Consider the following 51,026-nt stretch of genomic DNA (forward strand, 5'->3'; position numbering starts at 1 on the left):
ATTCAAGAATGTCAGCCCACTCAATTCAATGCAATCTAATCAAATTGTTATGCAAAATTGGACAATGACTTAAGTGTTCGCGGACAACTTCAATAACAATATTATGAAATTAAGGACGATATTTGCAAATCCCAAGCTCTGTGTTTGCAAAATACTGATTGACCAACAAATCCCCAATTTTATGCTGCAAATCGATCAAGCAATGGAAATGGTATAGAAAGTAAACATTAAACTAAATGTTTGACTAATTAGTTTAATGCATGCATATGCATCGCTAGGAATCCGTGAAAGGGTAAATTAGTTGCTCGAATCCCTAGTTTCATGCCTGCGGTGATCTTTACAGATACACAAAGCGAAAGCAGATACCAGTCACACTACCTTGTCCGCCATTTCTGCAATAATATAAGCTGCTCTTATATGCATGCATTTTCAGGTCCATTCCTTCTCCACTGTTTTTATGGTATATATATATATACATATTTTATCTAGAGCGGAGCTCCGCTTTGAAATTAACGTGTGAAATTTGAGTTTTTGGTCACTTTTCGGTCGCATATCCACATTTCAACCATTCAGTTTTTAGGTGCTAATGTATAGATCATCTCTGCAAATTTTCAGCCAAATTGATGATCGTTAAGGTATCTAACTCGCGTAAACCAATAGACGGACTTAATCTGTCAACCTGAACCGTACTAGCTTTAAGACAGTTATCAATGTCTTAACGATCATCAATTTGGCCGAAAATTTGCATAGATGATCTATACACTAGTACCTAAAAATGGAACGGTCAAGATGTGGATATGCGACCGAAAAGCTAAAAGGTTTAGAAACAAGTGTTGAGATTACCACGAATGGTACGAAGGATATCACTGCGGAGCTGCAGAACCCGATTCTGCGATTGAGATGCATATCTCCTAGCCAAGGTCCTCCAGGTGAAAAAGGCAGAAGTGGAACGGACAACTGTTGCAAGGACAGAGGGTGTGAGAGACCCATTGATCCAACTGAGCACAGTCTGCTCTTGAGCAATCCAATTTTCTTAGCTGAGATTGACAGTGTCTAAGAGATTGCCATCACTATCATCAAGGAAACATGGAGGGCAAGGATTAGTGCCATCCACAATGCCTATGTGTTTGCGACCCTTGAGAATAGGAGTGATCTGAGCCAACCACAGAGGATAGTTGGTTCTATATAACCGGATCGATAGAAAATGAGATACGTTGCTAGAAGAAAAATCATTTCCAGCATTAGAGGACTGTGAGGCATTGACAGAATGATTATTGTTGGGGGTGAGGGTTTGGGAGGAGGTGGTGGAGGAGATAGTAGAGGAGGAGGTTGAACTGGTAGTGGTCATTGGTAAAAAAAAAAAAAATGAGTTTGTCGTTAGACACTACAAGCTCTTGATACTATAAAAGGTTTAGAAACAAGGGATGGAAATGTAGTATTGAGCACACCGTAATTGATGGCCAATACCATGTATTTATATTCAACAGAACACTAGTGATCACTACTAGTTGTTACAAAATGATAGAGTAGAACTCTATTAGATTTACATATACAATTGATAAGCATGATAATTATACAAATAAATGTTGCAACAGATTGCTCACATGTTGTTGATGGACATTAGAAGAAGGACACTACAAGCTCTTGATACTATAAAAGGTTTAGAAACAAGGGATGGAAATGTAGTATTGAGCACACCGTAATTGATGGCCAATACCATGTATTTATATTCAACAGAACACTAGTGATCACTACTAGTTGTTACAAAATGATAGAGTAGAACTCTATTAGATTTACATATACAATTGATAAGCATGATAATTATACAAATAAATGTTGCAACAGATTGCTCACATGTTGTTGATGGACATTAGAAGAAGGTGGGATAAGGTTAGGAGACTTGAGAGATAGAGTGACATGCATGCATGCATACGTGAAGAGTGCAAAAATTCTTTTGGTTTATCAAAAGCGACCCAAAACTCAAACTTCACACGTTAATTTCAAAGCGGAACTCCACTCTAGATAGAATCTGTGTGTGTCTATATATATATATATATATATATATATATATATAAATTCGATTTTTATAAATACCAAAACGATTTGGACCACCAGCATGTAGAGACATATTCTCATTCGTAATTGAGTCGACACCTTTCAGCTGGATGCGCATAGCTGTCTAACTAATTGAAATCACTGGCATCAATAATCGATGAATAATGAGGTTGATGACGAATGCTCCCCTCCCCAGAAATCTCCACATGGCCATGCCTTCCACGTTATCACATCGGTTCATGGAACTTATTCGTTTTTCTTCTCTGCCGATAAAAATATTATGTACGATCGAATTAATAGTTAATATGTTATATTGTTGGACTATGAAAGGAAAATTCATATTCAAATACATGTTCAAATGAAAGGTTCATATCCAAAGTTGAACGACAAACATAACATAACATTTCAGGTCTGACTAGATGAGAACATTTTCGGTGAGTTATTGATCCAACAAACTATCACGATCTCATATATGTTATTGGTTTTGATATAACAAAATGAGAGTAATGCAAAGAATCTCATCATATACAAGACGTACATGAGGTACATGTATGCCACTAAAAAAAAATTGGGGGAGAACAAAAACACTCTTTGACAAGTAATATTATTATTAAACAGGCTGCTGTAGACAATAATTAGAAGTTGCACATGAGCAAGATAATATGAACAGATCTATAATATTATTTGCTTCTTGTCCCTAACAAATCTCCGAATATATTCTTACATAAAACTTTAAAATCATTAGAGCACCAAACAAAAAAAAACATGGTACAGAGAGTCACAGACACAGCCAAACTTCGTGCTCCATTTTCGTGTAGAGCCGGTCTGCAAATTTTTCATTTGATTGTGTCATTCCAGAAAATCAACCAAGCAGACGAAGCGAGCAGCTTCATCTTCAACTTCTGTTCTTGAACTTCTCCACGGCTCTCGGCGCTGCAAATAGAAATTTAAACAATTAGCTTATGAAAAAAAAAAATTTCAAGGGAATTATTCTGTGTCACTGTTAATCTAAAGTACTAACCAAGTCCAATTGCCTCGGATCCCTTCATTATCCGCAAGCGTTTGCATGAATCGACGAACATCCTGTGGTAGATATCAAAAACAATATTAGCGATATTGTTCATTTGATTGAAGTTTTGAAGCTTAGTTAAGTAATTCCACGAGAACTTACTCCCATGGTACATCTCCCACAAGCATCCAATCTTCATCTTTGTCTTCATAAGTAGGCACATACTCAGAACCATTTAGAAGGTCTATCAGTTTGCTCTCGTTCATGAAATCCTTCATTCCTTGTGACCCACAGTTACCTTCATTCATGTAAACATAAAAAAATAAAATTACCACTTGTAAACAAAGAAAGGATGACGTTGGGTGAAAGGTTATGTATAGGTAAAATCTTAGAATTACCAATAGTGAAGGAGCTAAACATTTTGCCTAGAGCAGTAGAAAGCTCTTGGTAGCTTTGGTACAACTTCAAGTCGACTTTGCGCAAATATGGGGCTCCATCCATGCTCACTTTAACAAACGCTGCACTAGTACTAGTGCTGCCGGTCTTTTCAGCCTGATCCTGATCTGTGCTTTTCTTTTGGACGCTCACGATTTTCTTTCGGAAGGATCGGACGGGTGGCCAACCCACAACTTGAGCCCTGTCATAACACAGTGTAAATCCAATCAGTCAAGTGTTGTTAGGTAATAAGTCGTTTTATGATTAGATACCCACTTTCTTGACTAATCTTCTTTAGCTTTTAGTGCGTTGTCCGTAATTCATTGTTTGATAGTCGAGGAAAAAGCAAATCAGATTAATAAGATTCCATATGTTTTGTTCTTTTCCTTATTCTTCCCGACCAGTTATTACCACGTCCCAAGCCAAACATGCACTCGAATATGCCTAATTGAGTGAATTAATTTAGACCTTACAAACAGAAATAGAGAATCTCGCCAATAATAACATCTGATGGGGCTTCTACCCCCCTTCAAAAAAGAAGAGAAAAAAAAACACAAATAGAGAAAAGGAAAATTAGATTCCTGTTCTCTTGTTACCATGTAGAAAGAAGAGGATCGAAACTCTAATAATAGAACTACACAGGTCTATTGTATGAATTGTAGTTCAATAGCTTTCGTCAAAGGATGCAGAAATCTACACCCTTTTTAAAACCCTTCAGGGCTTGAAGAGAGGTGTCCGGAAAACTATTTTGATTTCAGTAATTAGTCCATCCTATGAAGTATGGAGCATATGCATGTGTTAAAAAAATTGGTTATGTGGCTAGATTTAGCCTAATATTAACATTAATCCGAGTTCGTCATCCTCGATAAAATACATCGAACAAAATGATACATATCGACGTCGGATTCCAGTATTTAGGTCCATAGGATTATGGAGCGCGTGTTAGAAAACAAGTAGTTATGTTGTTGATTTTACCTTAAGCCTAAGCTCTTAACTCAAATCTTAATAAAAAGGCATCAAACTAAATGATTCTTAGCAAAACGCAAACCTTCTTTGGTTGGTGATTACCTTTTCGGTTGTAATTCAAAAGAGTTCATCTAAGACCACCAAAAAAAACAAGAAACAAAAAAAAAAACTTACTTTGCACGTGGAGCAGGAGCAGCAGAAGCATCCTCCTTCTCCTTTTTGATCTCCAGCTGACCATCTCCAGCTGACCGATGCTCATCATCATTTACCGACGAGAAGTTGAGCTTCAAATCAACCGTTTCCAAAAACCCTCTCTTCCCATTACCGCTCTTCACGCCTTGGTCGCCGTCTTTCAGCGGACCCGGCAACCCTAGACGCAGCTCCGTCTCTTCGAAGTTTATCAAGCTGTACTTCCGATCCTCCTCCGTAACACCACCACCCATAGCAGCAGTACTGGTCATTGAAATTACAAATATATCCTCGTCCTCCTTCACCAGAACGCTTGGAGTTCGAGTTCTGTAGCTTTCTGGTTTTCTTTGTGTGCTGGGGAAGAGGGTGCAAAGAGTGAAAAAACGTGTGACTTTGGAAGAAGGCAAAAGTAGGTCGGAGGTGGGCTGATAAATGGTTTGGAAATGGAATCTTTTTGGGGTTTGGAGGGCTCCGATGTGGCCACGTGGTTGGAGCCGTTAGCTGGATCGGCCTCCGCTTGTCGGAGAAGTGATGTCACCAATGATGTCAGGTTCGGAATGATTGTAGGTGAGGCAAGTGGACATAGGACACAACTTGGCTCTGTTTGCCTTTTTATTTGTTTCCTTGGCTTACCAATTATTATTCCTTAAGTCTAAATTTTAGAATTAATTACGATTCCATAAATTATTCCCATTTCCCAAGTTTAATCCCTTTCTAAAATATTCTACTTTTCCATTGCCAAACTTCACTAATTATTATAAATTGTTGTCACTTTTTTCTTTTTGGAGACCAACGTTGATGCCTGGATGGACAAGCTTTTGTGTACCAAAAAAACTGGCGCCGTACTTTATTATGATTCGATTATAGTTAATTATTTGAAGAAATTAATATGTTACATATTGATTAGATTATCTCACTTATATCATGAATGAACAACTCAAAAGAATATATTCTACTTGAAGATTTTGATGCTAAGGAAACTATCTCTACCAGCATTCACTATCACAGTGCTTAGTGAACGACTTGGACTGACTTTTCCTTATCTTACCCGGAACCCCGAAGTCTCTACTTTTAATCTAGCGTGCTTGGTCCATGAAAGGAACAAACTGGGACAAAATGGTTAGGCACTTAGGCACATAGTACGTCTCATAAGATAACGCCAACACAACACACGGCTACAATGCCCTATAAGTACAGCTCAAAAGGAAGAAAGAAGGCAATAGTGGTTAGTGGTCAGTGGTCACAGAGGTTCATGTATCCAAACGTCTTCTGATTGCTCACTATTTAGCTAGGTTCAAAGCATAACAGGATAAGGCCTGCTCCAATAATCGTAATTCAGATTAACACAAGAAAATATATAATAATTTCGCTCAAATAATCAGTAAAACTCAAGAATCCAAAACGAGAATGATAATAGTCCAATACTTTATTTGAGTTAAAATTGAACTAAACTTTTATGAAATCGTTAAAAATGAGTCAAAATATATTTATTATTTAACTGAAATTATTAATAACTTGATTTAAGAAATATATTAGGATATGTAATTTTATAGTGGTGAGAAATCAAAATCTTATCAACGTCCCACATTGTGTGGTAAGCATCGAGGCACCCATGCACGTCATGGAGTCATAGCATGGATAAGGTCCAAACTGTTCACGAAACTTAGCCATAAAATTAGAGAAACAAAAACAAGAAAGTTCCATGTTGTTTTGGCAATTAAATTGGTGTTTTATGAGTATAAGACCTATCATAGTTACTTTTTCTATAAATTTGGACCAACCACATAACATATAATGGAGTTTTCTGGCTTGGAAAAATAATAAAAAGTTCCATGTTGTTTTGGCAATTAAATTGGTGTTTATAAGTATAAGACCTATCATAGTTACTTTTTCTATAAATTTGGACCAACCACATAACATATAATGGAGTTTTCTGGCTTGGAAAAATAATAATATGTACGTGATGGTTCTTGCCTAGTGACATGATATCCCGAATGTACAAGGGTACCCGACACGACAAGCAAATAGAAAATAGAAAATAGAAAGAAAAAAAAAAGAAAAAAAAAAAGGGAGTCCTATCTGCCACCTAATCGTTGGTGGTTAGTGGGGTCTATGACAGTGAGTCAGTGGACCTGGCCCACTCTGATATATAATGGAATATGAAAGTGGAGGGTGCGGCACATGGCTTCCCTTCCCTCTCGTCTAAGTTGACTTAGCGAGACGCGTTCAACCTCCTCCATTGAAGGTTCATCCTTGAGCTCAAAGCCAAAACCCTAGCCAAGGGGACCTCTATATCAAAAGTAATAATGGTGTTTATCAACTTAAAGAGGAATTAGGAATCTTTTTGTTTTCTTATTTTTGCTTTCTTACTTGCAGTGGGACGTACGGAAGAGTATGTTTTGCTGTGAGTCTATGATTATGTTTGTTGTTTTTTTTTTTTTTTTTAATTAAAGTTTAGGCGAGTGGAGAGTTTTTCAAAAGATAGATTGAATTTGAGTCGGAGCTAGACCAACTGATAAGCCTGCTTTGGCAATAGCAAAACAATTGTAGAGAGACGGAACAATATTTGTCGAGAGAGATAAATACTAGCTTCTGAGAAATAGAGAAACTGTAATTACGTGAGATTACTTTTAATGTTCGAGTTTTCTTGATTATTTATTTAAATTATATAAGAGATTTTTAGGTAGGACATGCGTGCCACGTAACTGTACGCTCAATCAATCATTGCCTATGTAAGGGGTGTTTTGAATATTTCATTATAATTAAACATTGGTAGTTTTGGAATTCAATTAAAAATATAGAGATATGATTGATCGGATGTACCACGTGGCTGATATATTAGCCGTACCTAAAAATTGTGTGATATGTGATGATAAAGTGAGCATGTGATATAATTCAGAATGATAATTGCAACACTAGAGTTTATCACTTTCCACCTTATGGCTCTCAGAGTTCGGATCAAAGGTATCTACGCGTATATTCGAGCGGTTACTGTTTTTTCTTGTAAACACATCATTATAATGTTTTTGGCTTTGATTGATTAACTATCGTTTGTATTGTATGATTAGGCATCTATATCTGGATACCAGCTCGAATTTGACCTCCTCTGAACGACGAACCAGTAAACATCCAGGCTTATATATCGCCAAAGACAAAAACACATCCAAGCTTGTATATATTGATATATTCATAGCTATAGATGATGGACATGGCCATGCATGCATCAAAGAAAAAAACACATCCAAGCTTGTATATATTCATAACAGATGATGGACATGGCCATGCATGCATGGGAATGGGGATAGCCAACAGAGAAGAAACTGCCCCATTGGATTGATTCAATTCCCGCCTAAAGTTGCCAAAGCACAGAAAGCGAGAAGGACAAGGACCTGCCTCGGATCACCACCACCAAACAAATACGACTCGGAGCCCCATCGGCCCTACGCCAACTACTCCACCAGTCAGAAACCCTCGTGCGGCGTGGCCCATCCGTCGCCATCGTAGGCGCTCTCTCCGGCTCCTCGACTAGTCTCTAGTCCTAGCTTCAGCCCTATCTAGTCTCCTAGAACAGCGAAACCCTAGACCCCCCACGTGTGCAGTAATGAGAATATAACCACAAGAGAGCGAGCTCCATCAACCAGTACGTCCGCATCGGATAGACACCACACGTGAGGACCTGATAGGGTTTCATGGCAATCATTGATACAGTAGTTTCTGAGTTCTGACTTTTCACAGCTACTCTACTGTATCTTTAGTTTCACTGTACTGTTCTTGACAGACGGTACGGAGGACGCCGGCACCATTGGTTTCCTATCTAACTTTGGCAGTTTGGTGAATTGCAATTTTCACTTCAAACGTTGGGAGAGAGGAAACGGAAATGAAGCATATCACATCAAATGCAGACGGCAAATCTGAGAAACATGCATGAGCGGAATGTGTATTTGTTGAGGCCACGAGTGGATTGTTCCCCATCCACCGTGCCAAACAATTTAATGCGAAATTGACGACCATTCCTAACAATTGAAATACTTCGAATGCAAAAGCAAATGATTTATCTAGTTAGTATTTGTTTTTTTTTTTAATATTTATTTATATAAAAAAACATTAGTTAAACTTGAAGGATAAACAACATTCATTTGCTGCTATTGGTTAGGGTGGGGAGGCCATTAGGTGCCATTGTGCCAAGAACAAGCCAAAGCTTAATTGAGAATGTCAACCTTTAGAAGATTGATACTACTGCATTCCTTGGGTCGAAGAAAGCGATCGAAGAAACGCACTTTTGGTTTGGCTAAAAGAGCTCTGGAGATGGAGGAGGATCCGGTTGATGTTGCTGATGGGAAGGAGGATACAACCATGTGTCCTGGTACTATAGAACCTGGGGATGCCCCCTCTGCGTAGGGTGGTCCGAGTTTTGTTGAATAAATTAGGGTTTTTTCTTTATTTCCATCTCTAACATTGTCCAGTGTTTGGGTTTTTCTCTAGTGTTCTTACTATGCTTGATTTCACTAGGTTGTTCTAGAGTGGCCTGCATGACTTGATATTGACAAAATAAGTCATGTTGTGTAATTAGTAATTACCTATTCTAGTTATATGAAAGGCGTGACGTCATATTTCAAAAAAAAAAAAAATTCATTTGCAAGGCGTAGAGTTAGTCTATCATGAATTAGAGATGATAGTATAATCATACTATAAATTAAGTAAACCGATCATCTAACTATATACAAAAATCTTGCTCAATGCTTACGAACACTAAAATGCCAACTTTCTGAATCAATATGTTTCCCTCATGAGGCAAATACACTCGAATCATTTAAAAAAAAAATACATAAATAAATAAAGAAGAATGTAGAGAATATAAATCCATGGAGACACAAATTTCCTATTAAAATGAAAGTACATCTGCGGTAATGGAAGTAAATGTCTTTTGAACTCATACGCAATTGATTGGTATTAGTTTTTAAGGATTAGATACCATTGATATTTTGTTAACTGTGTCCCAGATTTCGCTAAAGATGTCACAGTAGCAGTGGAATTATAAATATAACTAAAGTTGAGTAGTAATCATTAAGAAAATAGCAAATGAACTAAGCTAGCCTTCTCTCTTCCTTTGCTCCGTTAATGGAAGTTGATTATGAGGTGTGGAACGTAGATACAAACTACATTAAAATGTTGAGAGAAAATGAACAATGTAACAGAAATATTAGTCAGACAAGAAAAATAAAGAGAGAAGAAAATATATGCAGATAAGGCAAAGATGTGATTAGCTGGATTGAGCTTTAGGAGAGGCCCATTTTGGTCGGGTCCCAATGGAAATGAACCTAACTCTATACTCCATTATTGGAGGGGAGAGGCCCATTTTGCTGTCATAATTAAAATCAATCAAACTGGTGGACCATTTGTGTCTGTGGTCCTAACGAATTTATTATTAAATTTAATTTACCTATAAAATTGTTTTTAGTTTAATTAATTAAGCCTTATCTTAAGAAAATTCCATGGGGAGGTATATGTACTTTGTAGAAATCATAGACATTCAAATGTGTATCCATTATTTTGTCTTGTTGTCTACTAAAAGAAAAGTAACGTTATTATTGGACTACTGGAAGAATATTTGTAAGTTGTAACCTGCTTTTCCAATCGGGGGCTAAATACATAAATATATATATATATATATATATATTAAATAAGGGCTAGTGCGGCCGCCCTCAGACTTTCATTAATGAAACAAATGAATACAAAGGGTTAGGGGGGGACATTAGGCCTAAACCCTATAAGACAATACACTTCAAGGAAATATTTCGAATAATAACAGGAGTCTCCACTATTACAATGTATTCGAACACGCATCAAATAGTAAAGAGTGTCATATTGACTATTCCATTTGCTTTACAATAATGGTGGCATATCGGAAAGTTAAAGCAGTGCCATAAAACCAATAAAGTAACTTTCCCAATATGCTGACGACCAGATATAAATCCGTTGACACGACGTTTCATCTTGCCACTATGAGGTTGCATCCAATCCATGATCTACCACTCGCTAGGGCAGACAAGGCATACTGAATATGCATCCTGGTACAGAGCCCACATGACCTTACCAAGAGTTGGCAGAGATTTATTGTACATAAAATACACCTAAACTTCAAATAGATTATTAAAACTACATAAAACATACTAAAAGCCCTCCGATAGAGGCCCAAAGACTAAAGCCATGACCCATACTAGGCCCACGATCCAACTTGTTCATGACCGACAACCTTTCCCAGTCAGAATGGCAGCGCCGTAACCAACAAATCACCGTGCCAACGAACCGGTACGCCATTGATAGCCAGGTAGCAATCATCCGATCGTTGTCGTCCCAGCTAGATCAAGGTAGGAACATGACCAGATCGAGCCAAGAGCCAAGCCTCCGAACCTCTACCGTAGCCGAAACACCATCGGAAGATCCATGAAACATTAGCAATTGTTGTCGTACTGCCTTTGAGTTCGGGATGCCGCCGAAGTGCCTCCTTGATTGTCCAGTCCAGACTCCCCTAGGCTTCCTTGACACCGACGATTGCAAACTGTTCGTCGGTGACAGACTGGTATATCTCCACCAACGATCATCCTTATCCAGGACAAAACTCCACTGTGGACCTGCACCGGCAAACTGCGAAAGACTACCTACCCGTCCGACGACGACGTCCCAAAGACATGCCACCGGACGGAACATGGGAACCGAAGCGGTTTACTCTTCTTCAAAGGCAAACTTCTTCTTCGAAAAGTGCAAAGCAAAACTTGAGAGAGAGAGAGAGAGAGAGAGAGATTTGTACCATATGGACTTATATTTTAGAGGATATCGTACTCGTAAAAATTGTACATACCTCCAACAATATGAAGGATTTACTACATCACAAAGTATAAGTAACACCCTCTTTGTGGGCCCGCAAGACATGGTGGGACCCAACCGTGATATACATCCCGTAACCCGACATCCAACCTACCCCGTGGTAGTCAGAAGCGGCCAAGACCTTGCCGTGAAGCAACCTTCCTGGCATTGTCAAGTTATCTTCACAAACATGTTTTCTAAGACTAGAATAGTGGTTTTAGCATCCCACATGGAAGAAAATATAAATGAGAGGGGTTCCCTTACCTATAAAAGGGACCCTTCATCCCACTTAAACACCATCGCATTACATCTATTGTAATCCCCTGGGGTTGCAAGCCCAAACACATAGTTAAACATTTCAAGTGGACGTAGTTTCCTACTAAGGTGAGAGACGAACCACTATACTTCTCGCGTTCATGCAAACACTAACTTTTCTCTATCTAAAGCTAATTAGAGCCTTTGGTTCTAATGTTAACAAAAAAATAATAATAATAAAGACCTCCTCACCACAATCAATCACACGGCTACATTAGGTTCCACTCAAGTCTTAGTTTAGTTCACTTAGAGGCTAACTAGTAAGCTGTTGAAGTGGGCCTCTTCTTAAGGTTCTACACATGTTTTTGAAAATGAGTCGCATTACCTTTTCATAAAATTACCTCTACAACTTTTTCATATCAGTCACTTGGAGACTCACATCTCAAAAATTAATTTTGGCGATACAAAGACCCCTTCCAGTATACCATTGGTCAATCATACACCGTATAGCAGACGCAATTATGGATCAGCTTCTACAACAAGTTGATCGAAAAGAAGACTAGACCTGTCTGGTAGGTGTCTTGCCCACCATCCTGTCTCAGCATTCTCTTAAGTGATAGCTTGCCGACTCTTCTTGACCCCACTGGCTATGACACCCTTAGCTTCATTTGAGTTTTCAATCGTTATTATTATTACTATTATTATTATTATTTTTTTTTTTGCTATCGATCAAACAAAAAAAAAAAATTTGATCCGCCCATATATGTTGAAATTTCTTAAACTGTTTAATTATGCTGAATGAATCAAGCAAACAAATGCCATCATTTCAATTTTTCATGCTTTGTATCTATCAACATTCAATCAATAACTATAATGTTTATTGTCGCGATCATTTCAAACCGTTCGAGAGACGAAAATTTATGAAAATATTCTCTTGTTATCATATATACAAATCTATACTATTATTAAGATAAGAGAGTTTGCTCTCCAAAATTGAAATTTTTTACCAATTTAACTTTTATATATTAAAAAACTATGAAATATAATTAATTAATAAGGATAATATAGTAAATTGTAAAATAGAAAAAAAAATAAAAAAACAGAAAATATGGTAATTGTACGGGAAGTTTTTTCACTATCTTTAACTTCTCTCCACACACATAGTGGGTGAGCCCTACTAGTATGTATATAAAATTTGTAAATCTAACTTTCTTTCTTTAATTCTTTACTGAATTTTTATAATCAACCACTTGTTAGTCTCAAAGAATTTTGAAATAGAAAATGAAAACTATGGGTGGAGTCGAAACAAACGGAGCGGATCAAGGCCATGGCTCATGGGAGCTGACCCATACCCACATGGCACCAAACTGCCCTAACTTTAGCCCCAATTAAAGCCACGGCCATAACCATGCCTTGCCCATCAACGACAGCCCACGTGGGCCCGGGTCACATGGAGGTGCATACCCAACCACTACCCCCCAACCTGTACAGAATGATCGGACGCTCAGAAATTAATCAAATGGTTTGATTCTGGTCGTTGGATTTGAAAATCAAAGTCTTCAATATGGGCGGCTAAGGCAATGTCCCAAGCTTGTCCCAAAATGAATGGACAACCGCCTCAGATGTGCCGATCGTGTTACAAACACCATAGCTGCCCATGTCTACGTTCAACCAGCCGAACCTGATATTTGCACGCTATCTTATAGCGCGTGATATGTACTTTCTCGATTTAAAAATAAAGGAATTGGTACAACTTTTTTTTGATCAAGAATAAACTTCATTAATAATGAACTGGATACAATGAGTTTTGGCATCATCTCATACACAGAAATGGCCACTGGACTTCACAATGGAACTCCAATCTGACTGACTAAGAGAGCCAATAAGGCCCCGACTCAACTACATACTTAACTTGCACTACAATTAAAGGCAAAGACAATATGCGCAGGCACAGTAAATCCTTGATGCACAACTTTTTCAACACTAACTCGCCACCCAGAGTCCTCCTGACCTGCCTTTGATCGACCAAGTCTACACTAGTTGTGACTTCGAACCCGACCAAAAGAAATGCTAGACCGTCAGACCTGAGACTAAATTAAACCCGAGACCATGGCCACCTTAATGTCAACACCGTCAATCCACAAATGCTCCAAATCGCCATCACCTCCGACTCGAGATCAGACAGGAACAATCCCACTAGAAGGCCAAGGATGAATTTTATATACATGTCTTGTATTTTGAATTTTATATACATGTAGTTCGTGGAGTAATTTCTCGAGATTCTATCGTTTATATTTAATTTTAGTCAACTGTGGGGTAGAAAATTATGAGGTCTTGACTCATAATATGATCTTTATAAAATGTTTAATTGTATTAACTAGATTTTTAGGTATTTAGAAATCGAACCACGTACATCATAGATTTCGATTCTATTCAATCGTTGATTATGTTTTCTGAAATCATCAGTCTAACCTACACACCCGAGGTAGTCTTCACCTTCACTATTTCTCCCCTCTAGGCTCTACCTCTTTCTCTATTCTCTAAACGTGATCAAATCATTGAATTAAGCTCACCAAATTCATCACTTATAAATAGTTAGATAACTAAATGAAAAGAAAATATTATCAAAATGTGGCTTTGCCACTAGCTTTATTGAGATGGTAGATGACTAGAAAGTCCTCGGTCACCTAATGGTTGTAAGTAGAATATTGAGAAATGCGTCATAATTCCAACCAAAAAAATATAACATTACATAAGGAAATATCAGTACATTAAGTAGATCAAGTTTCATTTGAAGACATGCTCCTTATTAATTGGAAGTATCAAAAGAAAAGAAAAGAAAAGAAGTAGGAAGCTTTTAAATTGTTATACCTACAAATTACGGAAGCGCGTAATGTGGGATACACGCGCAAACAAGAGCATGTGGGGAAGGTAATTGGTTTTGTATGAATCCGTAGACAAGGTCGTTGGCCTTTACGACTTTTTCATTTTTGTTCCAAGACTAGTATCTATAAAATACCTTTGAGTTTCATTTGGCCTATCACCCATTTCAATCTGCATCACAATCCTCCATAGAATACAGAGAGAAGAATCACCATCATCAAAGTTTGTGAAGAAGTTCATCAATATTCTTTAACATATTTCATCAGAAACCTCCAAAGTTAGCTATGGCTTTCCAAGCAGAGGATCTCAACCTTGAAGCCACTGAGCTCAGATTGGGCCTACCCGGAACCAAGGAATCCGAGCAACAAAAAACGAACAACAAAAGAGCATTGCCAGTTGAGCCTGAATCCAATGCTTCTTCAGCTCCCAAGCCTACTCCCTCCAAGTAAGAAACCGACTCACGATTTAACATGCGTGTTCTTATATGTACCATGCAGATGAGCTAAATATCGATAATCCTCTGTTTACGAAAGATGTACTAATGAGATTTTTATATGTTTGGTTTCCAGGGCACAAGTAGTTGGATGGCCACCGGTGAGATCATACCGGAAAAACTGTTTCCAGGCGAAGAAAACCGAGGGAGAAAGCGGTGGGATGTTCGTGAAAGTCAGCATGGATGGAGCTCCATACCTTCGAAAGATGGACTTGAAGGTTTACAAGGGATATCCAGAGCTGCTTAAGGCCTTGGAGGACATGTTCAAGTTCAAGGTTGGTGAATATTGTGAGAAGGAACTAGGGTACAACAACAGATCCGAGTTTGTGCCAACTTATGAAGACAAAGATGGAGATTGGATGCTTCTTGGAGATGTTCCATGGGAGATGTTTTTCACTTCATGCAAGAGGCTGAGAATTATGAAAGGTTCAGAAGCCAAAGGCTTAGGTTGTGCGGTGTGATTGATCCTTCGAGAAGTGAACAAATACACAGATGGCAGAGATTGAACAAACTTGCGGCTTGAGCTTTCGAAGAAACATATAACAGAGATGTCATGGTCTTTCACTTGTAACAGAGATCGATCAGAGAAAAAATTGTCAAAGAAGAAGAAGAAAGATTTTCATGTAAAGTTTATTTTGTCGTGTCCTCTTCAAAGAGAACTGTAGAAAGAATAGAGATGAAAGGTTGAACAAAAGAAGTTTCACAATTTTCTTTTCATTACATCAAGGAAAGGATAACATTGTACAAAAGTTTTTAATGATGATATTGGTTACTTTGCAAGTAAGATTTGAGGATGGTTAGTTTGCTGATATGTATTGGACATGTTTCCTTGGAATGATTAGTACTTTCGATGAGTTGATAGTCAAATCATTCCATGTTTCCTTTCAAATTTCTATAAGAAAGGCTTTGATTCGTTAATAGAAAAAATAAAGAAATTTTTTTAAGAACAGTATATGAGGTATTGCCCACTGAAAATTAAGGTATATAAACTTTCTAAACTATCACAATGACTGTTAATGAGCATGCCACCTGCCATATTTTCAAGAGTAAATCTGTCACTTCAAGTTTCTCCTCCCCTTTCTTCCCCATCTCTCTCTTTTCATCTTCCATGGTTTTTCTCCACCAAAGTATGAAACACTCAAGTTAAATGAAATCAAAGCAGAAAACTTGTCGATTTCCCTTTTGATGATATTCTCAATTGTTAGTCGTAAATCGGGTTTAGGAAATTGGATCAGGCCCACAAGAGTATTGTGACCAATTGATTGCCTCTCTCTGCAATCACTGTTGATCACCATCTTCTACGATGAAAGTAGTGAGCTCAACACCGCCGGTCACCTTCTCCTTCGCTGAAAGTCTGAAACCAGCGAACCCATGTCTTCTACCTCACTGAAACCAGCCTCCATCCTCTTTGCTGCAAGAACACAACCTCTGCAGGCCTCTCTTACCTTTAGCCGTTCATCGCCTGCACACTTTCGAGCTCCACTGATGCCGCTGGTCACACCATCACTTCTCACCCCTCTCCGCCTGCCAGCCAGACTGGCTAGCCATCATCACGGCAGGTAGCAATATGAAAGTACAAACTTTGAGTATCTTAATTCTCAATGGGCAATATCTCATGCACTGTTTTTGAAATTTTCCTAACAACAAATTACAACACAGAATCACGAGAATTAGATATAAAATTGAAAGCACAAACAACTTACAATCACTCACAGAATGTAATTCATGTGAGATAAATTATTTTCTTTACACGAATTTCAAGAGAGGCTTTCTTTCGTTGATAGAAAAACAGACAAATTACAACACCAAATCCTAAGAACTAAGCTAATAAAAGCCGACAGCATGTAAAAGCAAGGAAAAGTAATTTCAATAGGCAAGGCATGAATCTAAGATCTTTCTAAATCTCATCCACAATCAAGAGGTGCAAAACTGCAAAAGTATCCGCAACGAAATTCACCTCCTTTATAATACGTTGAAAGTAGATCGAGTCTAGAAAGTGAGAGCAATAACTTGATCTTAGTAATAGTTTAAACTCTGATCCAAGACATTTACACATTCCTTTGAGACAACAAATTTGAGAATACCTTTATTGCGGATTTAACCATATGTTGTTTTTATTACTTGAGTTAGAACTTGAGTTTCTACTTATACCCCACCCATTAAAAATTAAACTCTTGGATCGACGGTTAGTAATCATTCTAACCCTCTATCAAAGAAAGTCACAGATTCCTCTTAGATAAAACATTTGGGGTTACTTTTGCTGGGACTTTACCATACCTTGCTTTTATAGATCTCATAAACCTTGAGAGAGCTTGAGCATCTACGTGCTTAGAGCCCGTCAATTAGTGAAATTGAACGTTTGGCACCATCAATTTTGAGAGCATTCCATTGTCACCTTTAATTACAATACATGCTGCAACGTTGTATGGTAGACAGTAAATATCATATTGTTGTTTGGGATGTGGCAGAAGTTAACGAAGAAGAAGCAGAACATATATTCAAGATTCAACACAAATGACATAACCTTGCAAAAGAAGAAACAACACCCTGTCATCATGTAAGGGATGAAAAAGTGAGAGAAAAAAATTATATCGTTTCTATACAATGATATGTTATATCACGTAATTATTTCACTTAAACTAATAGATATATTTTACTCTCGACCCTCCGGACATCTCCTCCTACTTTTAACTTCCGGACACTTCTTAGTGGAGCACCCCCTAAATATGAAGCCCCCCAACTTCCATAGTTAGCATCAAAGAAAAGTGAAGAACAATGAAGTACAGTTTCATGCCAAGCTTATGGGAGGAGGCTTTCTTCAGGAGAAGGAAACCAAGTCAGACTGTCACAACAGTGTGAACGGAGCCCCTCAAAAATGGAAAGATGAAGAGAATAACTCGCCACGTGGCAAATCTTTTTTTTACCATCATATATACTCTTGCCTCACACTCACCAATCACTGCAACCCAATCACCATTTTTTTTGTTTTACCCCCCTCTCTTTCTCTAAACTCGAACTCTCTAAAAAGTAATAAACTTCAGAATTCAAAACCCCAAAGACCAAAACTTGAACGAACCCGAAAGAGAGGAGCGAGCTCTGAAACCACCACCGGGCTCGATCTCTCTCAATACGCGAAACCCTAATTCAATGCTGGGTTGACCAATTCTGCGATTTAGGGATTGAATTGAATCCCCAATTGGGTATTTCCGAAATCCGAAGAAAGATTCCGAATGGCGTCGGAGCTAGGGCAACAGACGGTGGACCTCTCCACGGTAGTGAACCGCGCCGCGGAGGAGTCGTTCCTCTCTTTGAAGGAGCTCATGGAGAAATCGAAGGCGGCGGCGCCGGAGCTCTCCGATACCGATAAGAAAATAGGGCTGCTCAAGTACTTGGTCAAGACCCAGCAACGCATGCTCCGGCTCAATGTCCTCGCCAAGTGGTGCCAGCAGGTCTCGGACTCTCTCTGTTTTCTGGGTTTTCGATTTGGACCGGAAAAGTTTGAATCTTGGTTTGCTCTGTTATCAATGGAAATTTTGAAATTAGGGTTTTTGAATTTGAATGAGTTTCTGTTTCAAAGGTTCGAGCTTTATGGGTTTCCATGATAGTCTGGGTAGTTAGGGTTTTTGTTGCTATATGAGTTTCAGGCTTTTGATTTGGTTGTGCATTGGGATGGAAGATTATTCATTGTTCTTGGTTTTTGTTGAATTATGTAACTTGTGTCTCTAGGCAGTTGAGAGAAAATGAATTAGTAGGGGAAGTGAGGATCCCCTGCTCGAGAAAGATATACCATTAGTGTTTTTGGAATTCAGCTGTCAAGTATCAGATGGCACTTAAGAAGGCCTATATTAGTCTTCTGTCGGGCGCCAAAGTGTTTGTATCTTGCCATTCGAGCTAGTAATGAACTAATTATATGTTCTCGGTTGACAGTAGTTTCATTGACGTCAAAAATCAATGCCGTAGATATCCTTATTGGTTGGTTTATTAACTTGTGTTGATGAGTGTTTTCTGTGTGTTTGCATTCTGCATGTGCCGCGAGGTTTTTTTTTTTTTAATTCCTGTAAGCCTATTTCCTTTTGCAATCATTCTTTCGTTTGGCTATATTGTTTATTATCTGTGCCTTTCTATTTGCAGGTCCCATTGATACAGTATTGTCAGCAACTTACTTCTACGTTGTCAAGTCATGATACCTGTTTTACTCAAGCAGCGGATTCATTGTTTTTCATGCATGAAGGTCTACAACAAGCTTGTGCTCCTGTTTATGATGTTCCATCTGCAGTTGAAATCCTCCTATCAGGATCATATCAGCGGTTACCAAAATGTATAGAAGATGTGGGTCTTCAGAGTTCACTAAGTGAGGATGAGCAGAAGCCTGCTTTGAAAAAACTGGACATGCTTGTGCGGAGACAATTACTAGAAGTGTCAATCCCAAAAGAAATAAGCGAGGTTAAAGTCTCTGATGGTACAGCACTGCTTCGTGTAAATGGGGAATTCAAGGTTTTAATTACTCTTGGCTACCGAGGGCACCTATCAATGTGGAGGATACTGCACTTGGATCTGCTTGTTGGCGAGAGAAGTGGACTTATAAAGCTAGAAGTATCTCAGCGGTATACTCTTGGGGATGATTTAGAGCGCAGAATGGCTGCTGCAGAAAATCCATTCAAGACATTGTACTCTTTTCTACATGAGATGTGTGTTAAACTTGTTATAGACACTGTCTTAAGGCAAGTACAGGCTCTTCGCCAGGGGAGATGGAAGGATGCAATCCGATTTGAGGTCCTATCTGATGGGAGCACCAGTCATGCAGGGACTTCTGGCTCTGCGCAATTAAATCAAGATGGAGAAACTGAAACATCTGGTTTACGAACGCCAGGGTTAAAAATTGTATACTGGTTAGATTTCGATAAAAACAGTGGTATTTCTGATTCATCATTATGTCCGTCTATAAAAATTGATCCAGGACCAGATCTACTGATAAAATGTGTTCATAGCACATTTGTAATAGATCCATTAACTGGAAAGGAGGCAGAATTCTTTCTTGACCAAAGTTGTATTGATGTTGAGAAATTGCTTCTGAGAGCCATATGCTGTAATAGATATACTCGTCTTCTCGAAATTCAGAAAGAGCTGGAGAAAAACGTTCAAATCTGTCGAGGTTCAGGGGATGTTGCTTTTCAGTCCTGTGTGGAAGAAGCGGACAGTGACCATAAAAAGGTATTTTTCCTTTTTCTTGCAACTTTTGTTTCATGTTTCTTTTTTATCTGTTTATTCTTTCCTCCTTGGTTGTTGTCTGGGGATACTACTTTTTTCTCATTCATTATATTGCTCATATATTGATTTCTCTAATTCTGTATGCAGAAAGATTTTAAGTCAGATGTCAGAGAATATGAAGGGCACGAAGTATTACGTGTGCGTGCCTATGGGTCTTCCTTTTTTACTCTGGGAATAAATATAAGGTATCCTTATTTGCTTATAAGGCTTAGTAAATTAGTACAGGAATTTGGATTGAAAAAAAAAGAATAGGTTTTGACAACTAAAAGTACTTCTGGCTAGACATAGGAAGAAGCTCTTCATATATTTTGTAAAAGTTTGTCTCTTAATTTTTAATTTGATTAATTTCTTAGAAAGAATGAATCTTAGCACATAAATGCTGGACATTGCTTTGCAATTTTGATGTCCCTTCTCCATAATCTCTTATACAACACCTCTGACTTGCAGGAACGGCCGCTTTCGTCTTCAGTCCTCCCGGAATATTCTTGCTTCTTCTGCATTTTTGTCTGAATGTGAAGATGCTTTAAATCAGGGAACTATGACTGCAGCCGAAGTTTTCATTAGCTTGAGAAGCAAAAGTATTTTGCACTTATTTGCTTCTATTGGAAGGTTTTTAGGCCTTGAGGTACACATTCCCTTCTTTTGACTTTTACTTTTTAATTTTTTTAATTGTTTTTATTTTTTTATATTTTTTTTATGAGGATAAACATTGGGTGCTGCACTTTATATTGTTGAGGATTAAGTGTATGTATGGTTTCATCTGATTTCCACAAGATAAGACATGATCTGTACTTTTGCAGGTATATGAAAATGGTTTACCTGCAGTTAAATTACCAAAGAACATTTTGAATGGCTCAACTATGTTGCTAATGGGATTTCCAGATTGTGGGAGCTCTTATTTTTTGCTGATGCAGCTTGATAAGGATTTCAAACCCCTTTTTAAATTGCTTGAGACTCAGCCCGATTCTTCTGGAAAAGCTGATTCTCTCAATGACCAAAATCATGTGATACGGATCAAGAAAATTGATGTTAACCAGATGCAGATGCATGAAGATGATATGAATTTAAGCTTGCTTGACTGGGGAAAACTACAATCCATATTGTCTAGCGCTGGTAGATCTAATCAGTCATCTGAAAATGGTCTTCTTACGGATATCAGCCTCGAGGGTTCTATGCCAATTGCAGGGTGTCCACCATCGAGTTTTTCTTCTGTGGTTGATGAAGTGTTTGAACTGGAGAAAGGGTTATCTGCACCTTCCTTCTCTCTTCAAAATGGAACTTCATCATTCAACACATCTTCTGCCTCTCATTTTGGCTCTGCTCCAATGAATCTTCATTCCATAAAAGCTGGAAGTCCAGCTTCCAAATGGGAGGGAGGTATGCAGATGTCGCAGTTAAACAGTGCTGCGAATGGTTCTGGTATGGCAGCCCATTATAATGGATCCTTGTATTCATCAAGTAACTTGAAGGGCACCATACAGTCTTCTTCTCTCAGTTCTCTGTCTTCTGCTACTGGAAGGAGTGTCTCTGTGAAGAAAATGTCTGTTTCAAAGTCTGATCAGGATTTGGCTTCGCTTAGGTCTCCCCAGTTAGTAGATTATGGTTCTACTTCAATGGATGAAGATCACCTGAGATTTATGAGTGATACTTCAAAGGGTGCAACATATGGATTTAGATCTTCTCGCTTATTATCTCCACCTGGCCCCAGTGGCCCCCGAATATCCGGGCCAGGCATGAGACCTGTAACTGGATCTTTCAGAGTCGCTGGTTCAAACTCATGTGTAACAACTCCTGCAAGTAAGTTACTTTCTCTGTGATGCGTATATTAAGTGGGATATATCCATAAATATACTTTTGCTGCAAATTTACTATGATTTGTTTTTTTTTTGTTTTTTTTTTCAGCCCATGCACCTGATTCTGGAGTCTGCGATGGGCCTAATCATGATGATTCAAATCATGATAGAAAACTTCGAAAGCGTACACTTTCAGAAATGTTGAATCTGATCCCATCACTGCAAGGTGTGGAAGCCAATTTAGGATCTTGTAAAAGGAGGAAAGTTTCTGAAGTCGATCAGGCTCAGCACTCTTCATCGCAGGTGTTAATGTCAACGGATATGACTTCAAAAACTGGATTATACAGTTATGGGGATCTTATATCTGAAGCTAATAAGGGATATGCACCTTCTAGCATTTATGTTTCAGCTCTTCTTCATGTGGTCAGGCACTGTTCACTTGGTATTAAGCATGCCAGACTAACTAGCCAGATGGGGGCTCTGGACATTCCTTATGTTGAAGAAGTGGGGTTAAGAAGTACATCTTCAAACATATGGTTCCGACTTCCATTTGCCAGGGGTGATTCATGGCAACACCTCTGCTTGCGACTTGGCAGAGCTGGAAGCATTTATTGGGATGTAAAAATAAATGACCAGCATTTCCGCGATTTGTGGGAGCTTCAAAAAGGAAGCAATACTACACCTTGGGGTTCTGGTGTTCGTATTGCTAATACTTCTGACATTGACTCTCATATTCGTTATGATCCAGAAGGTGTTGTTCTCAGTTATCAGTCTGTGGAGGCTGATAGTATAAAGAAGTTAGTGGCAGATATCCAAAGGCTTTCTAATGCAAGAATGTTTTCCCTGGGGATGCGGAAACTGCTTGGAGTAAGACCAGATGAGAAACCAGAAGAAAGTGTAAACTCCGATTCTAAAGCACCAGGAGGCAAAGGTTCTTTTGAGGGAGCTGATAGGTTATCTGAACAAATGAGAAGGGCATTTAGAATTGAGGCAGTAGGACTCATGAGTTTGTGGTTCAGTTTTGGATCTGGTGTCCTGGCTCGCTTTGTTGTTGAGTGGGAATCAGGTAAAGAGGGTTGTACTATGCACGTATCTCCTGACCAACTTTGGCCTCATACCAAGGTAGATTCACAATTTTAATTATTTTCTAATTCTTTCGACATTTCTAATTAGTTGTTTGGGTTAACCTCGTGTTAAAGGTATTTGAAATTGATTAGTCCTACAGACATGCTCTCATACGCTTTCTACAATTCTATAATTTCCTACTTTTAGCATGTGGTGCCATGTAAAAAGTCTACTTAACTTGGACTAGTTTTTCTTAGAGCCTTAAAAAGCTTTTCATAATGGCTGAAAATGGTATATGAAAGTTGTTGTTTTTGATGCATTGAAAGTTTTTAGATTTATTTTGCATCTTGGGTTTGTGTCTTATTGATTTCACTCCATATTTCCCGCCAATTTTGCTTCATTATAAAGACTTGCATTCATGAATGTAATTGTTTTCTGTCTTCAGTTTCTGGAAGATTTCATAAACGGAGCTGAAGTTGCATCACTTTTGGACTGCATTCGCCTCACTGCGGGTCCCTTACATGCTCTTGCAGCTGCAACTCGACCGGCGCGAGCTGGTCCTATTCCAGGGGTTAGTGGGATGACAATTCTCTCTTCTGTCCCAAAACAGGCCGGGTACATACCATCCCAGGGCCTTATGCAAACCAGTTCAACCACAAACGTTAGTCAGTCTCCTGTCCCTGTTGGGAACTCTGTTTCATCTGCTGCTACAGGTCCTCTTACAAATCACGGCCTTCACGGGGCTGCAATGTTAGCTGCTGCTGCTGGCCGAGGTGGACCTGGCATTGTACCTAGCTCACTGTTGCCCATTGATGTTTCTGTTGTGCTGCGTGGTCCATACTGGATACGAATTATATATCGGAAGCACTTTGCAGTTGACATGCGATGTTTTGCAGGAGATCAGGTTTGGTTACAACCAGCAACGCCACCAAAGGGGGGCCCTTCAGTTGGAGGTTCTTTGCCTTGCCCACAATTTCGGCCATTTATTATGGAGCATGTGGCCCAAGAATTGAATGGTTTAGATACTAATTTCAATGGTGTTCAACAGACGGGATTGGCAAATTTACACACTCAAAACCTCAGTGCAGGTCCCCAGCTGTCTGCTGTCAATGGAAATAGGGTTAACCTCCCTAGTTCTGCTGCACTTTCTAGGACAGGCAATCAAGTAGCTAGTTTGAACCGCACTGGAAATGCTTCTCCAGTATCCTCGAATTTGGCTGTCATGAGCTCAGGGATGCCTTTACGTAGATCACCAGGTGCAGGTGTCCCTGCTCATGTGAGAGGAGAACTGAATACAGCCATTATTGGTCTTGGAGATGATGGGGGGTATGGAGGTGGTTGGGTCCCCCTTGTTGCTCTTAAAAAGGTGCTGAGAGGTATTCTCAAGTACCTCGGAGTGCTGTGGCTATTTGCCCAGCTGCCTGATCTTTTGAAAGAGATTCTAGGGTCCATTTTGAAAGACAATGAAGGTGCACTATTAAATTTGGACCAGGAGCAGCCTGCTTTGCGTTTCTTTGTGGGGTAAGAGCTTTTCCTCCTTAATCTTATTCACATCTCAGAAAGTTTTATTATTCTAATTCTTAATCTTAGTGATGGGCTGATACTAGGTGCCAACTGTGCTATGCAGATCATGTAATCTCTTTGTTGTGGTGATGACCTATGCTCAATGTATTTTGTAACAGAAACAAAAATTAATTTAAGATGCCAAAAGAATAAAAAAGAAGTGCTTTTCTAATGAAACATCACGAAACAGATAGGGCAATAGATGCTGCAGTAATTATGTACATGGCCAGAAAGATGGAAATACAAATTTCAATGTATAGATATTTGCAATGAATTTCCATTTGGAATTTTGAGTGACAAACATTAAGGTTACTATTAGCCTCAGATTTTCCTCAGTGGATGGAATAAGAGCTCTATCATATGGATGTTTTTGGCATACAATGATTGATATGTAGTTCTTGCTCTCTGTTTTGAGATGCTTTGGATGTTATTTCATGGTTGATTTAGTCCCTGCCTGCGCTGCTATCTTAATTGACTACACCAGTTCTAATTTTACACCTATATAGAACCTTGCAAGTTCTTTTATCTGATTGCCTGGTGTTTCTGCAGTGGCTATGTATTTGCAGTAAGTGTTCATAGAGTTCAACTTCTTCTTCAAGTCCTGAGTGTGAAAAGATTCCATCATCAGCAGCAGCAACAGCAGCAAAATCCAACTACTGCTCAAGAGGAATTGACTCCAACTGAAATAGGAGAAATTTGTGACTACTTTAGTCGACGTGTTGCATCAGAGCCTTACGATGCTTCTCGTGTTGCATCATTCATCACTCTTCTGACCTTACCCATATCAGTTCTGAGAGAATTCTTGAAATTAATAGCATGGAAAAAAGGACTAGCCCAGCAGGTGCAGGGTGGTGATGTAGCTCCTGCTCAGAAGCCCCGTATTGAATTATGTCTTGAGTATCATGCTGGGTCGAATATAGATGAGAACTCAGATAATTCATCTGTTGCCAAAAGTAATATCCATTATGATCGGCCTCACAACTCGGTTGATTTTGCACTGACACTTGTTCTTGATTCTGCTCACATACCCCACATAAATGCCGCAGGCGGTGCAGCATGGCTGCCTTACTGTGTATCAGTGAAGTTGAGGTATTCATTTGGTGAAAATCCTAATGTGTCCTTTCTTGGCATGGAAGGAAGCCATGGAGGTCGAGCTTGCTGGTTGCGTGTTGATGACTGGGAGAAGTGTAAACAAAAGGTTGCTCGGACTGTGGAGAGTTGTTCAGGATTAGACAATAGTCACGGAAGGTTGAGACTTGTTGCTGACTATGTGCAAAGAACGCTACATGTGTGGCTTCAAGGTTTGAGGGATGGCGGTGTGGTTAGTTCAACCCCTGGGGGCACATGACTGGTTGGTCCGCCGTGGGATTGATCATGGCTTATGTTCCAATTTTTTTGGTTCTCTTAGATCGTTTAAGGTGAAACTTGTAGTGATAGTAGCTGTAGGATATATATGTGCAGAATGCTTGAATGGTGCCTGGAGAATTTACTGGGATATAGCGGTCTTGTAGAATGATGCAGTTGCAGGGTTAGCGCAGAGGTTGTGGTGTGATGGACCTTCAACTCTTATTAGCTGATATGAATATTCTGATACATGGGTTGTACAATATTTTGGATCTTTTTCTGATAATTAGGAACATTGGATTAGATTATTGTCTGTCGTTGTAAATACACTTGGTAAAGTTTTGTTTTGCTGGAGTAGGTCAGTACTAATGGATACCTACAAACTGTAGGCACAATCCGCTGTCTTGTTTTACAACTTCTAACAGTTAGTTTAGTAAATTGAATCAGCAGTTCGTCATTTTCTTTTTCCCTTCTGGATCACGGGTTTCGTAAAATGAATTCAAACTCTTGAAAGGAGAAAAAATCTGAAAAATCCTGAAACGCCAAATTTCGGCGAAGAACTTGAACCTTCAGAATCTACATATAAAATCTTACCCATTGGGAAGTGCAACATTTCTTGTTTGATGCCATACATAACTAGCACAGAATACTTGTGCTTCTACATCAAGCTCAAAATAAGAATCAAAACTAAAAACTAAACAATAAAAAATCACACTAGTCTAGTAACATTGGTTTCCCACCTTGGAAACAAAGCTCAAAATTGGAGAAACTAGTATCATCTAGCTTCATTTCACTTTTCAGACACTGCAAAATAAGAAAGATCTCTTCCCACCTTGGATGCTGCTTATCCGCAGCAACAAAGTCATGGATAACTCCATCAATAACTACGCTACTGCAACCTGCAGTCTTCTTCACTCCTCTTATTTCCATGATTTCTCTAATCTTATCCGAGGAGCTCCACCTCCCGCAGGCAGCGTATATGTTGGATAACAATATATATCCACCTTCTTTCTCAGGCTCTAACTTGAGTAGCTCTGTGGAAGCTATTTCGGCTAGTTCCATGTTTCTATGAGCTCTACAAGCACTCAGCATTGCTCCCCAGATGTTTCGACTTGGTTTTATTGGCATCTTTTCAATCACATCTTTGGCCTCTACCAACCTCCCTGATCGACCTAAAAGATCCACTAAACAGCCATAGTGCTCAATCCCGGGCTCAATATCAAACTTTTTCTTCATATTGTTGAATATGCTGAGCCCTTCTTCCACAAGTCCACTATGACTACAAGCTGTAAGAGCGGCAACAAGAGTCACCACATTCGGCAATAGAAATCTCTGCATCTCAGAAAACAGATCCAGAGCTTTCCTTCCATGACCATGAAATGCAAATCCAGTGATCATTGTTGTCCATACGGTCACATCTTTCACTGTCAATCCCCTGAAAACCAAGAATGCTCTTTCTATGCTTCCAGCCTTGCAGTACATGTCTATTAATGCAGAACCCAAAAATGCATCTATTTTCATCTGCATTCTCAAAATCAAGCCATGCATCCATTTACCTTGGTCCAGTGCTCCAATTTCTGCAGCAGCAGAGACCAAATTAACCAAAGTGATATTATCAGGCCTCACGTTCTCTGCTACCATATCGTGGACTACCTTAATTGCCTTCTCATAATCACCCCTCTTGGCATAGCCAGAAATCAACGAATTCCAAGAAACAAGATCTCTTCTAGGCATTTGCTTGAAAAAATTGTGGGCAAGTTCTAAATTGCCAACCTTAGCATACCCTGCAATCATGGTGTTCCACGAAACAATATCTTTCTCCACTAAAGCATAAAAAATATTACAGGCAGTCTCCAGTTTATTGAACTTCACATACATGTCTAAAAGAGCGTTACCCAAGATCAAATTTGAAGAAGTAATGGTTTTCCTCCTCTCAATCCATGCATGTACAGATATTCCCATTCGAGCATCTCCTAATACTCCACAAGAGATAAGAAGTCCTAGAATGGTAAAGTCATCCGGTTTAAGACCCAAATCCATCATTTCATAGAAAAGTTGTAGAGCTTCTAAACAATATCCCTTCTTAGCATAACCAACGATCATGATATTAAATGAGACCCTATCTGGTGTTGGCAGATCATGGAAAACCTGGCGAGCTAGCTCCATTTGTCCTTTCTCCAGATACATCTTGATGAGGCTGTTTTGCAAGTATCCATGTGACAACAAACCGGTAACAATGGCATGACAGTGAATTTGCTTTGCATCTGATGCATACTTGGATGCTCGGAGTAAGTAAAGAAGGGTGTGTTTATCTGGGTATATATCAGAGTAGAGCATGGACTTGTATAGGCCAAATGATTGACTTTTCGAGAAAGATAAGGCAGAGATCATGCAATTGTATATGTAAAGATTAGGACAAGGAGTATAGTGATTGAAAAGGAGAATTGCAATGTCTAAATTATCAGGGTACGAGATGGCTGAGAATGTGAGGAGCCTGCTCATGGGAAATGTTTGACCAATGAGACAGGTCCTCATCATCTGCCCCAAAATCTGTTTGAAATGGTACCTCGTACGACATTTCTCCAGCAATACAAGAGTCGGGTGATAGAGTTCAAGGGCAACAGTCGGATCCCAGAGGCTCCTGCTGCTCGTTGAAGCTGAACTTAGAAGGCGGATACCTCGCCCACATTGGTACATGCTCAAATACTCAAACACTGTCTATGAACAACTATCACACTGAACTGCAGATATGACATAACTTCTCTATAATTGCATCATCTACATTCTCAAGGCTCTAATCTGAACACATATCTAATATGAACAAAAGGGCAGACAGAATTTCGTCCGCAAATATCTATCATCTGCATTCCGATAGCTCTAACCTCTACATATCTAGAATCCCAACTGAAATTGATGCATTAAGCAATAACCAACCGTAAATTCCAAAAAGCACAACTAAATTGATGTCTTCCGAAACCCCAAAAGAAAAGATCACATCTTGGAGTCAAATTCTTCTTCTTTCTCTACAGAAATTCCATTTCAAGTCCAGAATCGTCATCCCTACACTGATGAACATACTATAAACCAAGTTTCAAGTATTTTACAATGAACCCAAAAAGTCCCAAGTATTTTAGTTCAATCTAACAGATATCAAAGTTCAAACACAAACGACTAGAAAAATAAAGAACTTGGTCACTTACACAGCACACTTACCCATCATCAAGGTGAAACCTTTGAAGCGAGAACCCTAATTTCAATCCAGGAAATGGGACGGGGATCCATATTGAGCTGTTCTGTCTAAACCCAGAACCTTTTGAACTAAATATTATAGCCCAACAATTGGCCCATCTCATCTCAAGCCATTTTCAATTTTTCTTTTTTAAATGTAATGTCCATTATTACAAATTACATAGCAAATCCACTTGTAATCCCTATAGAAGCATTTATCAAAGTTGTACTACACTGCGTTTTCATCATACATATGGACTAATCTATAATGAATTTTATTGCTCTTATAACTTTGAAAAACTGTGAAAGGAATTTGCGTCGTGATTTTTGAGTTTCGTCAGTTTGAGAAATGCTTGAAAATCATTTGAAGGTGAAAATATAAGAACATGTGACTTTGGCAAGTTGAGTTTCACACCAATTAGAGTGAGTTAATGACTCTTGAACTAGTTCTATCCCTCTATAATTAACTAAATTGAGGATGCAGGGACCTCTGTAACGATGTTGCTATAGGATCTCTCCCATAAAGAGAAACCTAATAGAATCCAACTAAATCTCTACACATTTATTTCCTTATACATATCAGATTCTTTGCCAAAATACATATCAGATTTATTACCTTAAGTAATAATACTAGGATTCTCAATATTAATGGTTTCACATTCACAATATATGAGTCTTGATACAACCCATTACCTAGTCTCCAACTAAAGATGGAACCAGATGCATTCTTAAAAGAAAGTGCTTTGCCTTCTCAAAAATAATTTCTTTTATCTGCCCACTTATGAATCTTGCCCAAATTCCTCTTCTTTTTTTTTACCCGGGGATTAGGGTTCTAAGGCCGTTCTTAGTGGATTCCCATCAAAACGTACCGAGGCGACAAGATGGGAAACGGGCTAGTCCCCAAAAATGCTTTTTTAAGTTTAAGTTGGGGTTTACATTTTTTTCGCAACCTCTATCTCCGTCGGAGCTTCTAATAACCCCACTAGAGCTGTTCTTAGTAGATTGGTCATTGCCAGCACATAATTGATGTTAATTAATCTTGCTGGCTAGTGATGTGTTCAATTCTTAAATCCAACACTGCTTTATAAAACAACCAACCATTATCATCTACCTTCAACTTGCATTAAGAATTTTCTCAAAATACATCATACACAACCATCCATCCCTTTTACATGGCCCCCTAACCCATTATCCATAGAAGAAAATTGAAGAGTTCTTAGTTCTTACCACCAACATTTTGGTCACACTCAACTAACCCCACCATTGATATTACAAGAGGAACTCATCAACTTAGCTTTTGAAATTTGTTCCCTAGACTTGAAAATGACAATCAGTCCCTTGTTTTACACAACTGGAAAAAACAGTGAACAGTTGCTATGACTTGATTGTCACTTCAGTTCTAATGAGTTGTAATTGACTAGAGTATATATGAATATACCCAATGCCATGAGTAAGAATGCTACTAACTAAAACTTTGGGGGAGCCTAGGAAGAGTTGTGTGATTCCGGCTTAACCATTGTCGTTGCGTCCGGCTGATGTGTCCGGAAAATTGCAGGAGCGAGTGATATGGGCATGATGCAAAGTGCCTTGGATTGAAGGTATTGCATGGCAGCTCCTACATCTTCTTCCATGAGCTTAGCTACCTGTTGCTCTGTGCCATCATTTGACCACTTCTCCCATGCTTGTTGATTATTGGTTCCTCCTTCAATCCCCTCTCCCTACATAAAACCAAGACATTAATATCCTTTTTTTAAATTTGAGTAATCAAAAAATTTGTTGAGAAAAACTCTTGATCAAGTAACAATAGGTTTAGGGATGCATTGTTCAGGTTTGATTACCTCAACTGCTGATAAGGGTACATCAGCTACAAGCTGAGCCACTGCACCTGCTCCTCCAAGTCTACTCATGCTCAAAACCTGTTTCAATATAAACTCCAAGAATGAAGAAAAGTTGTACAATTTGCATTTTTCCTATTTGATTATGACTTCATTGAATTCTAGAGGTTCCAACCAGACAAAGTTATTTCAGCATTGACAAAAAAACAATTTCATGCGAAAACAAAAAATTCAATGCCTCTAATGATGTCCGGCATGTGCAACAACAATGATGGGGGCCTACCTTATGGTAAAGACATTTTCAAGACTTTGGAAATTGGAAGCTATATTACCACACAACTGGTTGGCATTTGGTACACGTTTTTGAAACAATGATGAATTCAAGATATGCTTTTAGCCATTGAGCAGGAAAAGCTAAATCTAAATTTTCAATCTACAGGAGTCTTTCAAAAACTTTAAATTTTCCGGTATTAGTTCAATCATGAATCAATTTAAATTTTGAATAAGCATACCTTTACTTGGAGCCTTAAAAATTTCACATAATCGACGATTTCGTCAAGCATAGCTGCCCTATCTGTCTGCATAAGACGTCATAATATGTCAACACATGTAGAGCAAATCTAAAAGACAAGGCAAATACCCGACAAGCACTCAATGCACAAGCTATTAAAAACTGCTGTTTTCGTCACTAACCTTGTTACAACTAGGTACCAATTCCTGCAAAGCCTTCATTCTTTCTGCAATTCTTTCCCGGCGTAACTGAACAAAGAATATCATTAAAGTTCCGATATTAGATGCCATGATTATGTCTTAGTTGTAACAGAAAAACCAGTATTTGATAGTACTACAGAACTAATATAGCTGCTGATTTTCTATGAGACAGAAAAATCTAGTTTACCCGCTCAGCAATACTGTGGGGATCTGTTGCTTGACCTCGTCTTGCTCGGACCCTTGGGCGGATAGCAGGAGGGTGATGGGCAGCAGCAGCTGGCCCCGGTGCTGGTTGGCTATGAAACTGCTGCACGTGTCAAAAATTAACAAATTTATTGACATTCACTCTTTACTTTATTTACATCGACTAAGTTTGATGAAATTACTAGCTGTGTAACCAGAACCAGATAAGTGAAAGCACAATGAGCACTTGCCAGCTGATATTCATCACAAAAGCAAAGGGCTCTAAAGCACACTCATAACAGTCATTTTCAATACAAGTTTGATCAAATTGGATTTCCATCCAAACAGTCCAAAGTGGAAGGAAGGACCATCGTACAAGTCATTTCACTTTTACCATTTTTTTTCCAACTTTCCTAGTTCAAGACTCCATCAAATGCTTTTATAAAAGTAAGAGAGAAAGCACACAGCATTTTAAGTTAATTCTCGACTTCTAGTTGCGTAAAATCTTGGCATCATGGACAAGTCAAGATATCCTTGATTTCGAAGAAGGAAAATAAAAGTTCTTTGTTTTTTCCTTCGAGAAAATAGAGAAGCATATAAAATGAACAATTCATACAAATTTCACTAAAACCTCTTAGGGCCATTAACTGAAACATCAAATAATTAAAAAATAAAATAAATCCGCATGCTCCTTATAATGTCAAAATCATTGAAAACTTTAAATAAATAAAAAATAAAATTGAAGATCCCCAAATTCTGCAGCAAAATCTTCAGGATATCCATATCACACACAGAAGTCAAAACTATTGACAGAGTCAACTAGTGCGAGTCAACTCCATGTGAAGGGCAGGAGTAACATGAGCGCGCGTCCCATCACGTTCTTCTGCCAAACTCCCAGAAGCGCGTGGTCATATAATTAGGCTTATATGACAAAGATTGCCACTGTAACAACTTGATAAGACTATATTGTCCCCCAGACGGCACGAGTTCTTCAGACCTGCGAACAATCTCACTCGTTTATTGTGCCTTGTCCGTCGGGTACACCTTTGTACTGAAAAAGCATACCCCACGTTCGCTCAAGCGCGTGTAAAGCACACTTTTTAACTACTACAAGGCCAGACAAAAAAGCTAGAAAATTATCCACTATATCCTTAGAGCAAGTTTACCCGTTGAGTCACCTACTATTCACTATTTTTTAATGTATATTTTCATTCTCTGGGTCAATAAATACACTGTGCCTGTGACCTAGGGCACAAAATACACTGTGTAGGTCACCATGGTGACCCAGAAAGTGATACAGGATGACCCAGAGCACAAAATATACTATACTCGTAACTCAGAATGTGAAAATAACACTAAAAAATAGTAAAAAATGGGTGACCCGGTGCCCCCCAACGGGTGAGCTTGCTCTTATAGGACACCTAAGGAGATGTCCCGAGTATTGAAATTCTGAAGCTGTGAATCATGTTCAATTGTTTAATAGAGCAGCCGCATGTAATGATTCATTTAACTGCTCACATCTCCGAAATTTCAGAATTGTGGAGCACTATATAGAACGGAATATTTAGCCTTTTTAGAGGACATGACACGACACGACACCGGAATCTAAATTCTAAAGATTTGGCCTTTTGAGGGGACATGGGCATGACCTTATCCTGAGTATTGAAATTTCCAATTATGTAACTGCTCACATCTCCGAAATTTCAGTACTAAAACAGCACTGCCACAACTCTCGGGCGGAATATTTGGCCTTTTTAGGGGACATAACATGACCTTGAAATATAAATGGTATCTTTGAAAACAAAGGAGGGGGCCAATTTCGTCATTATGAGAATGTTTTGTTTGGGGGACTGACCTGGTGAGGCTGAGGAGGCGGCGGCGTTGGCCGGACAGAGTGGTTTTGCAAATGTCCAAATGCCGGAAACAAACTCGTCATGTGAACCGAATCTCTTTCCTGCCATGCCATCAACTAAAACCCATGTCAAAATCCCCCAAAAACAAGACCAAACTACCAATCCTCAGCTTGAAACAAAGCGAACCGAGAGACTTACATTAGAACTGTTACCGTTGTTGTTGTTGGTGTTAGAGTTGGGTTCAACTTCATCTCTGAACCTGTCTTGTCCAAGAAACCCCTGCTCCAAATTCAGACCCAAAGGCATGCCCATACCCATCCCAACCGACCCGACTCCTCCTCTGTACCCGACGCCGGAGCCAGAAGAAGACCCGGTTCCGGAGCCCAGCTGCAGCACCATGGGCATGGACCCCACGTCTCCATAGCCACCACCAGCTGACTCAGCAGCAGAGCCGGAGCCGCTGTACGTTTGAGGAACGGCCATGATCTGCTCGAAGAAATCGTCTCCGAGTCCCTCAGGCGGATTGCCCGCCATAATTGATTAGTGCAAAAAAAAAAAAAAAAAGTTGGACTTTTCTGTAAAGATGAGGACTTTGGTAGGAGGAAAGAAAACCAACAAAAAGAGACCAAAGCTTGGTTCTTGAATCTTTGAGAGAACCAAAAAACAAAGTAGAGGGTGTTGGGGTTTATTTTATGGGAGGCAGTGGATTTAGGTAGTGGTGAAAATGGGTGGTGTTGGACCCGATGACCCGGAAGTGGCTTATTGGGGTTCGTGTGGTTGGAGCTTTTTGAGTTTTGAGAGAAGAAAGAAAGAGAGAGGAGGAAAGGTGGAGGCTTTTGGTGGTGTGATGAGAAAACGTTTGTCTTTTTGGCTTCGGAGTTCTTTTGCTTTGGGGGGGGGGTCTGCAACACTAGAGCTTCCTACTACTGGGTTTGTGTGTATGCGTGTGATTTATGGATTTAAAGAGAGGAGGACGACTGGAGAGGAGAGAGGGACAGCAATACAGAGAGAACGAGTAATCAAACATATTGTTTTTTCAATGTGGAATCGTGGTACTATGCCTAGTACAGTACTGCTACTACGCGCGGACAAGGGGCCGTGACTGGCGTTTTTGTTTTTCAAAGTTTGAAGGCTAAATGAACTTGGTAGTAAAGTGTTCTATAGTGTTTCGGAATTCTCTTGTTCAGTGAGAAATTCGGCCACAACACACTAATTGTCATTTTTATGTGATACTGACACATTTTGATTTGGGAAAGAGTCATTTCAACGTATAATTTTTATTTTATTTGTGTTTATATTTCTCAAACATTGATAAATAACTCGTTTTACACTTGAAAAACTTTTTACTTGTACGAAATGAATTTTTAAAATGAGTTTTCACTATGGGATCATGAGCAAAAAAAAAATAGAATTTGTACTAATATATTTAGAGACTTGAAAAAAGAAATATCAACAACAGTCTTTTTTACGTTATATCTTTTAGAATGACTTTGGACGATAAATTTTTACAACTGGTAAGACTATATTATGATAATGTACAAGGTTAAGTAAGAAAATTCGTGAAGTTCTGTGACCTAAGACATTGAATTAGATATAATGACTCCGAGAGAGACAATTTATCATTGTTTTCCTCTTTTGGTTCTTTCGGTTTTCTGATAACCACCCAAAATGGGAATTACTTAATCAGGGTGCGTACGAAACCCTAATGATTTCGAAAAGACACTATCACAGCTCACTGAATGCAACTAGTCCAATCCAGCCACACACCAAATTTGTATCATACAACTTCTAAAACCAGACAAAGAGTGATTCATCCAAATTTACAACCCAAAAATCAGGTTTATGGTTCACTGCACGTAATTTACACCTCCATTATTGAGTTTGAGTTGTCCTTCTCAACTTAGTCATCTTCTTCAAGCCTATCTGTAATTAATCAGGATTGAAACTCAATTCTTGCTATTCTCAAAAATAAAAAAGAAACTTGCTCCTTGCACGTCTTATGAGGATAATGGGTTATCTTCTTTCTTGAATCGACAATTTTCGATTACTTAATCCAATCTATACCCTTTAATTCTGGTATTCTGAAAGAAAGAAAAAAACAGTATAACTTGTCATAAAGTAGGGTTTGATACTTTGATATCACCATGGCAACCATTCTCCATTGCTTATTCGAGATTTGGAATTCAATACACAAAGGTTGCTGTCTTTTCTTGTTTTTAATTCTTTCACCTTTTCTGGGTCGGTGCCCTCGTTTTAGTGGAGTTACTTTGTTATAGTTATAATACACAGACATCATACATCAGTATATGAACCATAGTTTGAAATAAGCGTAGCTTCAAGAGCATCCCACAAGAACAATCCATACAAATCATTAGTGCATCATAACCCGGATATAATTATATGGTTTTAGGTCACTTTAATATTGTTGTATGATTGAAACCTTTCAAGCAATGAGAGCACAAAGCAGAAATAAACAATTTTTTAAAAGTTAGTGAACTAATAAGTCACACATTTTGCTGCCAAAAGAAACTAGGATGAGAAAGATAATCTAATTATTGGATAAATTACTAGTATACCAAATAGCTCAAATGAAAACCTGCTAAAAGATGTTGTTGGTAGAGCACCATGCCAAGAAAAACAAAAGTTGGACCATCAATCCAGGACCGCTCATTTCTACCCATCTGGAAAACAGTTTTGGGGCTACAAAAGCCAAGACATTACCTACTCCTGGGAAAGTTACACCCACTTTTCTTTTTCATTTCAAAGCAAAAAGTTTTTTGTTTCTTATCTTTATTTTTGTTCTTTCCCCCCTTATAATGAGCTTAGCAGTCCACTGTGCATAGTAGAACAGGGAACCCAGAAAGGGTACTTTCAAAGAAAGCAATTTGATCAAGAGATGGGCCAAACATAAGGGAGTTTTGGTTAGATCAACTTAACAATTTCCTTTCAACTCTCCTTAAAGATCATTAGGAGGATGGTAATCACACAACACAAGAAGTAAATTTTCTGCATAACTGATCTACATTGAAAAAATCTTGTTCTAAACTTGTATCACAACAACAAAAATAATAATGTGTCAAATGAGTGATTCCTACAACCTCATACTTTTTCCTGGGAGCTTGGGACCTTGACTTCTGGTTTTTGTTCTTCACTCACCGTGGTAGGTTCATCAGTGAGAACCTCTGTATTAGGATCAGGTTCTTTTTTAAGTTCTGTCTCAAACTCCTTTGCAGCCTGCAAAGTTCACCAATCAATCAGATACACAAGGATAAATGAGTTAAGCAGAAGATAGAAATGATATATCACTGTGTTTTCCTTTGTAGTTATTCCATTATTTGCATATTAAAGCACAATGATAAAATGCAGCAACACTTAAATCAGTCTTTGAATAGGCGTAAGCACACTACAAAGGAACCACATAAATTATATATTCTGATTTGTTCTTTTCTTTTTCCCCTTCTATGAGTGCAAATAAAATATAATATATGCCAAGTCATTTTAAAGCGGGACTAATATTTCCTTGGGAATTGATAACCCCACTATGATATACAGACTTTTACTGGTCTAAAATGATTCGACCGATATTTACAGCTACTCTGTTGATTAACAACTAATGAGCCCTGGTTTCCTAGTACTAGCCTGAGCTGAAGCTCTCAAAAAATACTAGCTTGGGTTCCTTCTACAAAGAATCAATTTTGTATATGAACACTTCAATTCCTGCCACTTGCTGATAAAACTAAGTAAAAATTCAAAGGGAAAAGTGAAGTACAATTAGGGTTATGGTTTAGCATTTTTGAAATATGGGTGTGTAACTTGAGATTGTCACTGAATAACTCACTCCTGACTAAATGCAACAAAACTAACCAACTTGTTATCTAAATGCATCCATCTGATCACCTCAGATTAAGGTGTTCTGCATAACTCAGGCTAAATTTAGAGTGTGTACAGACTACAGACTACCATAGTGCACAGGCAGCAGCAGGATATCCCCTAAGCCAAGAAAACTAGGGAAATAAATTTGTCCTGCTGAGCAAAAGAAACAAGGATTTCAACAATTTAGGAGAAAACCTTTACAATTTGGTACACAGGAAGGACGATATGACAGTAAAGACGGGATTTTCTTTTTAATTTTTTCTTTTGGATAAGTAGAAACATTTAAAAATGGAGAGGATGGAAAGGAGTGTGTGTTTTTGCTCATAATATTTAGTGAGCAGAAAGGAACGAAGCATTTTCCTCTTTGGTACCGCAGATTAGAAGGTAAAGAAATAGTAGAATTTTCTTGTGAATAACCTTTAATTCGCTTTCCAATCTTAAATCATCCCTACAAACAGACAGTCAAGGTGTTTGAGAGGTGGTGAGGGAGGGTGAATACTAACGTCCCTTCATTTTTGCCTCTATATCACAGTAGAAGAACTTTTACTTTCTGTGTCCCTTGATCCTTGTTCTTTGTTACCCGTTTTATGTGTAATGAGTGATAGAGATTTAGTAACACAGATCGATATCATCAATCTTACTGTCATTTTCATTTTCAACTCAATTTCTAACTCCAATACCAGAACTCTACCACAACCCACCTACGGTGAAACTAATGTCCTACATTCAAAATGCTGTAAAATCTACCTTAGTTTCTTTTGTAAGAGAGAGGTATTTTCATACAATTATTGAGTGTAATCTATGCAAAGAGAAGACAAAACCAAATACTACAAGAAATGAAATAATCTTCTATAATATTCAACATGTACAGAGTACACTACACATCACCAGTTGTGCCTATCGCAAAACTATGGCAGACAGGGAATGATGGCTTCCAATGCCCTGTATATCTCAAACAAACTTTTACAACTAATTTCACGAAGACATATACAAGGCAGAAACAACAAATTGCTAAAGGCGTAAAGCTTTCAATTCCACAACAACCAACAATCTATGAGAGTCCAATAATTGCCCCATCGACATAACATACAGTTGATTGAGAAGTAATGGATTATCCGAACTCTAACTTTTCACCATTTGATACCAAGAGTATAAAGAGTTTACTAAACCCAACACTAATACAGCTACTTAAACTTAATTTACTTCATATTGAACAATGAACAGAAGTTCTAAGCTAGAACTAGCCTTCTTCCCATCAGTTAAAGCATAGTGTAAGTAACTTGGTTTCCTTTCTAATATTTTCAATTAAGTCCCCCATTTTTGTGGAACCAAAATAGCTCAATCAACATAAGTACCCAATTGCATAATATAAAACCTCTATCAATAGAATTAAACATTCTTGACTTTGTTCCCTATTTCCACATATGCATACAACAATTCAACAAAAGACCCCAAAAGGCTACAACTTTCATCAATTTTCTAAACAACAAAACAGATCCAGACAATGAAATCTACCTGTTGGAAGCTCTTGATAGTCTTCCCTAAACTCTTGCCCACTTCAGGTAACTTCTTGGGTCCAAAAACCAGAGCAGCCACCCCAGCAATAACAGCAAGCTCAGGCACCCCAAGACCAAACAAAGCATTACAAGTGAGACCCTTCTTGGCTCTTTCAGTTCTGGTTCTGATTCTGCTCCTGCCCCCAACCAAACCCCTGCTGTTGACCTTGTTTTTGGTCATGAACAAATTGGCGCCGCCATTGTTGGTCAAGAAGGTGGACTGGGATGAAGAGAAAGGAACTGAAGGTGGAAATCTTGGAGTGGATAGAGTTAAAGATGAGATCTCCATTTCTGCTTCTAACTTTTGGTTTGTGGGTTTTGGAGATTTTGGAGCTTTCGGTTGAATTTGTGTGTTTTTAAACTGCGAAGGATTAGATAACATTGAAAGGGGAAGGTGGCTTCAGCAATATACTATTCTCTGTTTTATCTTTGTGGGGCCTTAACAAATATATTTGACCAATGATTTTCACATGGGCAACTCTTACTTTCATCTTTTGACAATAAATTCTCCAACTTTGTTCAGTAAAAACAGAAAAGATCTGACCTTTATTCACTTTTTTGCAGAGGTATAGATATACACCCTCTCTGCTTCAGTTTCTGGGTTTATCACTTTGTAGAGTAGCCCATTTTCATGTTTTGACTCCCATTTTAAACCAATTTAATTGAGTAAAAACAGTAAAGGTCTGACCTTTATTTACTTTTTGCAGAGTTAATTATACCCACATGCACCATCTGCCAAGACTCAGATCTCTCTCCCTCTTAAACCTGAAACTAAAATCCACACACCAATTGAAGCAAGCCCATGCCCAGTTGATTACCAATGGTCTCAAATCAACTTCCATATATGGCAAGCTAATCCAGCAATGCTGTGCCTTATCAGACCCAGAAAGCACCAGCCTTTATGCCCATTTAGTATTCAAACACTTTGATGAGCCTAATCTGTTCCTGTTGAACACTTTGATTAGATGTACTCAACCTAAAGACTCCATTTTTCTTTTTGCCAATTGGGTTTCCAAAGCAAGCTTGTGTTTTGATGACTTTACCTACAAGTTTGTTCTTGGAGCTTGTGCTAGATTACCTTCAATACCAACATTAGTAGTAGGTAGAGAAGTTCATGCCCGGATAGTAAAAGAGGGCATCATATCAAACATTTTAGTGCAAACTACGTTAGTACATTGTTATGCTAGTAACAAGGACCTTGATTCGGCACGTAAGGTGTTCGATGAAATGACTGAGAGAACTAGTGTTACGTGGAATGCAATGATCACGGGGTACTCTTCGCATAGAGAAAGTGCCCGGGATGCATTGCTGTTGTTTCGGGACATGTTGGATTGTGATTCTGGGGTGAAACCTACTGATACTACTACGGTTTGTGTTCTCGCCGCGGCTTCTCAGTTGGGTGTGCTGGAAACTGGTGCTTGTGTACATGGTTATGTAGAGAAGGCAATGCCTGCTCCTGATGGTGATGTTTTTATGGGAACTGGTCTTGTTGATATGTACTCGAAATGTGGAAGTGTTGATAGTGCTTTAACCATTTTTAAGCGAATGAAACAGAGAAATGTCTTGACTTGGACAGCAATGGCAACCGGGCTAGCTATTCATGGAAAGGGAAGTGAAGCACTGGAGCTTTTGGATGTAATGAAAGCTCATGGAACAAACCCAAATGAAGTGACTTTCACCAGCTTGCTTGCAGCTTGCTGCCATGTCGGGCTTGTTGAAGAAGGCCTGCATTTGTTCCATATGATGAAGACGAAGTTTGGAGTCACCCCTCATATGCAGCATTACGGTTGCATAGTTGACCTGCTTAGCCGAAGTGGGCATTTGAATGAGGCCTATGACTTTATAATAGCAATGCCAGTTGAACCTGATGCTGTCTTGTGGAGGAGTTTGCTAAGTGCATGCAAAGTTCATGGGAATGTCGCAATGGGAGAGAAGGTTGGGAGGAAGCTGCTTCACATCCAGCTGACGCAGAGTTCTGCAGATGGAACTCCAAAGAGTGAAGACTATGTAGCTTTGTCAAACATTTATGCTTATGCCGAAAAGTGGGATGCTGTGGAGATGGTGAGAGAGGAGATGAAGGTCATGGGAATTGAAAACAAAGCTGGCTCTAGTTCTGTTCAAACTACTAGCAATCATGCCTTGGATGGGTTGTAGTTGCTAGGAAGTGAAGCTGCAAAGCATTGAGCTTGCGAAGACACCATTAGCATCTGCAATAGAAATTTGCATTGTTTAACTCTCTAAGTTTCCGCCTTTCCGGTAGAATTACTTGCAGTTTTAACAATTGGTAATGTCTAATGTAATCAAGGCTGTTTACCCATGGACCCTTTGTCTAATGTAAACTAGTTCTTCTGAGTTTTGAACCATCCTTTATTTTTTGGTTTCGCCATGAGAAAATACTCATGCCACCAACTGACCCCTTTTTTTAAGTATCATATCCTACTTTGCTCCATCAGCCCTTAACCCAATTATCAAGTAGTTGGTGAACCTGGCTGTGACTGTCTAATTTCTCTCCTACGCAACAGAACTACATGTCGTTTTCATCCGGGGTGAGAGATGAACTGCATACATTTTGTTACTAACAGCTGATCTAATTAGAATTTCTATGCAAATAAATCACTGATGCAGTAATCAGCTCTCAAACAGAGACATTTACCGGCATATGGAAGCAATGTGATTAATAGTCTTTTCCATGCATGGCATCACATGACGAGGTAGATGGTAAAAATATCCATCAATGTAGTTGGGGCAAGTGATAGGAATTTTTACATTGTTAAGCCCCAAAATAATATTGCAATAGCATTCTTCAATAAATCCTTCCTCATGCTTTGATGATCATTGAGCTTGTAAACTATTGCTCTCCACCGCGGATCCGCTTCTGGAGATGCTCTAAGCTAGCAACTCGCGGTAAGGAAAGTGTTCGTCCCATCTTGTTTCCCACCACTTCTTTTGATGTTGCTGCAGAAGTCTGCTGCGCATTTTCAACTGAAGGGGTATTATCTGCCAAACCATTGTTGCCTCTGAAGTCAGTTGGCATGGAGTTATTGGAAGCAGGTTGGAAATAGTGATGGTTTGGGTCATCTTGCACGGGAACAGCAGCATCTGCTGATGTTTCTGATGGGCTTCCATCAAATGGTGCCATGCTGATTGAGGACACATCTGACATAGTATGAAACACAGAGTTTGATCCGGTTAGTCTTTTCACTGTCTCCTCAGCCATCTTTACCTGGAAAGGAAAACAAAATCACATCAATTTTTTGCCCCATCTTGAACCAATACTTGTGTATATCTATATTCTTTTTTGCCCCCATGTTACCTTTGCTCTCAATGTTTCAATATCAGCTCTCAAAACTCTGTTGTCAACAGATGCTTCATTGTACTTCTGGTTTATATCAGTCAGACGCTTCAATAAAGAGGAGTTCTCAACCCTTAATTGAGATGCCTATACAACATTGAGTAAAAAGATCAGAAGACAAAAACTACACATGCAAGAACAATGACTCCAAGAGGTGGCAAGTAAACAGGAGTCTGAACCTGTGTCTCAAGCTCAGTCAAATGGGCCTGCTTTCTTCTTCTTGAGCGTCTAGCTGATTCTCTATTAGAGAGCATTCTGGAAACAACCACAAATTAGTGTGGAACAAACTTTATTCAAAGTCAGAAAAGTAAACCCATCATGTATACATCTTACCAATTTCACTATTCCAAAAAGAGAAAAGGAAACATCATTTTGTTTTCCATGCATGCATAGACTTGGAAGTGGGAACCAAACAAGCATAACTACTAAAAATTAAGTTGTTAACAGTTCTGGTACTATATCTTTGAGGAGCTTTACCAAGATGGGATAGGATATCTGTGTTAGCAACTCTCATGAAACAAGTTAAGATCACAATAATGAGATTGACCTATACCATTTCCTTCAGAAACTAGTTCCCCGTCCCCCAGTACCTAAAGAATACAAAAGCCTAAAAAACCACCATTAGAAAAGTTTGTTACCTCCTCACACGTTTCGCATCAGTAGGGTCCATATTTTCAGTCATTGCAGTCTCTCCTTCAACTTCCTCATAATCTGAGAGTTCTCTTGATGATGCACTTGTTGCTTGCCTTATTGAAGCCCCAGATCTACTTTGTATCGTTGGCAATGAAGGAATTCCAAGTGGTGCAGTAGCATTCTTATCATATGACCTGCATAAATCATTCCCAGCTCCTACATGGGTAACAGGAAAAAGTGGATGATATTCCGAGTACATAACTTCTTATCAAGACATACTCAGCTCTATAAACTCAATGGAGCAACCCAATCTAAGAAAAGTAGAAGGAATAAGATCAATATGGATGCCTTTGCAGAGATGCTCCTATATCTAGACATGGTATACATCATACAATTAAACATATACCATTGTAAATGCATAAAAAGAGAAATGCAAACCTTCAAAGGGGGCTTGAGATCCCAGTTGCAAAGCATCGGAAGCCTGTTGCCCACTGTCAGCTAAAGAAGCAGAATCTTGAGCTTTTACTAAAGATCCCTATGACACGACCAGAACATATCAGCTAGCGTCTATCTATACAGAAAAGAGCATTGCCTCAAATCTATTTCAACCCAAGATAAGCGAAGAGGAAAGATCACACGCAAAACAAAATATGCGACGCGATCACACATTTATTGGGATCAGTACACTATGCTAATTTCGGGATTTTAACATGGCATTTCTAACATGTTTCATATCAAAAGCTCTTTATAGTTCAGCAATGATTCTTAATTCCTTATGATTCAATTTAATCAGATAACAGAGAAAGCTTCACAATTTCAAAGGCCAGACACTTTAAGTAGCCTAATTAGCAAAGACAGTGATGATATTACAAACCTGGTTACTCGGTAATATCCACTGTCTAAAGTGCTAACCCTTATCCTTATTTGGATCCCTTGTCTTGGTTTGGTCAATCATCAAACAGGGTACTGCTCTTCTTTCATATAACTCCTTGCCTTAGGATCTACCCCTTGTTTTCTTTCTGATAAATTACATCCAATCCAGAAAAAATTTACTTTTGCTATTCCAATGAAGGTCCCACAAATCCACAACCAAATTTCCAAGTCAAAGTAAAATAATTTCTTTGAACTTTTCTCCCTCCTCTTCTTGTTCATTCTATGAGGCCCAACATCAACCAATCTCAGCCTAAATCTACCCATCTAAACAGTAAAAGAGAAACACACACCAAACAAACCAGTACAAAACCTTCATCCCTCTAGAACAATAAAAAACTACTCCTAAATCTTACATTCACCAACAATCAAAACACAGTCAAAAGTAAAAAAAAAGCCTTCAACTTTATCCAAACCCACCTACTAAAATCACCATATCTACCAAGTTACCAAGTCCCAGTTCAGTTTTAACCAGATTTTCACAAAACCCAGAAAGAAAAGCACGAACCTTTACACGAGACAAGGCCACAGCAGCACAAGCCAGATCGAGCTTGGTCTTGAGGAAGGCCTGGTACTCCTCAGAATCAACAGGAACATTGGGAGCCTTAAACGACGCCGCACTGCTGTTAGTGTTTGTGGGGTTTTGCCCATTTGGTAAGGCCATACTTGTTGCATTGACCTTGGTTTCTTCAACATCATTTTGAGCTTGTGAGGAAGATGAAGGTGAAACAGAGGCTTCTTGTTGGAGAAAACGCTGGAATGCCCACTCTGAAGCGCTCCTGTTCATTTTGGAAAGCTCATCTTCATCTTCATTTACATTAGTTCCAGGTGGTACTGGTGCACAAGAAGAAGAAGAAGACCAGAGATGGTCTGACATTTCACCCATGGAAGAGAACACCCTATCCATCTTTTGTTTTTCTCTCTCCTATTGTCTAGTTTGGATTTTATCTGATTTGGGATCCTTTAATATGTCTATTTTTACCATCACTATGGAAAATTGGGAATCAATTGATATGTATTAAATCGGAAATTTTTACGTTTGTTTTTTGATGGTGAGATCGAGATTCTCTGTATTGATTATGGCAAATTTTTTGGATAATTATATTCTGTGGGGTCCTTGAAAAAACTAAAATTCAAAAGAAAATTGATAGGGAAGTTTTTCCTTTTGGGGTTTGTGGGGGAAATGAGGACTTTCCTATCTATGGTGTTCACACAATTTGGAAAATCAAAATTTGGGTTGGTTCTTGGTATATGAGATTGGATGGAAGAATTGACATGTTTGGAAACTTGATTAAATGGATTGATTCACATTTGAGAATTTAGGTGAGTTATGATAGGGTTTTTGCAAGACTTATTCAAAGTGTTTGAATACATTGAACTCAATCAAGATGGATCAAGGAAAGCAGAGCTGCAGAGGATGTGGTAATGTTAAAAACGTTTCTAATTATGGCACATGACAGAATAGTATTAGCTCACAGTATATATGAGCATTTGAATCTCATCTCACGTTTAATACAGATATAAAGAAAAATCGAATTTAAGACCTCATTTAATATTATAAAGAGAAATATCTCTAGATAAATAGTTAGTTTTGTATTAATAATGTTTTCTCCTTATCTTTCCACTCTGATTAGAAACTAAAGAAAACAAATGATGGATGTGGTAATCAAGTCATGTCCATCGTTTTTTAATCATATCTTTGATTTCTTTCGGCTCAAGGAAACATCAAAATGGCTCTTCCTTTAAATGTGATAGGAAGAGAAGACTTGTTCTTTCAGATTGGAGGAGTAATTTGCAAGCTAAGAAGAGGGGATGCGGCGGCTCTGTTTCCATTCCATAAATCCTATTGTGGATAAACACTAAATCTCCCCCACACACTTTCTTTGAGGGTCCAATATGTTCTCATTTTTAAGGCACCTAAAGTCCCATTTGTCATTGACCAAAAAAAATAAAGTCCCATTTGTCTCTTCCTCTTTGCTCCTCTTGGTGCTCCTACCACTATACTTTAGCCTTTGTAACTTTTTGCTTTCAATTCCTTGGACCCTTGCCATAATTAAACAAAAATTGACCTTTCACCCTGTCCCTGTGCTCCCTTTTGAGCCAGTATAGGCCCCAGGTTACTGTATTTTATAAAGGCTCCATTGATGAATGAAATGCGTCAAAAACTTGTGGTGGACGTCCATTGGAAGGTTCTTTCACAATTTTTTTTTTTTTTTGTGGGGGGTGGGGGTGTTAGAATTAACTAATCTCCGTTTGCCTTCAAGCTTATCCATAATGATCTTTAAGTAGGGAAAGGTCATTTTCAGATGCATAAAGACAAACCAAAGAGTGGCAAGGACCAATATATTTTACTGAAGTAGAATAACACCCAAATTGCATTGATATTTATAAATAGACGCACAAGGAATCTAGAATACACAGATGTAGCAAACCAACTGCAAGCTGTCTGTAATATAGCACTTGGTGTGCACAAAGGCAAAGAGCATATATGGTGTCAAATGCAAAACTTATTTGGCGACCTGATGAGTAAAACATAACCAAATACGTAACGCTGGTCAACGCCTGTCTCCTGCCACGGATTCGGCAGAGAAGAGGTACTTGACTCGCGAAAGAACTGAGTCACTCGCAGGGTCGTACGGATGATCCTTGGAAGGGATTTCCAATATAGCTGGAACTGGCTTGTTGTAGCTATCAACTAGAAACCTTATCATGTTTGCCACCTGGTAAGAAAGAAGGGAAAGGTCATAATTCTCATCCTGAACTTAAGCACATAAGGACATTACCTTGCAAACTAAAGAAGCCATAACCATAAGTTGAAGTACTTCTTCAGAGTATGAGAACTTACGTATTGACTGATTAAGACAATTGCAATGTCATCCTTTGTAGTAAACTCTTTGAATGCATCCTCAATTTGTTTCATTGTTGTTTCTGAGCAGAAAAACAGAAACACACACTATTAAAAAGGAAATGAGCACCAGCGAATGAACCTCTATTGAAATGTTATTATATAGTAAAAAAAAAATATAATAAATACAATGCCTAAGATTCTCGCCAAAAAAAACACAAAACTAGATTTTTCATTGAAGGAGCAGGCTTGTAGTTTGATTTCAACAGCTGCTAGTAAGAAGAAAGAAGTAAAATGAAAGCATCATGACAGCAAAACAAATTTAACTTCTCTGCCTTACCCACTATGTAGCCTTATACTTTGCTTCACTAATCAACCATACAAAATCATCCTCTTGTAAAAACAAAAAAAGATTAACTTTCACCATCAACAGAAGGCCTTAGAACTTGCAACAAACCAATTTCTCATAAAAAAGAGATACTATTTTTGGTAGGAATTTTACATAGAATTCATTTCTTAGAAACTTGCAACTTCCTTCCCTTTGCCCACCAGGTCACCTTTCATTCAGTATTAGTTGGAAATAGTATCTTATATATAGATTCAGGGTTATAGACAACAATTGGCATTTTAATCTGACTGCCTATCTTCATGCACATAAAAAACAAAGGACAAATAAGGACGAAGTTCCAATATTCAAGCATCAACAAAGCTCAGTCAGAAAAGGCAAAGAGAAAACATCCATAGAAGTAACTTACTTGAATCAACTATAAGATAATTTGTCTTTCTGCGCAAGTCAACATTGCCCACTCCAGCCAGCAGAAATCCAGTTACAGTGTCCTACATGATAACAATCACGTCATCAAGTGGGTATTCCACATTCATAAGATGTTGATTCATCTCCATCATGGATAAATAATAGAATACTTGTAACACTCATAAACACCCTTTTTAAAAAAGCAGGAAAGAAAAACTGCAGATGGGAGTTTAAGCATGAACCTTCTGACACTCACACCACAGAATAAAAAAGATCCTGAGCACCCAAACATCTAGTGTTTCATTGTGTAATTAAAATATAAAAAAGTAGTAACCAGTTTATAATCTCTAAGGCAAGGCAGCTACCGAATGAAATAACAAACACTGCAACTCTCTGGAAAATAACACACGATTTCCTCTAAATCAGCGGAAAAGAAGTTTGTTTTCTCTAATTCACAAGACACAAAGTGCGGAAGCAGAGACGAAAACTTCAGTTGCACATCTTACTGATAGCATTTATCAAATTCTCAGGTCCGCTACTACTAAACATGCTTCCATAAGACTAGTTCTGCATCAACATTGTACCGAAGTCGAAAAAGAAAAAAAAAAATCCTAACAGAACATCATCAAAACAGTTTGGTCCCAAATCAGCACTCTTTACATGTACAAATATGACCAACTAAAAATCGAAAATTTACGAAACAGAAAATTATCCATACCTCATCAGCGATCATGGCAATGAGTGCCGAGCTCTTATTAGGGATACCAACTCTTCCAGCCATTATAAGTTTGATAGTAACTACACCAAGAACAATAAAACCCATCAAATATAATTGAATTTGCCTAATTTACAAGGCAGGCAGGTGAGTATAGTCATCATATCAGGAAATTTAATCTACTACGAGTAAAAGTTGAATCAATCATATTATCAATTATGCAAATCAATTAACAAAATTTCAATTATATAAAATCCTGAACTGGGATAGAAAATCGATCACTGATATTAAGAATTTGAAAGAAATGGAATCAGAGAAAGCAAGTCGTGTACCTTGGAATTGATAAGAGAAACTCTGCTTCAGTATTACAGATCTGTGCAGAAAGAGGGGGAGGGAGAGACCCGAACAAAAACCAAAATAAAGCACCTCCTGAATTCGGACCCGGGTTAATGGGTCCGGGTCGAACCTTTTGTTTTTGGGGTTACATGGGCCGAAGGCCCAAACAAAAATTTGTTTACAGGAACTCCTGGCCTTCTGGCTTCTGCACATAGCGCAGTTCGAGCATGTTCACCTGATTAGTTTTTGAGTAAGAAAACCATGCTCATCCACTATTGGATGTATATCCTATGGTGAAAAAAAATATTTTTAAGTTGAGTTGTTTTATTTTCAACTGTTGGATTTATATCGAATGGTGATTGAACATAATTTCTTTAGTTAGTTACTAATCAGGTGAACAATGCTATTAGTTCAGTTACATCTTCTTCTTCATTGTTTGCCACAACTAAGAATTGGATGTGCAAGACAATGTTAGGTTTGGAAAGCCCTCAGAATTTACAATGTATTAAGTTAGGATGACAAGTTAATTGGCCATCATCGATAGTTGTGAACCCTCTATAAGTTTTCCTTTGTTATTTTTCGGTCTCTTTGCAATATATTGGGTTCTAAATTCCCAGGCTTTTTCTCATTGATTCATCATACTTGTAGTTTTTTTTTTTTTTTTTTTTGGTTTGAAGCATCTATCTTTTAGATATGTCATTATCATTTTGGAAAAATGATGGGTATTCCCAAATGAATCTGCTAAGATGTGGAATTCCTCGTTTGTTGTTGTTGGTTTTTCCGGTGATAATAAATGTCATACTAAGGTCATTATTCTTGCTACACAGAAGGACCAGCAGATTAACAAAGATCTATTGGAGTCTCTTTGGAAAGCATGGCATTAGAGGGGGACTATGGGGACAACCAAAGACAAGATTCAGCTCATTGTACCAAATTGTTGTTTTCTGCTTAAGATGGGGAGTGGGGAATAAAGAAATAATTGAAGCTGATTGTCAGTTATGTCTCTACGGTTTTCAAAATTCTATATCGAAAGGCTTGGTAGATGCATACATTGTGCTGATGTGGAGCAAGAGAGCAGAATGCTAACAATGGTGAGGGAGATATTATTTGGTGGAGAACGAGAGGATTCCTCATCCTTGTCCTTGCACAATCTGAAGTTTGTGGTAACAGAAAGTGCATTGGTTGACACATGTAAGTTTGAAGAAATATCTTCTCAACAAACCAATGAAAGATGGCAAGATGGTGATGAACCTTGCAACAGTTGGTCCTCATTGGTCATCTAATATGCCTGATCCATCATTTTAAAACATTAACCTTCCTAAAAAGTTGGTAAAAAAATTGGTGAACATGATTGAAGTATGACAGAGTTAATTACAGAAACTCCCGAATAAGAAGGAAGAAAAGGTTTACCAATTTTTTTTACCAACTTTTACATTCATCTTCTTCTTTAATCAAAATTTTATTTATCTAATTTTAGAGAGATTAATACCCCTTTCCTCTAATAAATTTGTATTGCCCCCCCCAATAAAAAGTTATTATTTGGGGGGGGAGGGGGGGAATAAAAGTTTATTGAGTTTTATTGGGGGTAATAATAATCTTCGGTGACCTATGACATCTCTGACGACCTCTTTGGAGACATCAGACGAGGTTTTCAACAGAGTCCCGTGACCTATAACAGGAATCCGGCGGCCAATGACCATAGTTTGGCAAAGTCTCCTACGCTCTCTTCCATTTTCTCTCTCTCTATGTGACAAAATGGTGAGGGCAAAATAGTCACACACAAAAAAAATTGGGTATTAGGGAATAACTTATAAGAGTTATAATGGGTAAGTAGAAAAAAGAAAAAAAAAATGAGTGGTGTAAGGATGCAAAACTTCCCTAGAATTTAGGGGTGGGCAGAAACCGAACCGGAGGTCCAAAACCGGCCGAACCGGCTTGGGGACCGAACCGAATGAAATAAGGGGGAAAAATGACTTGACCGAACGGGACCAGGTTCAGTGAGTAAACCGGTCGAAAAAAATCGAACTGGTCCGGATAATT

General features: G+C 38.5%; 9 protein-coding genes across 12 annotated transcripts; 3 read left to right on the forward strand and 6 right to left on the reverse strand.

Moving 5' to 3' along the window:
- Positions 1-2,645: 2,645 nt before the first annotated feature.
- LOC112193144 (auxin-responsive protein IAA16) lies at positions 2,646-5,154 on the reverse strand. The gene is made up of 5 exons (XM_024333191.2): positions 4,640-5,154; positions 3,463-3,701; positions 3,227-3,362; positions 3,077-3,138; positions 2,646-2,988 (listed from the first exon to the last, which is right to left on the reverse strand). Exons 1-5 carry the CDS (start codon positions 4,924-4,926, stop codon positions 2,951-2,953), a joined length of 762 nt encoding a protein of 253 aa, XP_024188959.1. The 5' UTR covers positions 4,927-5,154; the 3' UTR covers positions 2,646-2,950.
- Positions 5,155-14,799: 9,645 nt separating this feature from the next.
- On the forward strand, positions 14,800-15,940 carry LOC112191317 (auxin-responsive protein IAA4). Its single transcript, XM_024330631.2, has 2 exons — positions 14,800-15,101; positions 15,226-15,940. Exons 1-2 carry the CDS (start codon positions 14,941-14,943, stop codon positions 15,608-15,610), a joined length of 546 nt encoding a protein of 181 aa, XP_024186399.1. The 5' UTR covers positions 14,800-14,940; the 3' UTR covers positions 15,611-15,940.
- A 2,184-nt stretch (positions 15,941-18,124) lies between these two features.
- Positions 18,125-26,557, forward strand: LOC112192607 (mediator of RNA polymerase II transcription subunit 14). The gene is made up of 8 exons (XM_024332408.2): positions 18,125-18,598; positions 19,281-20,360; positions 20,505-20,602; positions 20,865-21,042; positions 21,218-22,214; positions 22,320-23,332; positions 23,721-24,796; positions 25,388-26,557. Exons 1-8 carry the CDS (start codon positions 18,380-18,382, stop codon positions 26,184-26,186), a joined length of 5,460 nt encoding a protein of 1,819 aa, XP_024188176.1. The 5' UTR covers positions 18,125-18,379; the 3' UTR covers positions 26,187-26,557.
- On the reverse strand, positions 26,258-29,478 carry LOC112192608 (pentatricopeptide repeat-containing protein At3g04750, mitochondrial). The gene is made up of 2 exons (XM_024332409.2): positions 29,396-29,478; positions 26,258-29,247 (listed from the first exon to the last, which is right to left on the reverse strand). The coding sequence occupies exon 2, from the start codon at positions 28,877-28,879 to the stop codon at positions 26,897-26,899; it is 1,983 nt and encodes a 660-aa protein (XP_024188177.1). The 5' UTR covers positions 28,880-29,247; positions 29,396-29,478; the 3' UTR covers positions 26,258-26,896.
- Positions 29,479-30,495: 1,017 nt separating this feature from the next.
- LOC112192878 (transcription factor UNE12) lies at positions 30,496-35,139 on the reverse strand. Of its 4 annotated transcripts, none has more exons than XM_024332788.2 (7): positions 34,191-35,139; positions 33,995-34,108; positions 32,144-32,260; positions 31,939-32,004; positions 31,758-31,823; positions 31,249-31,326; positions 30,496-31,128 (listed from the first exon to the last, which is right to left on the reverse strand). In XM_024332788.2, exons 1-7 carry the CDS (start codon positions 34,524-34,526, stop codon positions 30,895-30,897), a joined length of 1,011 nt encoding a protein of 336 aa, XP_024188556.1. In that variant the 5' UTR covers positions 34,527-35,139; the 3' UTR covers positions 30,496-30,894. The 4 variants fall into 4 exon arrangements, with proteins under 4 accessions (XP_024188556.1, XP_024188558.1, XP_024188555.1 ...); XM_024332790.2 differs by having other exon boundaries at positions 33,995-34,093; positions 34,191-35,132; XM_024332787.2 differs by having other exon boundaries at positions 32,144-32,263; positions 34,191-35,131.
- Positions 35,140-36,914: 1,775 nt separating this feature from the next.
- On the reverse strand, positions 36,915-39,806 carry LOC112194982 (sec-independent protein translocase protein TATA, chloroplastic). Its single transcript, XM_024335255.2, has 2 exons — positions 39,381-39,806; positions 36,915-37,226 (listed from the first exon to the last, which is right to left on the reverse strand). The coding sequence occupies exons 1-2, from the start codon at positions 39,801-39,803 to the stop codon at positions 37,092-37,094; spliced, it is 558 nt and encodes a 185-aa protein (XP_024191023.2). The 5' UTR covers positions 39,804-39,806; the 3' UTR covers positions 36,915-37,091.
- A 19-nt stretch (positions 39,807-39,825) lies between these two features.
- On the forward strand, positions 39,826-41,868 carry LOC112192828 (pentatricopeptide repeat-containing protein At3g18970). The gene has a single exon (XM_024332712.2). The coding sequence runs from the start codon at positions 40,145-40,147 to the stop codon at positions 41,573-41,575; it is 1,431 nt and encodes a 476-aa protein (XP_024188480.1). The 5' UTR covers positions 39,826-40,144; the 3' UTR covers positions 41,576-41,868.
- A 170-nt stretch (positions 41,869-42,038) lies between these two features.
- LOC112192829 (light-inducible protein CPRF2) lies at positions 42,039-45,571 on the reverse strand. The gene is made up of 6 exons (XM_024332713.2): positions 44,845-45,571; positions 43,845-43,941; positions 43,412-43,622; positions 42,953-43,028; positions 42,735-42,860; positions 42,039-42,644 (listed from the first exon to the last, which is right to left on the reverse strand). The coding sequence occupies exons 1-6, from the start codon at positions 45,241-45,243 to the stop codon at positions 42,270-42,272; spliced, it is 1,284 nt and encodes a 427-aa protein (XP_024188481.1). The 5' UTR covers positions 45,244-45,571; the 3' UTR covers positions 42,039-42,269.
- A 1,091-nt stretch (positions 45,572-46,662) lies between these two features.
- On the reverse strand, positions 46,663-49,063 carry LOC112192891 (V-type proton ATPase subunit F). The gene is made up of 5 exons (XM_024332806.2): positions 48,983-49,063; positions 48,654-48,733; positions 47,937-48,018; positions 47,182-47,264; positions 46,663-47,056 (listed from the first exon to the last, which is right to left on the reverse strand). Exons 2-5 carry the CDS (start codon positions 48,714-48,716, stop codon positions 46,892-46,894), a joined length of 393 nt encoding a protein of 130 aa, XP_024188574.1. The 5' UTR covers positions 48,717-48,733; positions 48,983-49,063; the 3' UTR covers positions 46,663-46,891.
- Between the last annotated feature and the right edge of the window lie 1,963 nt (positions 49,064-51,026).

Source organism: Rosa chinensis, chromosome 3 (assembly GCF_002994745.2).
Source record: "Rosa chinensis cultivar Old Blush chromosome 3, RchiOBHm-V2, whole genome shotgun sequence".
NCBI classification, from domain to species: Eukaryota; Viridiplantae; Streptophyta; class Magnoliopsida; order Rosales; family Rosaceae; genus Rosa; species Rosa chinensis.

Coding starts and splice junctions, on each gene's coding strand:
- LOC112193144 (XM_024333191.2), bottom strand. CDS start 4,926: ATGACCAGTACTGCTGCTATGGGTGGTGGTGTTACGGAGGAGGATCGG. Junction 3,363..3,462: donor GTTTAGCTCCTTCACTATTG/GTAATTCTAAGA, acceptor ACATGAATGAAG/GTAACTGTGGGTCACAAGGA. Junction 3,139..3,226: donor GTGGGAGATGTACCATGGGA/GTAAGTTCTCGT, acceptor TATCTACCACAG/GATGTTCGTCGATTCATGCA.
- LOC112191317 (XM_024330631.2), top strand. CDS start 14,941: ATGGCTTTCCAAGCAGAGGATCTCAACCTTGAAGCCACTGAGCTCAGA. Junction 15,102..15,225: donor CCCAAGCCTACTCCCTCCAA/GTAAGAAACCGA, acceptor TTTGGTTTCCAG/GGCACAAGTAGTTGGATGGC.
- LOC112192607 (XM_024332408.2), top strand. CDS start 18,380: ATGGCGTCGGAGCTAGGGCAACAGACGGTGGACCTCTCCACGGTAGTG. Junction 23,333..23,720: donor AACTTTGGCCTCATACCAAG/GTAGATTCACAA, acceptor TTCTGTCTTCAG/TTTCTGGAAGATTTCATAAA. Junction 24,797..25,387: donor GCTTTGCGTTTCTTTGTGGG/GTAAGAGCTTTT, acceptor GTGTTTCTGCAG/TGGCTATGTATTTGCAGTAA.
- LOC112192608 (XM_024332409.2), bottom strand. CDS start 28,879: ATGTACCAATGTGGGCGAGGTATCCGCCTTCTAAGTTCAGCTTCAACG.
- LOC112192878 (XM_024332787.2), bottom strand. CDS start 34,526: ATGGCGGGCAATCCGCCTGAGGGACTCGGAGACGATTTCTTCGAGCAG. Junction 34,109..34,190: donor ACAACGGTAACAGTTCTAAT/GTAAGTCTCTCG, acceptor CATGGGTTTTAG/TTGATGGCATGGCAGGAAAG. Junction 31,327..31,757: donor TTTTAAGGCTCCAAGTAAAG/GTATGCTTATTC, acceptor ATATTGAAACAG/GTTTTGAGCATGAGTAGACT.
- LOC112194982 (XM_024335255.2), bottom strand. CDS start 39,803: ATGTTATCTAATCCTTCGCAGTTTAAAAACACACAAATTCAACCGAAA. Junction 37,227..39,380: donor CTATCAAGAGCTTCCAACAG/GTAGATTTCATT, acceptor TGAACTTTGCAG/GCTGCAAAGGAGTTTGAGAC.
- LOC112192828 (XM_024332712.2), top strand. CDS start 40,145: ATGCACCATCTGCCAAGACTCAGATCTCTCTCCCTCTTAAACCTGAAA.
- LOC112192829 (XM_024332713.2), bottom strand. CDS start 45,243: ATGGATAGGGTGTTCTCTTCCATGGGTGAAATGTCAGACCATCTCTGG. Junction 43,029..43,411: donor GATGCGAAACGTGTGAGGAG/GTAACAAACTTT, acceptor GGTTGTTTCCAG/AATGCTCTCTAATAGAGAAT. Junction 42,861..42,952: donor TGACTGAGCTTGAGACACAG/GTTCAGACTCCT, acceptor AATGTTGTATAG/GCATCTCAATTAAGGGTTGA.
- LOC112192891 (XM_024332806.2), bottom strand. CDS start 48,716: ATGGCTGGAAGAGTTGGTATCCCTAATAAGAGCTCGGCACTCATTGCC. Junction 48,019..48,653: donor TTGCCATGATCGCTGATGAG/GTATGGATAATT, acceptor GTTATCATGTAG/GACACTGTAACTGGATTTCT. Junction 47,057..47,181: donor TTGTCTTAATCAGTCAATAC/GTAAGTTCTCAT, acceptor CTTTCTTACCAG/GTGGCAAACATGATAAGGTT.